General features: G+C 36.8%; 3 protein-coding genes across 4 annotated transcripts; 1 reads left to right on the forward strand and 2 right to left on the reverse strand.

Annotated features, from left to right (window-relative positions):
• The first annotated feature begins 20,683 nt into the window (after nucleotides 1–20,683).
• xrn2 (5'-3' exoribonuclease 2) lies at nucleotides 20,684–56,097 on the forward strand. Of its 2 annotated transcripts, XM_079583463.1 has the most exons (30): nucleotides 20,684–20,960; nucleotides 21,494–21,621; nucleotides 21,916–22,027; nucleotides 22,627–22,738; nucleotides 25,569–25,627; nucleotides 25,745–25,834; nucleotides 25,928–26,000; nucleotides 26,240–26,290; nucleotides 27,125–27,282; nucleotides 27,373–27,447; nucleotides 28,014–28,147; nucleotides 28,225–28,282; nucleotides 28,451–28,558; nucleotides 28,690–28,734; nucleotides 29,508–29,645; nucleotides 30,784–30,825; nucleotides 30,957–31,051; nucleotides 32,590–32,725; nucleotides 37,012–37,119; nucleotides 37,252–37,341; nucleotides 38,409–38,481; nucleotides 38,576–38,659; nucleotides 42,594–42,691; nucleotides 42,883–42,962; nucleotides 43,792–43,848; nucleotides 44,272–44,340; nucleotides 44,491–44,619; nucleotides 46,662–46,819; nucleotides 54,218–54,260; nucleotides 55,801–56,097. In XM_079583463.1, the coding sequence occupies exons 1-30, from the start codon at nucleotides 20,886–20,888 to the stop codon at nucleotides 55,934–55,936; spliced, it is 2,814 nt and encodes a 937-aa protein (XP_079439589.1). In that variant the 5' UTR covers nucleotides 20,684–20,885; the 3' UTR covers nucleotides 55,937–56,097. The 2 variants fall into 2 exon arrangements, with proteins under 2 accessions (XP_079439589.1, XP_079439590.1); XM_079583464.1 differs by lacking the exon at nucleotides 30,784–30,825 and having other exon boundaries at nucleotides 20,686–20,960.
• A 737-nt stretch (nucleotides 56,098–56,834) lies between these two features.
• nkx2.4b (NK2 homeobox 4b) lies at nucleotides 56,835–59,675 on the reverse strand. The gene is made up of 2 exons (XM_079584448.1): nucleotides 59,108–59,675; nucleotides 56,835–57,740 (listed from the first exon to the last, which is right to left on the reverse strand). Exons 1-2 carry the CDS (start codon nucleotides 59,448–59,450, stop codon nucleotides 57,181–57,183), a joined length of 903 nt encoding a protein of 300 aa, XP_079440574.1. The 5' UTR covers nucleotides 59,451–59,675; the 3' UTR covers nucleotides 56,835–57,180.
• Nucleotides 59,676–70,013: 10,338 nt separating this feature from the next.
• Nucleotides 70,014–71,132, reverse strand: nkx2.2b (NK2 homeobox 2b; the record flags this gene model as incomplete). The annotated part of the gene is made up of 2 exons (XM_079639510.1): nucleotides 70,014–70,522; nucleotides 70,943–71,132. The coding sequence occupies 2 exons, from the start codon at nucleotides 71,130–71,132 to the stop codon at nucleotides 70,014–70,016; spliced, it is 699 nt and encodes a 232-aa protein (XP_079495636.1).
• Between the last annotated feature and the right edge of the window lie 957 nt (nucleotides 71,133–72,089).

Consider the following 72,089-nt stretch of genomic DNA (forward strand, 5'->3'; position numbering starts at 1 on the left):
ATTCGGTTGTGAGTATTTGCAGTGTTTCTGTATTCGGTTGTGAGTATTTACAGAGTGTTTCTGTATTCGGTTGTGAGTATTTGCAGTGTTTCTGTATTCGGTTGTGAGTATTTACAGAGTGTTTCTGTATTCGGTTGTGAGTATTTGCAGTGTTTCTGTATTCGGTTGTGAGTATTTGCAGAGTGTTTCTGTATTCGGTTGTGAGTATTTACACCGTGTTTCTGTATTCGGTTGTGAGTATTTACACCGTGTTTCTGTATTCGGTTATGAGTATTTACAGAGTGTTTCTGTATTCGGTTGTGAGTATTTGCAGTGTTTCTGTATTCGGTTGTGAGTATTTGCAGAGTGTTTCTGTATTCGGTTGTGAGTATTTGCAGTGTTTCTGTATTCGGTTGTGAGTATTTGCAGTGTTTCTGTATTCGGTTGTGAGTATTTGCAGTGTTTCTGTATTCGGTTGTGAGTATTTGCAGAGTGTTTCTGTATTCGGTTGTGAGTATTTACACCGTGTTTCTGTATTCGGTTGTGAGTATTTACACCGCGTTTCTGTATTCGGTTGTGAGTATTTGCAGCGTGTTTCTATATTCGGTTGTGAGTATTTACACCGTGTTTCTGTATTCGGTTGTGAGTATTTACACCGCGTTTCTGTATTCGGTTGTGAGTATTTGCAGCGTGTTTCTGTATTCGGTTGTGAGTATTTGCAGAGTGTTTCTGTATTCGGTTATGAGTATTTACACCGTGTTTCTGTATTCGGTTGTGAGTATTTGCAGAGCGTTTCTGTATTCGGTTGTGAGTATTTGCTGAGCGGTTGTGAGTATTTTCAGCATGTTTCTGTATTCGGTTGTGAGTATTTGCTGAGCGGTTGTGAGTATTTTCAGCGTGTTTCTGTATTCGGTTGTGAGTATTTGCAGCGTGTTTCTGTATTTGGTTGAGCTCTCTCTGCCACCATAGAAAAGACTGTTCAGGATATTTTTCAAAAATAGAAGAAAGAAATGTATACAGGTTGTGAACAACATGAAGGTGAATAAATAACAGAAATGGTATTCTTTGGTAGGAGAGCGAGAGATTGTGCCTCAAGGTTTGAGGTGAGCTAAAGCCTCTTATAAAGATGCAGCTGTCCCTCATTTGAGATTCCCAGGCCTAAAAAAGACATCCATGCTGTAACCTCCAGGTGTCCGCGGGTCTTTCAGCGCACAGAGTGCTCTGTGAAACCCGGCGCTACAGATGGAGACACGATCAGAAACACACTCATTGAGGGGGAGGGCTCATAAAGGAGAGACAGAGAATGAGTGGCACATGAAAAAGACGAGTGACGTGATGAATCAATGCAATGAGTCGCTGCACACAAAACAAAACGCGAGACCCTGTCTGCCATTTACGTTCAACGAGATATTCACACACACACACACAAACACACACACACACACACGCACACACGCACGGGCTCCTGTGTACATTTAAACACAGAGCACTTTTAATGAATGAACGCCTTTTGAAAGCCCAACTGTGAGTCTCGTTCAATAGTCGTATAAATATATCAGTCTAAACAGACAAATCTGAAGAAAATGTGAGTGCTTGCTCATGCAAATGTCGCCCGCCACAATGCTAGAACATTGCTAGTTGTCCAGGGCGTTCTGGGTGGTTGCTAGAACATTGCCAGGTGGTTACTATAGTGTTCTGGGTGATTACTAGAACGTTGCCAGGTGGTTACTATGGTGTTCTGGGTGGTTGCTAGAATGTTGCCAGGTGGTTACTTTGGTGTTCTGTGTGGTTGCTAGAACGTTGCCAGGTGGTTACTTTGGTGTTCTGGGTGGTTGCTAGAACGTTGCCAGGTGGTTACTATGGTGTTCTGTCTGGTTGCTAGAACGTTGCCAGGTGGTTACTATGGTGTTCTGGGTGGTTGCTAGAACATTGCCAGGTGGTTACTATAGTGTTCTGGGTGATTGCTAGAACGTTGCCAGGTGGTTACTATGGTGTTCTGGGTGGTTGCTAGAATGTTGCCAGGTGGTTACTTTGGTGTTCTGTGTGGTTGCTAGAACGTTGCCAGGTGGTTACTTTGGTGTTCTGGGTGGTTGCTAGAACGTTGCCAGGTGGTTACTATGGTGTTCTGTCTGGTTGCTAGAACGTTGCCAGGTGGTTACTATGGTATTCTGGGTGGTTGCTAGAATGTTGCCAGGTGGTTACTATGGTATTCTGGGTGGTTGCTAGAACGTTGCCAGGTGGTTACTATCGTGTTCTGTGTGGTTGCTAGAACGTTGCCAGGTGGTTACTATGGTGTTCTGGGTGGTTGCTAGAGTGTTGCTAGAAGGTTACAAGGGTGTTCTGATTCCTAGAAGGTTTCGAGGTGGTTAATAGTTTGTTAGGTGGATAGATCATAGCTAGAAGGTAGCTAGTTGGATACAAGGGTGTTCTGGCTGGTTGCTATAACTTTGCCAGGTGATAATAAGGCATTCTGGGTGTTTCTGAATCGTTGCTAGGTGGTTACTATAGGGTCCATTGGGAGGCTGCTAGAAGGTTGCTACTGGTCAAAATCAAAAGTGTCACCCCAAATTATCTATGATATTCTGGGCACTAAACTGTAAGGCTGCACAATATATCAAAATCATTGAATTAACGCATGTACAGTACATATCAGGTTATCGCAACGCATATGCGATATGTACATCAAAAATTGTTATTTTTAAGAACTATTCGCTGAAAGGTTCTTTGAGGATCTAAAAACGGATCCTGCAAAAAAAAAAAAAACTAACCCACTCTCTTTTTTTGAGAGTGTACAGAGCAATATAGTCTTTACAAATATTTCTGTATTTTATGATAGTTTTTATGACATCCGTTTTCATGATGTCTTGCCCTAAGAGCAAGTTTGAGTTATTTGTTTGAGTTCAGCCCTCACATCTGTCACATCCACACTGGCTGAACTGACTCTTTCTTTCTGATTTAAAAACAGGCAAGACGTGATCCTCTAATAAAGACAAACTAGCACTTCCACCCGACAGCACGACATATAAACAGCTTGCAGCAACAATGCCAATTACATTTCCCCATTTGAGCAGGAATGGTGTCCCGGGTTACACAAATAGATGTTTAGTTAAACCCTCATTTACTGGTCCTGACCTTTCAATGTCCCTCTCAACAATAGGAAACTCTTAAAGATTCAGTCATGACGTCAGAAGAGGAGTGACTTCTGATTGGCTGAAACAGATGTCGAAGCATACGCAGGTTGATAAATGCCAACATTTTAAGTTAGATACAACCAGTGATTTTTTTATACGTCACAGATGAGATACTATTAGTCGGTGTTGGCAATTTAGCTACTTTTCAGACCCCTTTAGTGACTTTTTTCAAATTTAGAGACTATTTGGACTGCTGGTTAACATGTAGTCAGTCACTATATCATACTATTCCATTGTCTGGCAGAAAATATGTAAATAAGAACAGCTTTATTGGACATTTATCTATTATATACAGTATATGAGATTAGGAGAGAAAACAGATTGTGTCTAACAGTTGTCATCTAGCGACTTTGAGCAGGCAAAAGTTTTAGTTGAAGTTGTAGTAATTTTTTTGCAAATACGTTTTTTTTTTTTTTGCTGTCAAATTGATTCATTCCGATTAATCACATCTAACATAATTGTTTGTAAATATATATCTGAGTGAGTGAGTGAGTGTGAGTGTGAGTGTGAGTGTGTGTGTGTGTGTGTGTGTGAGTGTGAGTGTGAGTGTGTGTGTGTGTGTGTGTGTGTGTGTGTGTGTGTGTGTGTGTGTGTGTGTGTGTGTGTGTGTGTGTGTGTGTGTGTGTGTATAAAAACATACATATGTATTTACAAACTTTTATGTTAGATGCGATTTATGTTAGATGTCACGATTAATCGGTTTGGCAGTATTAGGAGTTTTTAGAGTTTTTTATTTCAGTTTTAGTTATTTTAGTGTATTAAGTTGAAAATAAATGAGAACTAAATTAAAAAGAAAAATGTTTCCTTGGCAACTGGAAAGCAGTTTTTGTACATTTTATTTTATTTCTTGAGAATCTGTACAGCACTGAATTAAACATGAAAAATAAACAAAACAAATATACAATTGATTACAATGACTCACTCTTACGGCCACAACAAAACTTAAACATTGCGCGTCTAATTTGTAATACTGACTTTGACCATGACAAGCTATATCTTTCAACTTACGACTATTTCAACTTTCACATGATACAGTACACTGCCGTATGCAATGCATTAAACATTACAGTCCTTTCCAAAGCCTGTTTCTGTGAGCAGCATGCTGCACACTACTGGACAACACACACACACACACACACACACACACACACACACACAGCACTAGAGATGCATTTGCGGGTGTGTGGAAAAGAGCAAACCCTATAAGTGGCCATTAAAATAAGCTGTAGCATCACTTACACCTGAACACTTACAGGACACAACAGTGAAGCTCTCTCTCTCTCTTACACACACTCTTTCACTCGTTGTCCATCTATCCATCCATCACACATACACACATATCTCTCTCGTTCTCTCTGTGTGTGTGTGTCTCTGCATGCTTTAGTTTATTTTAGGCTGTTACAGTTGCTGTTGTCACTTATTATGTGAGGAATGTGGCACTTTCTGCTTTATATTTGCTAGCTGGTCATCACAATTATGTAGTAAACATGCCTACCCTGTTTGTTTCTTTTTACGCTGACAGACACCGGAGACCAGAATATCACAGGGACTTGAGGAGGGACTCTTGATATGGACTACCAAAAACCACCTAGCAACCACCCAGAACACCCTAGCAACCACACAGCAACACAATCAAATGCACTCTGAACATTTTAGGAACGAAAAAGCAACACACTTGCAACCAACTAACACACCAACATTGCCAACAGTGAGCTTTACACAGACAGACTACATCCACATTTTCCAATCAATCAATCAAAACATTGTTTTTGCTGCTTTGTACTATAAAAGTCATTATAGTCGGGCAAAACCACACTACAAGATCAAAATTAAGTATGACTGATCCGAATTTTGAATACAATATTTTGCTGTTTGAAAAACATTAGCTATATATTCTAACTATAGTGTCAAATCGATTAATCGTGATTACTTGCATCTAACATAAACGCGCGTGTGTGTGTGTGTGTGTGTGTGTCCATGTATATATATACAAACACATTATATATTTGCAAACTTCTATGTTAGATGCGATTAAACGCGTGACAGCAATAATCCTAACATGAGGAACATATTACATCTCATAAATGTTATGGCAAATATATGGCAATATTAGGTAAAGGTAAAAAAACATCAAATCAAACACAAAAAGTTGAAGTCTAAGGATATTAAAGAACAAATGATCTACTACAGATTTCCTTGTTACTGTACATAACAGAAAATCATTACTGCTCGCCATCCAGGCATTCACAAACTGCTCTGAGATCAGTATGAACACACATTACTCTAATACAACTCACATTTCTGGTTTCCAAAACAACAAGATGTCTAGAAGATACACAAAGAGTATTACCCAGTTATTATGTGCGTTTCATTTATCATGATAAAAACCTGCTTCCTCGCAAACATTTTTAGCTAAAAAAAAAGTATTTTCAAAAAATGCATCTAAAGAACTAGATCCCTAATTAAGAAAGCACACACATCTTTTATTGATTTTCAAAGAGACAGTTTTCCGTTTGTTAATGGTGTGCAGGAGCCCACGGCCGTGTGAGAGGATACACAACTCCATTACCAGGGGAATGGGTGACATGTTTTTAATAGTTTTAGTAATGATCTTCTGAGGGACATAAAAAGCTTTGGCCATGTGGAACTATACTGGACAATGCGACCGGAATTGAACACAAGAAAATCCCAAGATCCCAAGAAAATGCACCATAGAAAACAAGCGTTTGACTGTGAATTCTAAAGACATACGATCAATACTGGATATCATTTCAGATCTCCATGAAAGCCGTATTCGGCCTTGGATAAAAAACTAATCTAAATGGTACAAATATTTCAAAATGTATTAAAATATTTACTGACTAAATAACTAAAATTGTTTCAATCCATGTTCAGGTCAAATATGGACAAGCCCAAACGTTGGTTTACATTTTTAAATTACATTTTTAAACTCGGCGGTTGGGTTTGTCCACATTTGACCCAATCGAAACAACCAAGCAATTTTTAGAGTGTAAATAAATAATTAAATAATTAAAAATGTACTTTTAGGTCACAGCATGCATTCATTTAGTCATAACACATGCACTTGGCACACACAACCAGATTAAGTCATTTAGTGCACTTTTCAGCCGGCATTACATTAAGATTTTTAATTAAGAATTTATCATGCATTACAAATTCTGTCAGAATATAGGTAATGTAAGTAAATGTAAGTCAGGGATCACTCACATTTTCTTCAAATTATTTTACATACTTACACTTAATTTAATACAGAAAGATTTATGAAAATGACTTCACATGCTGACAGTTACAAGTACAGCAAAACAAAAGTCCAAAAAATAATAATTTATGGTTTTTGTCATTTATAATTTATTTGTACTATAAACTAAGTTATTTCTTTTGCAATAACACTACACGACTTCAATATCCTTAATCAACAAGCCTTTCATGTGATGCTTATGCAAAGTTACAATACATTTTATGCTAATGATTAATTGTTGTGATTAACAATTTAATTATGTTCGGTAATCTCCGTAATTAAGCCTAATAGGTTATATATTTTAATGCTTTACTCGGAATAATGATTTAGTGATATGATCGGCACATATGATTTTGTTTAAATGCTTTGAAAATTTACATTTATATCATTATTTATATACTATAATATATTTTTTTATATATACAGTAGTTTGATTAAACCTGCAAGCTTTCATTTTGTCTATGAAGTAAGATCTTTGTGTATTTTATTTATTTTCAATTATTCCTTATTCTTTACTCCACTGTTTCTCTTTTCCACACCGGAAAAGGAGCCAAATATTGTGCATTTGATGGTATTTCTTTAAGAGATTACATTTCCCTTATTTGGATTACTAAAATTTTAACTGCACTATTATTACAGTTTATCTCAAATAATTGTGATTAGATAGAACAACAATGATCAAACGATTAATAGATAAAGGCGGCAATTTTTTACGGATTTGAAGTTTCATGCATGTGCATCCACAGAAAAACAGTGCAGAACGGTCCTAACCCGAACTCAAAGTTTAATATTTCGAGGTTTGATTACATTGCTAAACCCAAGCATGATCAATAGTAACGTGTCGGCTAATTAAATAGCTTTTAATAACACCAGATGTAAAGTCCAGCAATGCATCATTAAACAGAAAAGTGTCTCTCTCCCACAGCTGGTTCCTTTCAGCGATCTTACGGATGATCTCAACGCCCCCCCCAGCACCTGCCCTCCATTACTGTCCGTCTTCAAACATATGTTTTCACATGCAGGCCTGCGACACACAATAACCCCAGCACACGGGGGCTCAGGGGTGAGGGTATCTATCTCTAATGAGCCCAGTGTCTTGTTTAGGGGGCAGCTCTGGGTTTGTGGAGGAAGGCCCACAGGAAACACACTAATGCTGCTGGGCTAAATGGAAATCCCTGGAGTCGCAGGGTACAAAGACTCCTCTTCGGGTGCCTTTGCGCTTTTGTTTGGGTTTGTTTACTCTGTCTGCCGGCCGGGAGTGTTGGTGGTCTGCCCCGTCACGGCCCCCCGGGGACAGTTTTACACTCACACACACGGCTCAGAGAGATCTATTGTGATAAATGAGAGGGCACACACTCACTGGCTGGGGTGAGAGGCGCTGCGCACCAACATCCGCAGGTATTCGGGGTTTGGTTCTGAACGCCATTTCAAGTGTGTTCATGAAAAGAGATGGAGTGTGTGTGTGTGTTTGCAATAATGTACAATTTTAGCCATTCACTCACTGATAATCTTCCCCTCTGTCAAAACTTGAGTCTTACTGTTTACTCTACATTATTGTTACAAATCTATGTGCATTTCTTTCTTTTGAAGAGCACAGATGAAGACATTTTGAAGAACATTGGAGCCCAACAAATTACTTATAATCATCTCATCGGTCAAATCTTAAATCTAACCTTACGTAACTCTCTAGTGCGGTTTGGTTATTTTTTAATGAAAAAATTATAATTACGGTTTGTTGTTTTAATTTTTTTACTACATCAGAATGGTACGTAACTTGGTATAGGTTTTGGCACTTGCTATGTGAACAAAACAAATCATTGACACATGATTCAAAAAGGTTTAATGGTCCTTTTTATAGTCAAATATAATTTTATAATCAAAATAGTCACAATGAGCAGTCACAACTGCATTGGTAATGAATCGGAAGCAAATTTCATCAAGTGGAAACTTTTTTTGAGATATCAATCTTAAATTTAGAACACAACTTGTTTAGATTTTTGCTTTGATTATCTTTGATTTTCACACAGTTTTAGTGTAAAAAAACCTAATTTTTTTTGGAAACCATATTTAATATGCAATTTTAAAATAGTATTTTCATAATATTTTTTTTACTTTATTTTTTGTTTCACTTTCTTTCTTTTTTTTTCTTTTTTACACTTCAGCAATAATCTGCCATGTGTTGTCTTTAAAAAGAGACCAAACTTAAGTCAAAGCATTCAAGATTTACACTGGAAATGTAATTTTCAGGTCTATGCTAAAAAAAAAAGATTAACAGGTAATAGATGGATCATATCCATAAATATATTTTAGAACCATAAAATACAAAATATTAAATTAAAAAATATTTTTGAACTAAAATATAGTATTTATTAATTTCTGTCATGTTTGACCGCCGTGGGAGCAGCACCAGAGGTTAAAGTGATAGTTCAGTCATTGTTAGCAATCTCCATGCATCCAAATATCAATATGATATTTTGATGAACATTGGAGCCCAAACAACAATGCAAAAATGTAACATTTTTGTTTTTGCCATCACCTGATAATCTTCTGAAAGAGAAAATTGACTGCAGTAGAAGAGTTTACACTAATGTCCGCAATGCACGCGTATGAACAGCCTTGTGTGACACATTACAAAATGCAAAGAAGCATCTGTGTCCACACTTGTATGTGAACTGCAATGAACAGATGACTAACTATTTTCTAACCGAACATTAAAGAGGGACAAATCCAACCTAATCTCATGAGAAAATGCAACTCCTTTATGGGGTTACCATTTCGCATGAATTCCATCAATGTCATTTGTACAGAAATTAAAATAAAAACATAAACATAAATGTCCACCCCTGACCCTAAACTAGCAGTCAGTGGGGAGTAAGCAGATCATACAACAAATGTACGAATGAGATTGTACAAATTCATAGCCACTAGTCTACCAAAATGTAAAATAGTTATGAATTGTTATGAGTGTGTTGGAAAAATTGCATGGATAATTATTTCAAGCACTGCAATTCGATCTATCTCTCTCTCACACACACACGTAATGATTCTGGTAATAACTTCGGTCTCTTCTACATGTGACAAAACACAATCATCACTAGGGTGATAATCCTCCATCCAACTAAATATACTCATATGTGCAGTTTTCAGACAGATTACATCTATATGTGGCTATTTTCTCAAGAGTAGAAGAGTGAATCGTGTTTGCTTGCTTGTTTATTAGTTTGTGCCTCTTTTCCATTTTCACTGACATTATTTTTGATGATGTGTAATATAATGGTGGCCTTAAAATGTATTTGGACACTTAAGACATGCTTCAAAGTCTCTGAATGTTGCTGAATTAGATAACAAAATAATAATAATAAAAATAGCATCTGCACTCGAATGCTGCTGCATCTCTTCACTTTCTTAATAGTCTCTTTTTAGTCAATGTAACAAGGCAATTCTTCTCAAGTTCACACAAATTCACTATCAACACACCAACAAACAGATCAAACAATACTATCTTCATTTACAACACTGCATCTATTGTTAGTATCATTCCACCTATCAACTTTTCCATGTTTGCATTAGTCTGATGCGATTTACACTGCATTCAAATATCTCATTCTTCTTTAAAATAAATGCCACTTGGTTTGATGATTTATCATCCAATAAAGTAATTTGTGCATTTTATGTAACAACAAATGCAGATAAAGAAATGTTTTGCTATGGTCCAGATCTGTGCATCTAGGTAACAGGTATTGTAACATCTATTACAATACAGGTTTAGTCAATATTTTGTTCAATCTAATTTCTACTATAATTTTTTTCATTGTTGAAGAGAGAACATAAAACGAGCCCACTGTTGGTCCTTACCGAGAGAACAGACAGACAGAACTTGACCTGTACGATAGAGAGCACGCAGGCAAGAGCGCTAAACACTTTAGAGGATTTCTGAACAGCTCCATTAGCCCCGGTCTGATGGATCGGCTCCATCGCACATGCATACCGTTCTAATGAGGTCTACCTGCGCTATTGTGTCCCATAAATGTGTCATTGGCGTGCTTGAATGCATTTCGTGCCAATCCAAGAATTAAGAATGCATACGAGACAAAAACAGAACACATGGAGAATGATCGGATCTATTATTCATGGAGATGCTACAGTAATTGACTATGTTTTATGAAGAACGGGGCATTTAGAGATATGTAAAGTATATCTGAATCGTGTCATTGTTCATTAACAGCACTTTTGTTAGATTTACCCAGCAGTGATCTTGTTATTCTGAGCAGAAGCGAACAGAACGAACATGTAAGACTGTTGGATACAGTCAGTGTCCCCTAAAAGTATTTAGATACTTTAAGGGATAGTTCACCCCTAAAATTAAAATTATGTCATTCATTACTCACCCTCACGTCATTCCAAACCCGTAAGACTTTCGTTCATCTTCAGAACACCAATGAAGATCTTTTTGATGAAATCTGAGAGCTTTCGGTCTCTCCAGTGACAGCTACGCAACCACCATTTCCGAGCCCCAAGGTAAGAAAGACAAAACGCAAATTAAGACAAGAGTATTGTGCCACTTTGTGCTTGTCAAACGTTAGTTAAATGTGGTAAGGGATAGTTCACACATTAACCCAAAAATAAAAAATTCTGTCATCATTAAGAAGAAGATATTTGAAAAGTTTCCATTACCCTTCAAATTGCGCAAATTGAAAATGCGAATTGAAAATACGCTCAATGGAAACACGTAATTTTCGCAAAAACTCCCATTTATCGCAAAAAAAAGAAGTTTTTACGCTCGCATGAGGTGGTTTTTCAGGCAATACGAAAAATAAATATTTCGCAAAACTGCAATGGAAACTGTTTTTGCGCATTTACAGTCACCTGACGTAATGACGCGGTGTGTTTGGACAGAAGACGAGACAGAGTTCTTTATTAAACTCATAAAAGACAAAAGAATTACAGGAATACTGGATTCTAAACCTCAAAGAAATGCCACAACCAAGACCTCGAAGCAGAACTGAGGGAGAAACACCCAGAAACATCTCATACATACAGTATAGGCTATATGTGCCGCTCACAGTATAAGGGTCTTTCCTTGCCATTAATGTTTGGATAACACGCCTATCTCCGTCGATTAATAATAATGGCTAGTGTGGCGGCTGCAATATATAAACCTACCAACATTCGTTGCCATGACTTCTCGCGAGAGGGAAAAATTACTCTTTAGTCGCATAACATCGGTTAATGGAAACGGCGTCATTTAGCAATCGTTTTTTAGCGACATTTAGAAGAAGAAAAAATCGCAAAAAGTTTTGCGCAAATCTGTAATGGAAATGCGCTGTTTTGACAAAAAAAAAAAAAAAGTGAGAAGAATGAAATGCACAGAGGTCTGGGAAGAGGTTGATAAAAGGTGAGAAAATGATGACAGGATTCCTTGACCGAGACCAGTGTGAAGTGTGAACTTGAGGAGAACTGACTATATACACCAATAAAAAAAAATCACCAAAACACCAGTTGAATTAAAAAACATTGAGGCTTCAAAATCCTGCAGCATTTGAGACCGGCAGATACAGACAATTGACATCAGAAATTAATATTTGTGGCTTCAGTGTCCAAATATTCTTGATGTAACAGCATGTTCCTTGATAGACTGGCTGTCTATCAAAAGCTGTAATCTTTGGCCAGATTGTGGAGCGTATGAGAGAATTATGAGCATGAAGAGAAACAGAGCGATTCGCCCACCTCTGCAGCATTTAGATGCACTTATCTTCCTCTCAAGAACACTTCTCAAACATATTATGATTGCATTAATTTTCAAGGCAAAACAATGCGACAACCCTTGAGATCAAACCAACAACAAGACAAAAAGCAGCCTTCTATCATCAGCTAAATATATGTAGTAATCATCCACCCACAACACCCTAGCAACTAGCATAGCAACACCCTGGTAGCAACCCAACACAAATCCAATGTTCTTTGGAAAGAGAATTATTAGATATGTCAGATAAATTGTTACTCAACATAAAAAGAATGAAGGAATAAGCATGTTTTAGACAAATCAAAAGTATGGTGTTTTTGGCAACTTTTGACCTTTGAAAAATGTGCAAAATTATGCACAAAATTGGAATATTGCATAAAGTAGCAGCGAATGAAGCAGTGTTTCCATCCCATGTGTTTAAGAGAACCAAATTGTCACTTCCTGGGAAATTGGCGCAAAATATCTGTAATAAAATTGGAAGTTGCTGCCATCGGAGAAGGTCATGCGACTCTTTTTCCCTACATCATAACTGACTTGCGTCTCAGATCAAGCAGACGAAATGCAATAAACCCTGTCATGTAATCTTGGGTTTGGATGCATGATGTTTGTTAATGCAATTATGCTAGACAATTAAACTAAATCATTCTGATGGCGCCGGGGTTGGGACCCGTTATCGCTGCTTGCAGCTATATTTCTTGTTTTTCATCATTGTTTCGGGGCTTTTAGGGCCCTGCTAAAATGCTTATGCCCTTAAAAATTTGATCACATCCTCTGTTGAGGAGTTCACGTGAGTTTTTCCTTGCGCAATGAGGGATTTATTCGGTAAATGCGTTTCCATCGTAGTTTATGCGCATGTCTTCTTATCAGATAAAAAACTGATTTGCCTCAATTGAGCACATACGTTTTTATGTGCATGTTTTTTTTTTTTTATGCGCATCTTGGCATTTCCATGAGGAGTATTTTATTGTAATATCCAAATGTAAAATTAGGTGGATGGAAAAATATATAGCTAATGTCATAAATTTGAACTGATATATAACCATTTATAAATATTTTAATGGTTGTCCAATTATAAAAGTCAAAAAACACAATATCAATATTACAGCATGATTTTTTTCCCCACCTTCGTCAACGCGCAAATATTCGTACAAAATTACTGCAGGAAGATGATAATTTTCTTAAATTATAACTATAAATTATCTATACCTTTGAACAAAAAACGCTATCCTGAAAAAGCTAGTCACTAATAAGTGAATGAATGAAGAGCATTTTATTCAGCATTAAGTTCTTATAAGCCTATTTTACTAAGAAAACCAATAGGTGAAATATGGGAAAAATATTATGAACAATAATGAATGAGAAATGCTAACCACACAAGGTCAACACATTTGCTCTGGTTGAGGAGAATGCTTCAGTTGTGACCTCTGTTACTGAAGGTCAGCAGGTAGAGACACAAGACACCGAGACGACTGAAGGACAGAGACATTATTACACACCAGAGCTCAGCTGGACAAAAAACGAAGCGATATAATCCTTTCAATAGTGCAAACCGACATAATGGTTAGAAATGCAATGAGGACAAACTCCTTTAAAAAGTTTACATTTGCAATGACAGCCGTTAAGTGAATGATCCACATCTATTTCCACTTTAAATGGCAGAGCTTGACTCGACTGTAGCTCAGAATCTCATTAAAATGAGTTGAAACTTTCATCCTGAATCCTTGAATAATATCTCATCATTTGTAGCGGCCTTCAGACTCTTAGAATAAAATCGTGCTAAGCAAGGCAGACTTCTGTTCATTTTTAACCAAGAATGCAATTAGATTACCAGGGGTATTTTTCACTGCTAAATAGTGAATGAATGAATGAGGCGTTTTATATAGTGCTTTCATATACTACTGTACACCCAAGTCCTTATATCCAGCATAAAATCTTACAAGATCAACAAAGTATACTCAGTTTTTATCAGTTTCTTAAAATATGCTGAAGCCATGATGACTAAAACTGTGTTTTAGTTCAGGATTATGGCTAAAATGAGCTGAAGTAGTCTATAGATGCATGACAAACGGCCTCTGAACATGTTTGACTCCCTCTTGTGCTGGAGACTAACGGGAAAATGTGTTTATTATTAAAATCGTGTACGGGCGGATCCTCACCCTTGGCATCTCTATGCTAATGCGCAGGTAAGAGCCCTTGTGCTTTTGTGTTACTGGGCACAACAGGCCGCCTGCCAATGCGGTGTCTTGCTTTCAACTGAGTGCTTTCAATTCTCATCAATTTAGCCCAATTAAAGCGCTCTGCCTGCACGAAGAGCATTTTAGAGCCCTGTTACAAACCCACTCTTTTCAATTAAGCTAAAAGATAAAGATCCAGGTTTCACTGATGCATTGAAATGCACTGCTGTTTCTGTGCCTATATTTCTGTTCAATACCCTATACCGTGAGGTCGGCACACTAATTCGACACTCAATGCTTTCGACTTCAGTCTTAACCATGAATGCTACGAAGTCACACTACTGCATACTTGAAAAACATTAATATTATTTGCACTATTGGCTAAAGATAATAAACACAATCAGAACGAGAAAAAAAATCTATTTTTAAGAACAATGCTGAAACATTCAAAGCATTACATCCATGGTAGAGTTATCTATGCTGCTAGTATACTTCTAAACATTGACTATTCGTAAAAAAATAAAATAAAAAGTGATACAATTTACACTCTTTCTTATGGACAACAGAGCAAACATATTGGTGACTCACCCTGCACCTCACATCTTTTTGTCCAATCAAATGCTCTCTAGCTGACAATTGGCTAATCAGGATTCACAGCAATTTGATAAAGGGAGGGGGAAAGGCCCAAATCCTTTTTCAATAGGAAATATTTACCTGCTGTTCTCATCAACTGAATTCCCTTGGTCTTCTTACAAAAACTGTTTTGTAATTTAAGTTATTGTTACAAAACTTACGTTTCCAACAAAAATTGGCCACTCCGTTTGTATATTCTCGATGTTTTGTGTGTCTTGGTGTCTTCTCGCAAGGCAGATGCAAGTCAGACTGGAAATTTGTAACGTTATATGGATCGGCTTCGGAGCGTTAAAGATCAAAGCGTTTTATAATCACTCGGTTCCAGATCCATTCCGTGTTTCCCATTTCGTTTCCTTACCGGGACTTGGGCTTCTCCTCTGATCGTGGAGCAAGAGAAAACAGACTTTCAAAAGCCCGTTCCTGCAGGTAACTGGTAACCTATTTAAAAAAAAAATTCCAGTCAGTACCTCAAACGCCATAAACTCCATCACAAAGCGTGCAGCGTCCCAGTTCAGAGTCAACGCTCTTGGAACGTCTGTCAATCAAATTTGAATAAAATAACACGACACCCGAGTGCTTGTTTTTGATTGGTAGATCGGGTTGCCAACGCACTAATATCACTCCACGCTCGATCTATTTTCACCCTAACTTATAATATAATTTCTACTAAAGCCAATATTTCATGTCCATTTATTTATTTAGCCTATTTATGTAGCCTACTTATTTGACGTAGCCTACTAGCTGGATAATTTTGTGACCCTTAGCACTGTCGCAAGCCGATTTGTTTAGCAACAGTGACTGCTGACTAGCTTTGCTTATTTGTTATTTTTATAGCCTATGTAAATGTATAATTTTTACTTGTTAATAGGTATTTGTTGATTGTTTGTTAGAATGATAGTTGATTTACTTGTCACATCTGCTGTTTGTTCGGAGAGTTTTAACATTTCAACAAAGTTAGAAAAGTTAGCAAATACATAGAGCAATTGTTTACAGCAAAACACTATTATTATCCACTGTCTTGCTAAATTCGCAAAAGCCAATGCGCTCATTTGGGTCATATTATTTGCTCAAAGGTCCTCTTGGCTTTAATTAACACATCCTGATCGGCTTTAATAACACTTCTTCTTCTTCTTTTTATCTCAACACATCAAAATAGATGTAATTTCCCCTTCCAAATCTACATTGATTAAGAGTTTGTGTACTGTCAAATCAAGGGCAATTATGCTGTTGCCATTTATGTTTGTAGGCCTATCTGTGCTCCACTGAACCCATTTACTGCCATCAAGATTTTATCAAAAATATATTTTTTTTTTGGTCAAAATTGTGACCTGAACAGTATGCTATAATTGGTGTGGGGTCAAACTGACCGCTTTTATCCCCCCCTTTATCCCGCTTTTATATATTTTATAAAAAATATCCTTTAGTCTGGCAATTTAGCCATGTTTTAACATGGATTATAGGCCTACTAATGCAAAATCCTGTTAGAAGATCCGAACTGTGATGGCATATGAATGTCAGTTGGGTGTTGGGTAGGATTGCTTTTCGTTATCCTTTTTTTTTTTTTTTTTTTTTTTAAACAAAAACCATCTTGAGTGGGCTTCTTTTCTAAGGCATTCTGAACGAGGCCCACGGTTCAAGGCCCGCTCTCAGCCTTGGGTGCGTAAAATGATCCTTTGTAGCATGTGAATTGAGATTGAGCTTTTCATGTGTTTGCATTCCAACATGTTAATGTGGAAAAAGAGAGAGAGAGTTCTCAAACCTGGGTGTTTTGCGTATGTTTATTGAAATTGTGTAATTTACGAGGAGTTGAAACATCTCACTGAACATGTCATTTCACCCCAAAATCAAAAAAAGGAAATATGAAATTACATTTTGCATGATAATTCAGCATCATTTTTTGAATATTAAAAGTATAGTATAAATGTTAAATTGATCAAAAAGGAATTTTATAATGTAATGATTGTCTATTGCACATTCGTGCAACTAAATGCATATATGCTCATTTTTAAGGAACCTCATTATGTGTTCATTAAGTAATTGGTATGTGGTTGTTTATGTGAGTGTTAAGGTTGTCTATTCAGGAGCCTTTGAGAGATGTATTGTTGTCAGGGTTCATGTTATGAATCCAGAATGAGATATTGCAAGTGAATCCTCATTGGTCAAACTCGGTACTACACTGAAAGGCCAAAACACTTTGCATGCCCTGAATGATGATAATGGGAATAATGCCAATAAAACATGAGGAATAATTTACTGGGTCCTCCACTAAAGAGCAACTGTTTGCACATTTGCCATTGACATATTTCATTTCATTTCATTGGTACAAAGAATTTTAATTTGATGTTCAACAGAAGTTTGTGAAATGGAAAAGTACACTGTTAAGCTAGTTGTAAATCCAAATGAGATAAATGACTTGATTTTGATATCAGAAAATATTCTGTTCACAGTTTCCTCTATATATTATACATTATACTATATACTATACATTATGAATGTGTTTTTGTCTGGTGTATTTACTTTTTATTGCTTTACATATCTTATATATCAAACATGTATAAGAACACATTTTGTGATCTACAGGGTTAATGTACTGTACATTGCAAAGATATATATATATATATATATATATATATATATATATATATATATATATATATATATATATATACCTATATTTTGAGATAGGACATCAAAACAAGTAAAGTGCTGTCCAGCAGAGGACGCTGTTCTTCAAGCTGTAATATTTAGCTCTTCCAGCTAACCATCTTGAGTCTGTCAACATTTAATTGTAGTTAAAACAAACTGTTTATTTATTTAATATGTTTAACTATTATTTTACATTTGTATTTTAATTATGTTCACTGTTTTTGGAATGCTTATTTGTTGTAAAAATGCTTAGAGTGATTACATTTTTCATGCAATATTCAAGTGTTTTAAACTTTTATAAAGTACTTTCATTCATTTATGCGTTCATTATTTGTGAGCATCAGATGATTCAGTTCAAACATGTTTTTGTTTGCTCTGAAGCTGTTCGTTTTTAATGAAGAAACATCCTCATCTCGATTAATAAGAATTGTGTACCAAATGATAGGTCAGTACAGGCCCTAATAATTCAAATAAAATGAATAGTTGATACATGCTGTAAACATGTATTGGTCATTGTTAATGCATTAACTAATGTTAATAAACGAGGCTTTATTGTAAAGGGTTACATTGAGTAAAGAGTTAATAACAAACGAAAGGCATCTGAACTGCCACAGTCCACCACAAGGGAGCAGTGCGATTATGAAAGGCGATGCAGAATAAATGCAGGAACTTTAACATAGAAAACAAAGCTTTAGCAGAGGTTTATATCTTTGAGGGGATAATTTACCCAAAAATGAAAATTCTGTCATCATTTACTCACCTTCAAGTTGTTCCAAACCTGTATGAGTTTCTTACTTCTGCTGAACACAAAAAATATATATTTGGAAGAATATGGGTTACCAGACAGTTGAATGGGGAAAAAAATAATACTATGAAAGTCAATGAACTGTTTGGTTACTGACATTATTCAAAATAGCCTATCTTCTTTTGTGTTCAGCAGAAGAAAGAAATTCATACAGGTTGACAATGATGACAGAAATTTAATTTTTGGGTGAACTATCCCTTTAATGTTCGATGAACTGAACATTTAAATAAGAATACTCTATTTTTAACAGTTTAACTGCCGTTGCAATGAGATTATTAAGGCCCGTTAAAGTCAGGGATGATAATGATAACCATGTTTGGTTTTTTTTGGTTTTGTTTTTCACCTGATGAACAATAAAAACATTGACAGCCAATCAGAATATTAAAGAACTGGAGCCTTTGAAGAAACAAAAAACACTTATACGAAATTGTCCGCATGTGTGGATACTAGTATAGTTACCGTTATAGTTTAGGGGCGTTTTCTCCGAGGAGGCAAGAGAGGCAGTGCCCCCTCAAAAAAACTGGAAGAGAAAATAATCAATATGACACAAATAAAACAAATGCATATATTACACAATGTGACATTAAAAACTTCATAAATCTTTCTAAAGTAACAGCGACAACCGGCCGCAGGTGCAGTTACAGCATGAACGCGGAGTCTCTCTTGCCTCCCCTGAGCCAGTTGACTTTTAACAGACCCCCTAAACACAGACAGACCCCCTGGGGGGTAATTGAGAATGAAGAGGAGGCAATGCCTCCATCGCGCTATGATTGGATGTGATTATGCCGCCCTAGTTATCTTGTTTTCGGGCGTTTTCTTTCCACGTTCGCAAATCAGTCTGAATGAACATAATGATGGCGCTAATGGGAAGACTAAAAAGTATGTAAACAACTCAGCCATTTAAATATCATCACTTTATGTCACGTCAAAAATCAAAATCAAACACAAACTTGATGAGATTTATACTTGGTTTTAATAAATAGAACATTAATAACAATGTTCACGTGAAATACTACATTTGGTTTCCTTTTTTTTATGTAATGTTTATTTAACCAGAAATATGTGACAACATTAACTGCATGGGACATGAATTTACATTTGATATGGGCCTATATACATTCTCGTCCTTGGTGTGAACGGGCCTTTAGTTATTGGATTGCTGAGATAATGAGCTTCAAGCATGCATCACATTCTGCAAAATTGATGTTTTCCATATAGGCCTATATAAGATCAATTCAGAACAACATGATTTGAGTTATGTATCTGGAGAATATGATTGAAAGTAAATATGTCATATCTAGCTTCGACTGAAAATTACTTGCTTATGGTGGTTATTTGCCTTCTGAAGAGCTGATGGATCTTCCTGGGAATGTTGAAGGCTGTTTTCTGCATGAAATATGTAGTTACAAAAGAGGTAAACATGATTTGATTGACATCATAAAAGATTTCACTCTGCAGTGTGTCCATTTTTTTTCAAGAGATCCAATGCATGTACATTTAATGTGTTTTTTGGTTTAAGTAAACGTTTGCTTATTACTCTGGTTGTATGGAGGGCTGAATTATATGAGCCTATGTGATTTCACCCACAATTTCATAAATGTTTGTGTGTGTGTCTTTGTGTGTCCATGTTTGTGTGACAAGAGGCTTCATCAATGAACAAGCCGCTGGATTGGTGGACGTAATGTGAAGACTCAAGAGCAAATGAAGACAAGGACAAACTACTGAATTTGCATCACCAAAGATCAAACAGCTCTTCACAGAAATCAGCTGAATACTTCAAGTCTCCATAGATTGGCATATGATGCTCATTTGCATTGGAAAGGAGCTACAGAAATCTGCCGCTGTGTGGTGAAATAAATGCAATTAAAAGACATAAACTGATACTGATACAAAATTATCTTTGTATCAGTACGACTTGTTCAAATGCAAACACTTAAAATCACTTTAGTAGTCTATTACAATAAGTCTTTGTGTCTCTTTTCCATTACTTTGTGCTCAAGGACAACTTTAAGTTAAACCCACTGATCTAAATGATTTTTGAAAACCATGATACATGGTTATATTATTATTATTATTAGTAGTAGTAGTAGTATTTAATTATATCATTTTAATGAATGATCATTTATATAGATCAGTGCTTAAAACTTGTGTATATATATTATATACTAAGTCTTAAGTTTTTATTGTTTTGCTGTTATTTATTCGTTATAATTTCTAAATGTTCTTTTATTGCTGGTTTTGATTGTTGATTTGGAGGTGCAGTTCTCTTTTTAGCCAGCCAGCGCGAGGTTGGCTTCTTTCTGCATCATTTCCTGCTGACCCGGAAGTTTTGTGCTGTGGTAAATCAACTGCGTGCTCTGTGTTTGCTGGTTGTTTTCCTCCTACTGCGTGTTTCGCTGTTTTTAATCGTTTTTAAAGTTACTCTTTCGTTTAAAAGTGCTGAATTTTACGGGAGATGGGAGTCCCCGCATTTTTCCGCTGGTTGAGTCGGAAGTATCCGTCGATAGTAGTACACTGTCTGGAGGAGAAGGTAAGACACAAACACAATAGCATCTGAAGGATTATTTCATTAATTATGTATTAATAATAATAATACACTTGCACTTAAACTTAAAAGCTTAATATTGAAATAAGCTTTACATTCCTGACGCTCACATGTGAACGAGTTCGTTTCAGATTGTTTTTGTGTTTGTTTGAGTTTATGTGGTTTTAATTTGATTCAATTTAATCTTTTTGGGCTGAATAGCCTACATGTTTACCGTAGTTAAATTCGAGATTCGACTTTCTGGTCGTGTCTCAAACACCTTGAGATGTTACTATCTCTTCTAGACCGCATTTTAGGGTGACTAGATGTGCGAGACCGCTCGAACGAGCAACCAATCACAGTGAAGTATGCAAATTTTCGTCCTATTGTGAAACTGAAGGTGCTTCAAGTCTCCACATTTCGCTTATGAACGCAGCTCTGCCATGTAAATAAATGTAGTTGGACAGTTTTTTTTTTTGTTTATGAAGGTAGATTGTTTAATATATTTATATGTAATACCTACATTTCTTATTTTCCAGGCCAAGGAGTACAATGGAATTAAAATCCCAGTTGATACCAGCAAACCGAACCCAAATGAAGTGGAGTTTGACAACCTATATCTAGACATGAATGGAATTATTCACCCGTGCACACATCCTGAGGACAAGTGAGATTTTCTCTTGTTGACATGTTTTGATGTATTTAAAGGGATAGTTCACCCAAAAATATATCCACTCGCCTTCAAGTTGTTCTAAGCCTGTATGAATTGCTTTCTTCTGCTGAACACAAAAGAAGATATTTAGAATTTAAAGAATATTGGTAACCAAACAGTTGTTGTTGTAACCATTGAGTTCCATAGTATAACATCTTGAGGCTGAGTAAATAATGACATAATTTTCATTTGTAGGTGAACTATCCCTTCAAGTGACCTTATTCAAAAAATATGTTTAACCTTTTGCAGGCCAGCACCTAAAAATGAAGATGAAATGATGGTTGCCATTTTTGAATACATTGACCGTCTCTTTAACATCGTTCGAGCGAGACGGGTTCTGTACATGGCAATTGATGGTGTGGTATGTATCATCCTTCATAATCATCTTCATAATCTTATTAGGCCAGTTTGACAACAGCACTCTATCTCTGTAGAAAAGGTAAATTCTCGATCATTGTATTGAACATTTCCTTAAATAATGCACATAAATTCAGGAGTGAGCCATTGGGCATTATTACAAACTTTGTGGTGAAATAGTTACATTTTTAACCATTTTTTTGTGTTAGAAACAATATTTTTTATTTTTCATTAAATGTTCAATTTCTTTAAACTACTTATTAAAGTTTTTTTTTTTTTTTTTACTTGCTGGAAATTATACGGCAATAATGCGTTTTTAACAGCTTTAAATTCATACATTTTTCCTGGAAGTTGATGGAAAATATATAAGCTGGAAATAAATGCACAAACTATAAGAGAATGACATTCAGTTAAAAATATTACTTTATAGTTGGTCAACAGTTTTCCAAAACTAAAAAAGGTTTAGGACTCAGGTAAACAACATGACCATCCATCATTTCTTTAATGCTCTGAAAATTAAAATAGTGCATGCATGAATTATACACACTGTAGTTGACCGTTTCAGTAAGCATTTCTTGTGCTGCTCATCGGTATTGTTTGTAGGCTCCTCGTGCCAAAATGAACCAGCAGCGATCAAGACGTTTCCGGGCATCTAAGGAAGGAGCGGAGCTTGTAGAGGAGAAACAGAAAATGAGAGAAGAAGTTATTCAGAGAGGTGAGAACAACATCATTCTCTAATCCAGGGATTCCCAAACTGGGGTTGGAAATCAGTGGGTTTGATAAAAAGCTAATAATTAAATAGTTAAAACACAATTAAAAAAAACTATGGTTTAAAACAATTAAATGCTTGCCTGAAAAAATATATATTTTGTTTACCTGCTTGTAGTATTGTCACGATACTGTAATTTCCAACTTGTTATATATACCTTGAAAAATATAGATATTCAATACCACGGGGACAAAAAGGCCATAAAGCCTACACCGCCATTCATTTTACCACCGTAATTTTGTTGTAATAGCTTACACACAACACAGGGAGACTTTTTTTATTGTTGAACTACATTTACAAAATAAATGACAAGTAAACAGTAACAAAATAAGAACAAATAAACAAATTGGAAACGGTAACAAATACAGATTTTCAGGTGGGTCTCAAATGTAAGATAACACCGGATAGTTTTCATTGTAAAAATGATTACTTGCATGTAGTGTTGTCAAAAATATCGATATTTCGAAAAAATATCGATACTGAAATATCTGAACGGTGCCAATACTAATTTCCAGAAGTATCGATACTAGCCGAGCTTTCACTTTCACTTCTCTCCAAAGGCGCGTTGACAAACACCACACGTGACGCACTCGTCTCATTCGCTCTGGTTAAATAGCAAAAGTGAAGTGAATGGAAAGATGGCGAGGGCGGCGCCCCCGCTACCGGCTTTGGTTGATTGATAAAGAACATCGCGAGCGGGCATGTCGGAGAATAGCACGGACACGCGTAAAAACACACCGCGAGCGGGCATGTCGGAGTCGGAGAATAGCGTGGACACGCGCTTCACACTGCGAGCGGGCATGTTGGAGAATAGCGCGCGTATGTCAGAGAATAGCGCAGACACGCGCTTCACACTGCGAGCGGGTATGTCAGAGAATAGCGCAGACACGCGCTTCACACTGCGAGCGGGCTGCGGGCACCCAAAAGATTGTTTGACAATCAATAATCCCTCACATCACTCATTTTTTAAAAATGATTTTATAGGTGTAAACAGACTTAAGGAACAGGCTCCAGGGGTACCATTTAGCAAGCATAGAGCTACGCTCAGCATCAGGGGTGTTTGTTGTTTGGACAGACCTTTCCCCACTGCTAAAAAATCCTAAAGGAAACACTGTAACTTTTCTCATTTTAACTTTTCTGAAACATTAACAGATAGAACTCGGGACATTTTTGTTCATGTAAAATATACCTCATTGTCATGACTTGTTATATTTAGCTTTAAAAATAAATAAATACCCCCTTAATATTGTGGCAGTTTTTTTCCCTGTGGTATCGAAAATGGTATCGAATATCGATATTTTTCAAGGTATCGTATCGAAGTTAGAAATTCTAGTATCGTGACAACACTACTTGCATGTAAAGTTACAAAAGTCAAGAGCAGTAAATTATTTTCTTAGTTTTTTTAATAACATGATAGACATCAGCTGGTTTATTAGGCTGCTGTCACTTTAAGAGCTTATGCACTGATTCAATTTACTGTTATACAACATGGGTTACTTTTCTCAACTATTTCCGTTCAAAAACGTACTATATTTACCTGAATACTTGGCAAGTCAGGCAGTTTGACCATTTAAGCACAATAAGCCACGAAAAATAAGTAAATTTGGTTCTCGTGAGCTGAGAGGCGACTTTATGAGAGCGCCACTATCAGTGCTGCACGCACTTTTGGTGTGAGCGCGAAACCTGCGGGATGACTATTCAACCGGTGCGAATGAGACTAGGCATGTCCCAAATTCACCGACGGAGAGAAGAGGGAGCGAGAACGTGCAGTTGGTATCAGTGTATCAATACTGCAGAAATTAGGGAGTACTGGAATCATTTCAGTATCGATACATATCTATTTTTTGACAACACTACCTGCATATCATCTGTCCATTAACAAACATCAGAGAACCATGAACATGCAAAATGTTAAAGAATTAGTTCTCCTCAAAATGAAAATGTCCTAATAATTTACTCACCCCAATGCCATCCAAGATATCCATGTCTGTCTTTCCTCAGTGGAAGAGAAATTAAGTTTTTTGAGGAAAACATGTCTGGATTTTTCTTTGAAAAATGGACTTCAATGGCAACCAACGTTTTGAAGTCCAAATCAATGCAGTTTCAAAGGTCTTTAAAGTGCTTAAACCGGCTGTGCACGATCACAGCTGAGGAAGAGGGTCTTATCTAGCGAAACGATAGGTAATTAAAAAGAAAGAAAAAAAATGATATACTTTTTAACTACAATTGTTTGGATTGAGCTGATCTGCAACACGCCGGGAACTACGTCATCACGTTGAAAGGTCACGCTCGATGTCGCCGGCGGAAGTACCGCCCCACTGTTTACAAAGCGACCAATAATATGACACAAAGACATAAACATGTCATTCAACACAATACTATTTGAACTATCCTCCTTCGCACAGTTGCTTTGTAAACAGTGGGGTGGTACGTCCGCCGGTGACATCGAGCGTGACCTTTCAACGTGAAAATCCAGAAATGTTTTCCTCAAACTTCATTTCTGAGGATAATTTCTTGAATAACTGAGGAAAGAAAGACCTGGATGGCATTGGGGTTAGGACATTTTAATTTTGAGGTGAACTAATCCTTTAATATTAACTTAAAATCTTAGGGTGTACTTCAAATAAATATTTTTAGTCAGGGTTTTGGCTGACAAATAGTTTGGGAATCCCTGCACTAATATGTTAAAGTTAGACTAAATGAGCACAATTTTATTTGGTGTTTGTGAAGCATTGCTTCTCTAGTTTCCCTGCTTGATTAATGCTTCTCTCTTTAGGTGGTTACCTGCCACCTGATGGAATTAAAGAACGTTTTGACAGTAACTGCATCACCCCTGTAAGTGTTCATACTTTTTGGATGGTTTAATGAAGTTGTGTGTCCTCTTATGTACTGGCCAAACAGCATGTCATCCTGATTGTGTTTCACTATTGACATCTACTGTTTTGTGTTTAGGGAACCGAGTTCATGGATAATTTGGCCAAATGTTTGCGATATTACGTCTCAGACAGACTGACCAATGATCCTGGGTGGCGCAATGTCACAGTAGGCCATACGACTACTCAAATGAACCAATTAAAATGTGAGTTTTTATTTTGCTGTGGGATATAATCAATAAATATCTACTTTGTCCTTCAGGTTTTCTTGTCAGACGCCAGTGTTCCTGGTGAAGGAGAGCATAAAATTATGGATTTCATCAGGAGACAGAGAGGTAGAGCTGAAAACTCATTTTGTGATTGTGACATTTTGTGAACAAATTGTGATGGTCTTTTGAAATATTGCTTTGATTTGTGGTATGATTATTATTTGAAGCCTTTTCCTCTAGTGTTCTGTTTTAAATAAACAACTATCCCACAGATGCTTTAGGATAAGTCTAGTATTAAGTCTAAAATGTGGTTGGCAAAGAGCTTCACTTGTCTAATGTGTCATTCGGGTCTGTTTCTTTTTCAGGTCAGCCAAATCACGACCCAAACACACATCACTGTCTCTGTGGAGCTGATGGTAAAGTGTTTTTTTTCTTTCAAAGGCATTAAAGTGAATTTGGCCATCTAGTTTAGATTTTAGTGAGCATAATTCTGAAAGTGTGTACTTAAATACTTGTTTCTAAAAGTCATTGTAACGAAATAATAAATTCATCCATGCACTAACTTGCTCTTCCTGTGATGTGCTCACTTGATGTCGTAGACGTCCACTTAGTGCATTAATACTACAGACATGATGTTTTGCATCAAGTCCCTTTATACATACTAATAACACCAGATTTAATTAACCCCTCTCATGATCTCATAATCGTGTTCTGTAGCTTAAAGTCACCATGAAATGGTAGTACAGTGCTCATTACATGATGCAATCAACAACCAATGGATAAAATTAAAAGTTTTTTCTCTCGTTTGATAGCATTTCAGTTGGAAATATCAGAATACGGTGGTAAATTCGGTAATAACGTCCATTTCATGCTGACTTTAGGTTGCAGAACATGATTATGAGAGGGTTTTATTAAATCTATTTGGGTTTATTAGTATGTATAAAGGGACTTGATGCAAAACATTGTAGTATTAATGCACTAAGTGGACGAATGAGGAAACCTATATTGCATCTGATTACTCTGGAGAGAAGATACTTCAATATATGAATCTGACTGAAAGCTGTTCTTCAATTTGTGAAGAACATTGACTGCATGTTTGTTATACAAGCGTTTTGTCTTTGTACTCTCTGGATTTGCCATTATCTGAAACTTTCCTAGCTATAAAGGATTTATTTTGAACTGTCTATAATGAAACACTTTGAATAATTTAATAATTACATGTTTAATTTTCTCTTTTTTCCCCTGTCTAGCTGATTTGATAATGTTGGGTTTGGCGACACATGAACCCAACTTTACCATTATAAGAGAAGAGTTTAAACCCAACCAACCCAGACCCTGCGCCCTGTGTAATCAGATGGGCCATGAGATCAAAGACTGTCAGGGACTGGCCCGAGAAAAACAGGGCGAGGTAACAGACTCGTCCTCTCCATCCCTGTGCCCAGAACTTTACCTCAATTTATTGTGAACGTGTTTGTGATTGTTTTGTCTCCCCTCTCAGCATGATGAATTTGCAGACAAACTTCCAGTATCAGAACAGGAGTTCATATTCATCCGACTGGCTGTGTTACGAGAGGTTTGTTCCAGTTTTGCTTTGTTTTTAACATTGTCGAAATTTGGATTATTATTTTAAGTCAATAAACGGAAGTTGCAATAGTCTGTTCTTCCCTATTGTGATGTATATCAGAGAGAAACAGCTTCTGGAACAAGAACAAATGTAGGGCGGGGCTTGATTTTGTCTGAGGGGAATTGATTGGATGGTTGTGGTTTGCTATTGGTGGATCTCATGTGAGTGACAGTTTGCTCCGCCCTCATCAGAGAAGAGATGTCGCTGCAAGAGGCAGGGGGAAATATTTAGATTCAAGATTACAAGGGCACATCAATTTATAAATAAATTATAATACATTCTGCTATATTTATTAACACACAAGTTAATAGAATTCCATTAAAACAACAATTGTCAATTTTGATTTCATGGTCACTATAAACTAGATTTTTATGCTTTATAAGGAAAATGTTTGAATGTGCAAAATTTGCTGCCACAAAGTATTGTGAATTGTACAAAATACCAAGTTGGTGGAAAAAACAGCATGTATATTTATGTAAACGTGTGTCTGTATATAATGTTTTTTTGCTCCACAGTATCTGGAGAGGGAGTTAACGATGGCCAGCCTGCCGTTTCCATTTGACTTTGAACGAAGCGTCGATGACTGGGTGTTTTTGTGTTTCTTTGTGGGAAACGACTTCTTGCCCCACTTACCATCTCTTGAGATCAGGTACACTCACAGAAGACACTTTTGTTGTTTCATTGTGCGTTCACAGTGAGTTCTGACTCTAGTTTGTCTTCGAACAGAGAGGGCGCCATCGATCGTCTGGTTGGCATCTACAAAGATGTTGTTCATAAGACTGGGGTGAATATTTACACGTCCATATATCTCATGCTTGAAGTCAACATGAATTTGCATTCATTTAATATTATTTACTATGATGTGACCATGATTTTATCCATCTGGAATTGATTGAAGGGAGAAATGTTTAAATGCACTATATGAATAGGTTTTTTTTCTCTCTCTCTATAGGGCTACTTAACAGAAAACGGCTTTGTCCATCTCGAGCGAGTAGAGCTCATTATGCAAGCCGTAGGGGTGGCCGAGGACAACATCTTCAAAAAGCGCAAAGACGACGATGTGAGACTGCACAATAAATGTTTGCTGTCAACACTGCGCTGCAGAGGGCTTGTGACCTCTGACCCATTACACTGATTTTGATACAGAAATGTGCACTTCATCAGTTCATAATAGGCTTTTATATCCTGCAGGAGAGTTTTAAGCGGAGAATGAAGGATAAGAAGAAACGGATGAAAGTGAGTGAAAATGTGCTTTTGTTGTAGCAATTTTAAAAAAACGTTGAGGTTTTGCAATAATTCCTTTTGAAATGTTAACAACATGCATAAACCCACAGTTCCTTTGAAAGCCAGTGAGTTGAATCAATTCACAAGGTCATTTAATTCAGCTGACAGCGGCTGAATAGTTACTCGCATTGAATGTGCAATTATATTATGCAGATAACAGATTTTTATGGGGGTGATTAGTAAGACTGGATAATAAAGCTACATTTTTTTATAAATTTTTTTTTTTATAAAACATTGTTTTATAAAAAAATAAATAAATGATTAAACAATTTGGGAACACTTTACAATAAGCGGTACATTTGTAAACATTAGTTAACTAACTAGGAACACTATATTCTTACAGCCTTTATGTTAGTTCACACTGCATTAACTAATGTTAACAGATGCAACTTTTGATTTTATACATGTATTAGTAAATGCTGAGATTAACATTAAGATGAATAAATGCGGTAGAAGTAAAGTTCATTGTTAATGTTAACAATGCAGTTACCAAATGAAACCTTATTGTAAAATGTTACCAACTATTTTTATGCACCAATACAACAAAACATAAATTAATATAACAGCAAGTATGTAGGTAGGTATGTAATTCGCTGGTTAAGTTGCTTAAAAATCACCATTTAATTTAACCAGTAAAATCATAATATATTAATACCAGCATAATAAATAGACATAATCATATATGTAATTTTTTTTTGTTAACTTGTTAATTGCTCTCTTCCCAGGCGCAGCAGGGTCCATCATTTGTCCCTCGTGGTCAGTTTGCCCCTCAGGCGCTGGGCGGCAGAGACCGACCCATGGCAGTGCAGAACGCCAGACATTCCGCGTATGAGATGAGGATGCAGGGCAACCAGCGCAATCAGGTCTGCCGTCACACTGTCTTTGTGATTGTCAATATGAGCTACAGTAGCTTAACATGAGCGCAGCTGTGAAAAAAACACTTCTATAGACCTTATGTAGCCGTGCTCCTTGTCTTTTGTATTCCGGTCTGTATTTTCACAGCGATCTTGTGTATTTTATGATTGAACGGCTAGTTTTGAAATCTTCTGACATTTAAGACATCTGATTTAAACATTACAATCCTCATGATAACTTTCGTTAACTTTACATTAAGTAAATCCACTTCAAAAGCTAATTACTCCTGGACAGCAATGCCATAGAGATATACAGAGCGACCGCAAAAACTGAAGTTCAAAGACAATATTCTGAAGATGCTGCGTCCTCGTTTCTCTCGTGCGTAAGGTCTACAAAAGCGTAAAGACGTACATTTTGAAAAGGCAAAGTATATGAAAATCAAAATGCTAGATTATGTTCTTAATTTCTTTTGAGGCAATGAACTAGAAAGCTTTGCAAATTATGTACACCGTTTTTCCAAGTCAGTAAGATTAAAAAAACAAAACAACTTTTATTCAGCAAGGATCTATTAAATTGATCGGAAGTGATAGTAAAGACATTTTTAATGTTACAAAAGATTGCCTTTGTTTTTTTCTATAATTTTTTTTCTGTTTTTGTTTTTATATTCATCAAATAATCCAGGGGAAAAAATCCATTGCATTGTTTCCATGCAGAAAAAAAGAAAAATGAAGCTGCAAATCAGCATATTAGAATGATTTCTTAAGGATCATGTGATTGTGACACTGAATTAATGATGCTGAAAATTCAGCTTTGCATCATAGGAATAAATGACATTATATTCACATAGAAAAGTTATTTTAAATTGTAATAAAATATTTCACAATATTACTGCTTTTACTGTAGTTTCCGATTGGTGTAGGATTTGGAGTATTTCGGCTATTAGATACGATTTCTTAAAGTTTTGGTCACAACTTGTTGCTTAAACAACCTCCGAGCTCATTTGTGTTTTTGTGCAATGAGTACATTAGTGTTAAACACATTCTCTTCACTGGCAGAACTCGTCTGCTGCAGTCTATTGCTGCTTTTGTATGACTTTCATGCTTATTTTGTCACCTTGGTTGGATGAGCTGTTTCTGTATTTTTCAGGAAGCAGCTCAGTCCTTGAGAGCCATGATCAAAAATGGGAAGGCATGTATTTTTTCTGCGCTTTGTACAACATTTTTGAAAGGGCTTTATACTTTAGCTTTTGACAAACCACCTCAGGAAACATGACTGTCATTGATTTAGTGTATAAACCGCATCACTGTCCTTCCTCTCAGAGTGTTGCTGAAACCAGTGACAGCGCGGATACCCGTGGTGTGAAACGTAAAGCAGAGGACAGTGACAGCGAACCAGAACCAGAAGATGTGGTCAGGTAACAACACAACTTTAGGAATTCAATTCACATTTATTTGTGTAACACTTTTCACAATACATAGTTTCAAAGAAACCTCACAGAAAATGCGTGTTTCTACAGTCACCGCTGATAACAAATTGCTTTACATTTCTGGAGATATGGACATTACAATTTACAGTTCTAAGATGATACAAATCATGCAGTTAGCTAACATGTATTTATTTAGGCAGTCAGTCAGTAAAGCCGTTATTAAAAGTTGTATTTAGGGATGGTCCACAATGTTGAGTAGCTGTCAAATAACTTTTTTATTTTGGTAATATTTTACTATGGACTCTTTTCTCATTTCTGGGCTCCACAGAAGCAAAAATCATCATAGTTGGATACATTTCTATAGTGGTGAAAAGAAACATAAAATATAATATTTGCATTTCCATTTGCTCCAATTGGAAAAGAAAAAAACCCACAATAGACGTTTCTATGACAAAAATATTTTGGAGATTTATTACAGTGGTCACAAGAAAGATGTCATGCAGCAGTATTAACTTGTTTTCAGTCATTTAATGCCAATATAGTGTTAAGCCGGGCATACACGGTGCGTTTTTTGCTGTTGCACAAGCGTTCAGGCGATTACAATAGAAAGCAGTTATTTTAAATTTGTCATTTTTCACAGTATTACTGTTTTTACTGTAGTTTTGATCAAATAAATGCAGCCTTAGTGAGATGAGAAGAGACTACTTTTTAAAAAAAACATGTATATATATATTGTATTTTTGGATTATTAATTCATTAGGTAAATAGTCCATCTTTCTAGCATTTATCTTGAGACTTAGTTTTTCTCCCTTTCTGAATACAAGAGTGTATCATATGTAAAGGTCTGGTGAGTCTAAAACGAGCTTATTATACTAGCGTTCCTTAAGACTGCTTTTTTGACTAGTCGTTAATGACACTATTGTCTTAGAGCTGCAGAATTTGTATTTGTCTCATAGGTTATTTAATGAAGTTTGCATATTGATTGTTACCTACCTGTTTATTATTGTGAAGCTGCTTTGAAACTATCTATTTTATAATGTTCTATAGAAATAAAGGTGACTTGACTTCCACAAATCTCAGTGCGAGTCGTGCAGGAGTCTCTCTGTGATGCGTGTCCGTACAGCCAGTGATTAATACAGCAAATGTTTCAGTGATTAGCTTTCCAACGCGGTCTAAATCGATTGGGTTCAATTGGTATTCATGGAGGTTTTCCGTGTCCCCGGTGGGATGCTGTAGAGGTTACACTAGACAGATGCAGCTCATCCTTGATTATGTGAGCTGCATTTCCAGAGCATGTCAAAATATCCTGACCAGCGCTAAGGTGGAAAACAAGTTTCCCATCGCCCCTTAATGGAGCCCGTCAAAGTGGGAAATTCTCATAGGCGTGCATATGCATAAAAGTGAACCTGCTCAATTTGGCACAGGAGTGGCTGGTTTGTGTTTAATGAATTCAGGCCTTTCTTTGGAGAAGATGACAAACTGAGGCGTGTGTATCTCTGTGACTGTGTTATAAATGTTTTGCACAGGTTATGGGAGGACGGCTGGAAACAGCGTTACTACAAAACCAAATTTGATGTGGATGCGACGGACGATGAGTTTCGTAAGAAAGTGGTGAAGTCGTACGTGGAGGGCCTGTGCTGGGTGCTCCGGTACTACTATCAGGTAAATCACTGGTACACACACACCTGAACCTGAAGGTTTATAGTCTTTAGCCCTTTTAAACCGGCTGTGTCGTCGCCGACACATACCAGCAAGCTGTATTCATCTTACCGTAACTCTTCAAAACCATTCAAATTGCCCCTGACATCAGACAACATGCACTTTTTGGCAAATGACAGCCGCTTTCTGACATGGCGGGCAGGATTTGAACAGAGATACGAAGCGTGGCAAGTTAGTGTTTTAACAATTACAAGTAATAAGTTTAATGGCGAATGAAGTGGTAGACAGCAGAAGAGGGGATTGGGATGATTTTTGATGAAACTTGGGAGGCGGATGAGCGTTACTCTTTCACGCATCTTGTGATGTGTGCGTGCCTGTGTATGCATGCATTTGTATATGTGTGCGTCCTAAAAGTCCTAAATGAAAGCTGTGCAATCCAATATCACAAAAAGACTTGAATATATGTTATTAGTTAATTTTTCAACTTTTTTAAGTGTTAGTTTCTTTCGTTCGTGTTTTTTTTATTTTTTTATAAAAATAAGCAAAACATTAATTTTTTTTGTCTATTTAAATATTCTATTTCTATTTACAAACTTGCCACACACAGTAATGGCCAATAACTGTAATTTGTTAAAAGCCAATTATTTTCTGAAAAAGATGTAGATCAAAAAATCTACATATGTGAAAAACACCTATTTTAGCTTCAGGTTCTGAAGGGTTAGAGTTGACCAGTTATTACTGCAATATTTTATTAAATGGATATTCCACTTCATGCTCTCCTTGTGCAATGTTATGCAATTGTGAGCCTTAAAGGGATAGTTCACCAAAAAATTTAAATTGTCAATTACTCACCCTAAATTAAATCTGTACATCATATAAAGCGATCTTGTCTCTTCAGAAAATTTGGACTAAACCACTCAATTCATATGGATTAGTTTTACGATCTCTTTATTAACCTTTTGAAGCATCAATGGGGTAGCTGTCAATAGAGGGACAGAAAGCTCTCAGATTTCATCAAAAAGATCTTCATTGTGACCTTGGGTCACAAAACCAGTCATAAGTCGCACAGGTATATTTGTGGCAATAGCCAATAGGTCAAAATTATAGATTTTTCTATGTTCTATGAAGATATTTTGTAAATTTCCTACCGATAAAATGTTTTAGATTTTATTTTTCTGAGTGAATGCAGCACAATCGCGAACATAAATGGACAACTTTTAAAGGAGATTTTCTGTTTCTATTTGTTTTGCCCCCTCAGATTCCAGATTTTCAAAAAATGTATCTCGGCCAAATATTATCCTAACAAACCATACATCAATGGAAAGCTTTTTTATTCAGCGTTGTATAAATCTCAATTTAAAAAAAATTACCCGTGTGACTGGTTTTGTGGTCTATGGTCACATTTGTGTTACGAAGATGAACAAAAGTCTTACGAGTTTGGAATGACAAGAGGGACTCGAGGGTAATTAATGACAGATTTAAACATTTTGGGTCAACTAACAAGCTCACAATTGGTTGGTCCACAGCTCAGCTTCAGTTCCTGAAGCCATTATGAATATAACGCATGGAGATGCACCGGTTTGCCGGCCATAAATGGGAACTGGTTGGGTTTTTCCCCAAAAACATTTCCCCTCGTTTTTTTTGGGCCGATGTCTATTCCGGACTTGTGCACAAACTGCATTGCTATCATTTTCCAAATTGTAATTTGTGGATGAAAATGAGACACACCGAAAACCGATGCAAAGAAGAGAAGAGACGCTCACTGTTCAGAAAATTAGAAATATTGATGGGGGATTTATATGAATGCATCTCTGAAGGAAACTTGCGGGTTCATAAGCGCCACCTACTGTCAGAGTGAATTTGCGTTTTCATTTGGTCCGTCTGCTGTGTTTGTTTTGTGCAGGTGTCTTATGTAGCATAATTTAACAAGTCTAAAGTCAGACCATTGTGTTTTTGCTTTAATTTTAAAATTATTCAATTTAAATTAGATTTAATTTAAAAACAACTGCTCATACTACATGTGTGTAGCATCTTTGTTTGGATCATGATTGCATTCAGTGGTTGCCTCTAATTTTAAATGGCTACAAATATTTGTTTAAGCTCAGATTGGCATGTTCTTGAGCAAATAAACAAATACTTTTGTTAATTTTATTAACAAATAAATGTTGGTCATTTTGGGTAATTACCCAAAAGGGGTAAAAATGGGTAATTTTATACCCTTAAAAAAATAGGCCAATTTGCTTGTAAACAAATCTGAATCGCCAATGAAAAATCATGATCGGTGCATCACTAATTACACACTTATTTCCTACCTTTTATTCTTTTCACTTATGAGTTTCCACAATCTGTTTTAAAGTAGATCCAGGAAATGTTTACAGAATATCCTCCGCTTTATGTTTGTTCATCAGATCTAGGATCAAACAGCTTTGCGCTGCTCTTTGAGCCAGTTAGTGTTATCTAGTTGAGTTTTAATGCAGGGTCTTGATCTTTAGCTTTAAATTCAGTCATTAGAGCTCCGTTCTCTTCAGTAGATCTCTGGTTGATTAGAGTTTCGTGTGCAGGGATTTGTCCGCAGTAATTGGAGCTCTATATATATGCGTGGCCTGCACTCGCTCCATGTGCTCGCGGATGAGAGCCGTCCCACGGGAACCGCTGAACAGATTCGTTATGGAGTCTCGCTGCTGTGTGAGATGTGTTTGCTCCTTTCTGCCACACATTCGCTGATACACACACACACACGCACAGAGAGAGACACAGACGCTGGCAAATGGTAGATGTTCAGGGGCAGATCTCCACATGGCTTTTATTTTGCCATATTAGGGTGTCTATTTTTTCATTTGGGGTGTCAAGTATAATTTCTATTGCATGGATTTCTTGCACCTTTTTGCCACTTGACAATGTCAATTCTAATGCAGGAAATTAATAGATCGGTTGACTATATAAAGCAGAAAGCTGCCACTTTACAAATGTCTTCTCTCATAAATATGATTTATCCCAAAAAAATTGTCAAAATTGTTAGTGATTGTTTTATGATGTTACGCTTGGGCCTTTGATCCATTGTGTGTATCTTCAGAATATTTTAAAGCAAGACGTTACTGGAGGAGAGCTTATGTCTTTTTTTGTTTTGATATAAGGTAATGAACTATTATACAGTTTATACAGTTCAAAGAAGGCCTATTAATAATTAGATAATAAAATACAGTTTGAAGCATAAATATTTAAACCTAGTGTACTTTTTTTTTTTTTGGTCTAATTTAATAAAATAATTAATTTTGTATGGCACCTATCCCTTTATTAAGGGAAAATGCGTTATTTGCATTGTGCCCGTAAGCTTTTTTTTTTTTTAAATTTACTTGGGAGCAAATGTGCTAATTCGGAACAAAGTGTCACACCCTGAAAAGTATTTATAAAAAATAAAAAAAATAAACGTTTTTTAGCTTTAAGCTCACAATTGTGATTGTGGTGTGTTTCTGTATGTATGTGTATATATATATATATATATATATATATATATATATATTTATAAAAAAATCTGCTAAATGCGACAAAGGCACGAAGATATTAGGCTATTAACATTTTCTATACAGCTGCTTTTGAAACCGTTTTGTGAAAAGCGCTATTTAAATTATTAATAAACTATATTTACCTACATATGTTGTTTACAGAATGTAAAAATGCCACACATGAACTTCATAAACGGCTTTGAGTGATGAGACTGATGTATCTTTTGAAAAGATTCATTGTAATGTACCATTTGAAAGAACTGATTTTCAGATATTGAGTGTAAAACTCAGTAGAAAAAATGGCAGAGGTCTGACGCTGACAAAATTGCCCCTCTTTTCTTTATTGCATTTTTCTGGTTGGTGTTGGATCAGTTTTTGGGAGGTTGTACATTTTAAAAGCGGATCTACTTTTTAAAAAAAATCACAATTGTAAATATTTGAGTGCGCTAGCATGTTAATGACCTGAAAGGTAATAGACATGGACTAAATCCACAAATTTTGGTGTTTCATGAGTGTGTTTGTGTGTCTTTTGTTAAAGCCCTTTTGGTTCTCTCTTAAACTGTCTGGTCTAAATGCCCTCTGGAGTGTTAATTGAGCTGTAAATGTGATGGTGTATCAAGGTCTCCCATTGAAAGGGCTAATGGAAGAGGTCTTAAAAATGACTTGGGTTGAAGGTCTTTCAAAATCGAGCATTTCTGATTGAAGTAACTGAAGATGTATTTAACTTGTCTTTGTGTGGTACGACAGACGGTCTCTGAGTGTCTGGGTTTTTTTTATTTGTCACAGGGCTGCGCATCCTGGAAGTGGTATTTTCCCTTTCATTATGCTCCGTTTGCCTCCGACTTCAAAGACATCAAGGGCATGTTCAGCGATTTCGAGAAAGGGACCAAACCGGTAATTTGAAACGCATTGCATGGTCACACAAACTCTGTAATGCGTGATTTCTTTCGTGTTTTGATTTGTCCTTGTGTTTCTGATGTGTTGACTCTTGATTTGCACAATGTCATCATATTTCTTCATGTGCAGTTCAAACCTTTGGAGCAGCTCATGAGTGTGTTTCCTGCTGCCAGTGGAAACTTTCTGCCGACGACATGGAGAGCTCTGATGACTGACCCAGTGAGTGGCAGATTTACTTCTGAAACTGTTTTCACAGTGCATTAAACTTCCTTATACTACAGGGCCGTGTAATGCTTGAATCTGATTGGTTGACGAACGTTCTAAGGTGTGCAATTATTTTCAAGGAAATGCACGGCTAAAGTAGTTCCGGCAGGTCTTGACCGCATTACAGCTCCATATCACTTCGCGTAGATGGCTGTAATAACAGAAAATAGGATACAATTCATAACAAGAAAAGCTTGTTAAAGCTTTAACGCTATACTACGGGAATTTCTTGCTTTTCAACCGCGGTAAGAAAAAATCCATACCGTCCCAGCCCTACATGCAGTTTAATTTTAATAAATAGTGTATATAGTTCTATCTATAATCAATAGAAAATTAAACTATATAAATAAATTGATAGTCCTGCTGCATGGGTTTTCGTAATTATTGCAGATAATATAACAAATAAATAATTATTGATAGGCCTATACTTGTTAAAAGGGCTTTAATTTATTAGGCTAGTCTACTGTCACGAATAGAAAAAAGAAAAAAAAGAGTTAATTAATTTAAACGAATTGATCTCTAATAATTCAATGGCCTGTCGTCAATTATTCCTTGCATAATGTGCACTGGAAACATAGGATAGGATGCTGTAGGATTTACTTAGAAAAAATGTTCACTCAAATTGCTATTAAGTTTCACAAATAATTACAAAGAAATGGCAAGTAACTGGACTTTCAAAAAGTGAAACTTTGATTTTTGGGAATTTGATTTATAAATCAGGCATGGATCTGCGGATTTATTCAACATATTCATTTATTTAAATTCAGTTATATCTATCATTAAATGTTATGAGACAAGCAATTGGAAATTCTACTTAAAATACGATTTAAAAGTTGCCTTTTTTTTATTCAATTATTTTGCATATTTTAAAAAGGATTAAAGAAACATGCACACTTAAAAAAAAAAAAAAAAAAAAAAAAAAGCCTAACCCTCCATAGTCGTGCACAATAACACCAGAGACATTTGAGAGTGTAAAAACCAATAATTTCTACATGTTCTTTCTCTTTGTAACTCTTTAACAGGAATCCTCAATCATTGATTTCTACCCTGATGACTTTGCCATTGATTTGAATGGGAAGAAATATGCCTGGCAGGGTCAGTGCTTATCCTTGAGCTTCCCCGTCTGAACAGAAAAATGAGTGCTGTATTGTTTTCAGTCATTGTGAGTTTGGTCTTCTCCTCATGACAGGTGTTGCTTTGTTACCGTTTGTGGACGAGCGGAGGTTATTCGCAGCGTTGGCAGAGGTCTACCCTGAATTGACCTACGAGGAGGGTGAGGCATATACCTTCATAATCATAGCCAATAAACAGTCGAGCAGAAATACTTTCCAATCATGTTCGGTCCTTAACTCTTTCCCTGCCATTTGACCAAAATTTTGTCCGTGTTTTCGGTTATACGTTAGGGGGCGCTATTATGCATCTTCTGAAAGAGTACTGAATCTCCTGATCAAATCAGGCAAAGAAGAATCAGAAACAAGTGGTAGCATATGTTAGCAGATGCATATGTAAAATAATACGATCATCAACATAAAACAGAATATAAATCAAAACGGCCTAATGTTAGTTAGTTAGTTAGTTAAACTTTATTGTCCTTAAAGGCAATTCTTTGTGTAGACAGCAGTAATAGCAGTAGTATACACATACACATAATAACAACACAACACATAAATTACCGTAAATTACAAAAAATCATTTAAAAACTTAATTGCCGCCGGTATGAAAGAATTTCTGTATCTATTTGATTTACACAATGGGAGTCTGAATCTCCGCCCTGAAGGAAGGAGTTGAAATTCAGCACACAATGGATGAGTAGCATCAGAAAGCACTACCTGGCCCTTCCTAGTTGTCCTGCACTCATAAATCTGTGAGATAGTCCTTAAATCGGTCCCCACTATCTTGCTGCACATTGTCACAATGCTTGTCAGCTTCCTCCTGTTCTTTATATTAAGGTTACCATACCAGCAGACAATGGAAAAACTTAAAACGGCTTCAATAAAGCATGTATAAAACATTTTCATAAAAGAAACATCCATGTTAAAAAGTCGAAGTTTCCTTAAAAAATGCATACGCTGAAGAGCTTTTCCTCTAATTATATCAGTATTTTCCTCAAATTGTAGTTTATCGTCAATTATAGTCCCCAAATATTTATATTGTTTAACTACTTCTACCTGCTGTCCCTTTATAATAGAAGGCAACACAGGTGCAGAGCTCTTCTTACGGAAGTCAATAAACATCTCTTTTGTTTTTGAAGCATTAATATTTAAAAATGAATCATCACACCATTGAATAAAATTATCGATCACTGGCCCAACATCTGGCTCAGACTCAGTGAGAAGAGACACAATCACAGAGTCGTCCGCAAATTTAACAATGTGTCTCCCATTAAAAACACTACGACAATCATCGGTGTATAAAGAAAACAAAAGAGGAGACAAAACGCAACCTTGTGGCGTACCCGTGGAGGACATCAAAATATTCGACAACACTCCATTGACCCTTACTCTTTGGGATCTATTAGTTAGAAAATCCACCAACCAGCACACAATATTTAAATCCAGTTGAAAAGTATCAATCAATTTCTTTGCCAAAATGTGAGGCTGAACACAATTAAAAGCGGAAGAAAAATCTATAAAAAGCAAACGTGCATGACTTTTCTTACCTTCTAAATGTCCTAAAATCATGTTCAACAAGGTACAAGTAGCATCATCAACTCCTCTACCAGATCTATATGCAAACTGCATAGGATCAAGTGCTGGCTGTGTTAGGGTTAAAATCTCCTTCCTTACTATTTTTTCAAAAGATTTCATAATCAAGGAGGTTAATGCAACAGGTCTGTAGTCTTTAAGAGAAGAAGAATTTCTTTTTTTCGCAATTGGTACCACAATGGCATCTTTCCATAAACGAGGGACTTTAGAAAGTTTTAATGATTCATTAAAAATAAATGAATAAATCCCTGAAAGCTGCTCTGCACAGTTTTTCAACAACCTACCACCAATGTGGTCAGGGCCTGGACTCTTTCCAACCTTGACCTGACTAAAACAGCTACGTACATCAGCCTCATTAATTTGAATTTTAACAGGAGTGTTCTGAATCACAGATTTTCCCCTATAATCAGACAATTCTCTTGAAAAATCATGATTGTCAAAACGTACATAAAACGAATTAAAAGCATCTGCTAATTCATAATCAGATTTCCCTCCTAAACTAATACATTTCTTCTTCTGTTTAGTTCCTATAATAGACTTCACTCCGTCCCAAGCTACATGAGACTTTCCATTTGTGAACATAGTTTCTATCTTTTCCTTGTACCGCAATTTTGCTGATTTCACCTCATTTCTAACTTGTTTATTGGCCTCTTTGTACCGAATACTGTCGCCTTGTTTAAAATAAATATTCCTTAAATTAATAGAACTTTTAACTTGTTTAGTAATCCAAGGCTTATTGTTTGGAAAAACTATACACGTTTTTTTATGAATTACCAAATCTTCACAAAATTCAATATAGCTAGTCACAGTTTCAGTAAGATCGTCTAAGTCAGTACATTCGGATTTGAACAAGTCCCAATCAGTACATTCAAAGCATCCCAACAACTCTTGAATTGAGTCTTCAGACCAAACAGGAATTAATTTCTTCTCTGTTTTTTCCCTTTTTAAAACAGGTTTATAAGTAGGGGCTAAATAAACAACATGATGGTCAGACTTGCCCAAAGGGGCTCTTAATGACGACTTATATGCCCCCTTAATAGACCCATAACAAAGATCCAAACATTTTCCATATCTGGTAGGACAGTCCACATATTGTTCAAAGTGTGTAAGTGATGTTTTCATTTTACAATGATTAAAATCTCCCATCACAATATTAGGTGCATCAGGAGAGATGCTTTGAAGCCGATGTACCACTTTACATAAAATATCCGAGGCTTTTTCCACATTAGCCTTTGGGTGGATGTATACAACAGAAATAAATATTTGTGGAAACTCCCGGGGCAAGTAGAAGGGGCGGAGTGAAATCGACAACAGTTCAATATCGGGAGTACACACAGATTCTCTCAAAATCACAGACCTGCACCAACGCTGGTTAACGTAGATGCATACCCCTTCACCCAAGGATTTTCCCGTTACGGCGGCATCCCTATCCAACCGCACTGGAACTCCGAAGCCATCGATTTCCAAATCAGAGTCTGAGTCATGTTCTTTAAGCCAAGTCTCAGTCAGGGAAATAACACATGCATTTCTATAATCAGAAAGAAACCGGACATTTGCTTGTAGTTCGTCCAGTTTATTCCTGAGAGACTGGCAGTTGGCCAGGATTATTGAAGGGAGTGGAATGCGATTCAATCGCTGTTTACGTAGTCTCTGCCGCAATCCCCCCTTCTTCCCCCGTTTCCTCACCTTCTGGCCAGCAGTCTTTTCTGTGCGCGCACTGGGAAACTCACTCCTTAAGATTTCTGCAGGCCAGTCGCGGGTTTGATCCAACACGCCGTAGTCAGAAGCACGGAACTGCACAAGGAAGTCATGACTGTATTGAAGCCGCTCCCCATTCCCACGCTGTCCTCTCGCAAAATAGCCAAGGAATAGGCAAATATACAGCAGGTTCACAAACGTCCGATATAACATCATAATAGTTCAGTATAGACAACCAGGGAAATGAGAAAGTAAAAAGAAAAAAGAGACGAACTAACAAACAAACAAACGTGTTACTACTTTGACGCTACTGCTTCCACAGGTCGCCACAGTGCAGCGCCCCCTTTTTACTGAATGTAATGTCGACCGAGGATGAGCTATAGGACTGTGAGGCTTTAGGGTGTTGATGGACTCCATCTACTCATCTGTGTTTTTTGATCATCATTTGGTATTAATCCCATCCAGATGTAGACTTTGATTTGTTTAAAATTTTGCTTTTTGTTTATGAAACTCACCCACATTCAAATGTTAATTAAAAAAAGAATGCATGAACCTAGAATAAAATGGTGTTGTTTATAAGCAGAATGTCTGTTCCTTCTTGTGATATATTGCTTGTTCAGATATTCATACAACAATATTCTGGGGGTCAGAAATGTGTGAGAAAATGATCCAAAATGCTGACGGTGGCAGGCAATTTTTCATTTTTTTAAACCCTGGTGGGGAAAGAGTTAAATTATTTTCTGCTTTAAAGTGGTTTATCTTTGGTGTTGTAATCTTACTGTGCCATCTGATGGTTGTTTTCAGTGAGAAGGAACAGTCTGGGAAGTGATGTCATATTTGTTGGGAAGTCCCACCCCCTGTGTGATTTCATCCAGGAACTCTACCGTGCAGAATCTCATGAGGTACTGGTCTTCCTGTATGGTTTTATCTCCCTCCCCCCCAAATCGTCCAGCTGAAAAGTGAATTTTTTTTTTTTATCACTTAATCGTTATTTTGTCTGCCAACAATTATGAAAACAAAATTTTTCATTTTATTTCAATGTTCTCATTTAAATTCTGTCAGTCTGTAAAATGTGCAATCCTCTCTCTTCAAGGCCACTGAGATCCCTGCTGAATTTTGCCATGGAATCCAAGGTATATTAAATCTAGATGAAGACCCTATTCTACCAGATAAGTAAGGAGACAACACATTTACCTTTTGTTTCTTGATGATTTTGTCTTGCCTAGGGGTGGGAATCAGTTCACATATGAATCGGATATAAACCTTTGGGAGCAAATCAGATTTGTTACAGTATATTAGATCCGTACAGATCCTGTTGCCATCCGTTTCATTAATGTTATTTAAAATAAAAATAAAAAAATAATATATATATATATATTTATACATTGATGACTATACAGTGGGTTTTTTTTCTTTTTTTTCCTGTAGTATTTTAAATAAAACTAGGCTGCTATACCTGAAAAACTTAATTGATGTGATTTGTATATATATATTTTTTTATATATATAGTATTTGTCCTGTTTTATTTTCATTTTATTAACCAGTTTTATATTTGCAAAAGTTTAATTGTTCTATCAAGGAACTTTATGTACTAAGTAGATATTCTGTCTGCCTTGCTTTATTACAGAAGACTGCCAGTCATGTGTGTAATGACTGCAGTCAGCTTAAAAAACTAAATAAATTTCAAGGTTTATAATTAATATATATATATTTTTTCTATTAGACCTATTAAACTGTCCACCGCAGTCAAATAAGAAAAGTAACACAAAACAGTAAACTACAATCAAATCCATGCATGTATCAAATCGAAATTTGATTAACAATCGAGAATCTTTTTTTTTTTTAATTGAATCGTGACCAAGAAACAATTTGAATCGAATCGTGAGGCACCAAAAGATTTCCACCCCTAGTTTTGTCATTACCTGGACACAATGTCTGTTGAGGCACTTGAGACTAAAGCTTTACAAATCCTGTGAAACAACATCCTTTTTGTTTTCCTCAGACCAGTGGAGTCACCCATCCCCACACTGAGAGACATCCGCAGCAGCTGTGCTATTGGGTAAGAGTTTGCTTTATGCATCAACCAATTATCCACCAATGCGCATCAAATAACGTCTGATTCATAGATCTGATCAATATTGATTTATTGCTTTCAACCCTTCCTTTTTCAGTTGCTATTTTCATTTGGTTTATTAGTTTGTGTATAAGTCTGGTTCTTTTAAGCCCGATTAGCTTCTCAAGGGCTCATATTTGTGTCCTTCCAGAGACCGATATGACCATCTCAAATAAGCATGGTTGTGTAAGGCATTGAAACCTTGTCCTGCTGATATTTACTGGTTCCTCTAGAGGTCAGACGCTGCATGAAACCCAGAGACGTTCAACAAAAACTTTAGACTGGACTGATGCGGTTTATGAATGGCTCTGCAATGCGATGTTTCCACTTAAAGTTTGTACTTAAATAGTGATTGTTTCTGGTTGGCAGAATCAAATTCAAGGATCCGCAGTATGATGATGGCTTTGTGTTCAAGGCTGTTATCCTAGCAGGGGCAAAGTAAGTGCTGCACTATTCAATAAAATGCATAAATATCAAGATCTATTGAATATTCGCATAAAAGCGAGTTTGAATATATCGAATGGGCTTTTCAATGATGCAATGATGTTTGAATATTTTACATTTATGCATTACAATTTCTCACTCCAGGATCCCTAGCAAGGTTTTGAAACCAGGTGACTTTGAACAGGGTAACCGTGGCCGATGGAGACCTCAACTGGGATTCAACCCAAACCGCCAACAAGCCCATCTGGACCAATCCGGTTTCAGGAAGCTCAAGTAAAGAAAATCCCATAGAATCCATCAGTTTATTTGGTTGAATTCTTGCATTTAATGTTGTTATTTTTTAAGTGGTATTGTGTAAAAAGAAACCAAATTAGTGCAATAGTTTGTATAAAACGGGCTAATTAAACATCTGGTGAATTCAGGCTTCAATGAGGAGAGATGAATTATGCATGGTGGTGTTTAGGGGAGATGTATGCAGATGAAAGCCCACCAAAGACTTAATTTCTTAATGAAAGCAGTTTGATTGGATGGCGCAGACAGGTGTTCTTGGACTTCAAATAGTTCTGTGAAGGTTTTTTTTTTTTTTTTACACTTTAAACCCTCAAATTTTTTTGTCAGAATATTTGGCATTTAAGGGATATTTTAGATCAGGAGTTCTCAGTCTTTTCCCACCAAAGCAGTATTAATTACGCATTTATATACTAATAATATTTGTTTTGTATTTTTTACTTTATTTCAGTTTTAGTACTCATTAGCCAAGGTAACATTTCTAATTTGTTTTTCATCTTTATACAATTTTATATATAGAATATTATTACTTTTTTTTCAACATTTCACTTAAAGGAATAGTTTTTATTTTATTCCCATTAAAATGATCCCATAAGTTACTCTCCATCCTAGGTCTATATATGACGGTCTTCTTTTACCCAAACACTATCAGTTATATTCAATTATATCCCTGCTCTTCCAAGCTTTATAATGGCATTGAATAGTGCCCAAGTTTTTGAAGCTCCAAAAAGCACATCATAAAAATAATCCTTTTGGCTCCAGTGAGTTAAAGGCCTTCTGAAGCAAAGCGATTGTGTTTTTGTGAGAAATATCTATTTAATATCTTTATAAACTATGATCACTGTCTTCCGGCAGCGGCCGTACACGTGTTCACGAGAGTCGAGCTTCGGCTGAACGGTGTAAAGTTTTAAATACTGATATTTTACTCACAAAACCTCATCACTTCGCTTCAGAAGGCATTTATTAAACCCGCTGGATTATGCCCGGTTTAGACTACACAGACTACCCCGAGTTTGGCACGATCCATTTTATGTGGCGATTCGGTCGTCGGGACACAAGAAGCAATAATTTTATCTCGTTTAGTGTCATAGTTGACGACAACCACAACAGGTTCTGTCACACTGACCAATTGGAGCACAGATGCTCTTCCGTATACAGCTTTCAAACACTCCTGCCTTTATGATGTTTCCTCGAGGGACGACCACGACAGTGAAAAAGCAAATCGACTACATTTATTTTTTACTACTGTCTAAAACTAAAAAAAACAATATTTTAGTTCTCTTTAGAAGATTCCATACTCTCCTTAGTGCAATCTGGGAACGTGTCCACTGTCAGGTTTTCTTTCTTTCTGATAAGGCATCCAGTGTAAATCACTGTAGCCATTGTTCGTTTGCTGGTCAATAGTCTCGCCTTCTCGATGACATCACACACGTTGTTAAAGATGGAAACCGATCATTTGTCAGGAAGCAACGTGTAGTCTGTTATGTTTTGTTGACAACACAAGAATTTAGGAGTCAAAATTGCGTAATCTGACACAGTGACTATCGTAACAAACAAAAATATCATGTAGTCTGAACCCAGCATTACTTTCATGAAAAATGGATGCGCTTTTTTTGAAACTTCAAAAACCCAGGCTCTATTCTATGCCATTACAAAGCTGGGAAGAGCCAGGATATACTTCCGATTGTGTTCGACTGGGGAAAAAAGCCATATACACCTAGGATTTGTTGAGGGTGAGTAAATTATGGGATAATTGTATTTTTTGTGGGAAATATTCCTTTAACGAAAAACAATTTTTAAAACTGTTTTTACTAAACGATAACAATAACCCAAAGACCCTCCCTGCCAACTTGGGGACAACCAACCATGGACCAGAGATATAAAAAGATATGCATTAATAAATATTCAAATAAATGTAGATTTTTTTTTTGCCTCCAGGGGCTAAAAACCCTGATCATCAACATATAAAAACTTCCAAAGCCTGTCAATTTTTCTCATCTCTTTCTCTCTCCCTCTTTTTTTTTCAGTCACCATGTGGGCATGAATCAAGGGGCAGGACAATTTGGCCGTGGCCAGTCTTTCGAGGGTCAGCATAGTAGCGGTCAGTACAGCAATGCCCCGCCACCCAGAAACTATAACCAAGGAAACTACCGTCCACCCCGAGACAACTACCCTCAAAACCAGTGTGAGTTTAAACTTTCCTAGAGTAAAAATCAACTTAAGATGATGAGAAATTATCACACATGAGAACATTTATTTACCAAATATTTGCTGGTTGTCTGCTATATATTGATATTTTTTTGGATCATCATGGCAGCGTGAGTCTACAGTTCCCTCTTTTTGCACACATTTTTGTTTTCCACACACAATCAAGATAATTTATTAGTTTAACTTATTATGAAACGCAATTTCTTATCAGGGCTCTACATAAACGCTTGTCCGGAACAAGTGGATTTTCTGAAGGGGCAAGTGAAATAATTTTATTTGCCCGACTGGACAAGTAGCCTGATCTAAACAAAACATTAAATCAAATTTAAGAATTTAAAATGAAAGATGAAGCATACATTTAATATAATTAGGGGAGAAAATGTTATTTTATTAAAAACAAAAATGCCCCCAGGGTAAATATCACAAATATGCTAATAGAACACAGAGTATTTCTTCAGAATAAATTTGATTTTCACCACAATTATTATTATTTTTCTAGACAAGGAATATTTTTACTTGTCCTTCAAACAATTTAATCAGTCATTCACTTGTCCAAGCACATGAAAAGGCTTAATGTCAAGCCTTGCTCATACTATAAGGCCTTTTCATACAGTCCACTTTTATTCCAGTGGTCCAGAGACAGGCCTTTGTGTCTGAGCAGCGTTTAATACAGTAGTTTGGTGACACCAGGGGACAGGAGTCGCTCTTGATGTGTACAGTGATCTGTGTTCGTGAGCAGCTCCTGCGCTGCTCTCCTCCGCCGTCACTTTGATGTGCCAATTTGCAAGCTGATGAATAATGGCATCTGTGGGCGAATGGAAGCCGCCCTGCTGCCACTTGATGCAAATCGAGGTTTGGGGGGTTTTGCTGATCACTGCTGCTCTTCAGTGGCCTGTGCACTCCGGCCCTGATGCAAAACCCTCCAGTTAAACATGCAACACAGTAACCGTCCTCAATGCCATTCATGTTTCTATGAATAAAGCCGGGTTCACACTGTGCGATTTTGGCCACGATTTGACCGTTTGAGACAAATATTGAGAATCTTAAGATTCATTTCAGGGCTAGACATTAACGCTTTATGGTTACACTTTATTTTAAGGTGTCATTGTTACAGTGTAATTATACATTTAAGTACTGAGTAATATTAAGCAACTACTTGTACTTAATATTGGGTTAGGATTAGGATTTGGTTTAGGGTTAGTTACATGTAATTATTCATAATTTACTGTTATTATTATGGTAAGTACATGTAACGTATGTAACAAGGACACTGTAAAATAAAGTATTACCCGCTTTATTTTTTAAAGGGGCAAGTGAAAGAATTTTACTTGCCTGACCGGACAAGTAGCCTGATTAAAACATCAATAACAAAAATTCACCAAAACGCAAGAATGCATCTGATTTTGTTACATTTAGTGTAAGTGGCGATCGATAGCGTATAATGTACTGACGGTAAAAAGGTTGTGCTTTTGAGGCTAGCGCAGCCTCTCGAGGAGAAATCGAAACAAATTTGCACAACAAAGAAAAGTTGACTTCAAAACAAAGATTGGTTTAACATACCGCAGTAAAAAATCAATGTGGAGTTTTTAAATTTATAACAAATTTCAGTTAGGCAACATCACATGACCTGTCTTCCTAAATACCATAATGATTGAAAATGACACTGACATATTAACTACTTGTTTATTGAAATCACTTACATTTTTAGATGCAATATTGAATTTTTGTTCTATTTCAGCGATGGAAATATTTCCAAACAAAGATCACAGCAGAACCATAACGCAACACTCGGCCATGTTTCATTCCTGAATGATTCAGCGTTTTGAACGAATCGGTTGAGTCAAAGATTCAATGACTCATTCATAAACAACTGCCTCGTTCTTTAATGAATCAGCCGTTTGAATGAATGATTCAGTGAAGTCTGTGATCACGAGATTGACATGTTCAACGACAGCCGATTAATGAGTTGCAATCAAATTTTATCTCCGATGAAATTCTGTCCGTGTCAGAAGATTTGACGCACAGTCCTGTAGTCTAGCTTTTCCTATGACAACAGTCAAATCAAAAACCAATAGGAACCTGATTAGTGAGACCACAACAAACCACCACTTGCTCCACACGCATCTTTTCTTTTCAAGACAAGCCATGATCAAAATGAACGCTACGGATTGTTTTTGTTTTCTAGCCACCGTTTCGTTCACTCATGTAATGCAGCTCACGGTCACTGAATGTGTCACGGATTGGTGTAAAAATCCGGACGAGCCGTCTTGCCTCCAAAATGGACCATAAATAAATCACCATAAAGTATAGCTTTGTCTGATATTTAAACTGTAATATCCTTTTATCCGCAGATCTCTATTGCAGTCGCGCATAAATATGCCTATATATTTGACAGTCAGTGATAGTTGTTTTTTTTTAAAGGTTTTTCTTAGAATTACTTGACTCATGGATTACATTTTATATTATTATATTTTTTTTAAGTAACAAATCATGTATACAGTTGTTATGGTGCTGCATTTTGTCCTTGGAGCTAAAACGGTCTCTTCACTCTCATTGAATAGAGCAGCATCCGCATTTCCACAAACATCTCCTTTTGTGTTCAATCTAAAAATGAGACTTTCCTGCAATTTATTTTTATGTATGCATTGATAACCTCGTGACATGTTTTTCCCATGCTGCTACACTGGAGCTTTGGCACACACGCACACACACACACACACACACACACACACACACACACTCCACTAGAGAAACATAGACCAAATCCTCGTTAACTTTTCCCAGCTCGCTGTCCTTCTCCCTCTCCCTCCTGCGGTGTCGGCTCAATGCGAAGTTCCCGAGACGCGCTGAAGGCTTTTGTCAACCCTAATCAAAACAGCTGGTGCTAAAGGACCAACTAGTGTATTACAGTCCTGCGGTCTTCATTCTATGGATATTGATAAGCTGTATTGTAGAGGTTCATTACGGGCTCATTACAGAGATCAGGGTCCGTCTGTGTGTGTACGTCTGCGCTCTGGGACGACGTAATCCCTGTGTTAAGTTAATGAGAACACCGTTTACTGTTGTGTTTTTAATGCGTAATCCTATTTGGGCTTTGTGTCAACTGGCTTTAACTTCCCAACATTCAGTGTGTGTGGACTGCAGTTGGTGTTTATTGAGAGCAGGATGAATTGGCTGTAATTTTGTCTTTCGTTTGACTGGTTGTGAGATGAGCTGGGATGAATTAGTGTTTGATAATGGAGGTGTAAGTGGGTGGTCCAGCCTCTCTCTCTCTCTCTCTCTCTGGTCATTAGATCTCACACTGCATTTTTGGAGGTGTTTATTGGCTCCCAAATTAAATGTCTAGGACATCTGACAGCATCTGTTGCATGCTGTTAATCACCACAGAAAATGTGGTCTCGTCCTGCTTTTTTTATAGCACGGCGTACACAATAGACGTCAATGAGGCAAGACACTGCAGCTGAAATATGCTAAAGTATAGCCACAAGACAAAACATTATGGTAATTATAAGACTAATGTCATTAAAAATGCTCTGTGTATTCAACTTTACATCTCCATTACGACCAATTTAAGCACTTACACTGTTCTTCAGCTCGTGTCAGTGAAATCCCATTAGCTATACGGGAATCCCATAACACAATCTTTAAAGTGATTCAAATCATGTGTACGCCACCGTCAAAGATTGTGTTATGGGATTCCCGTATAGCTAATGGGATTTCATTGAGACAAGCTGCAATGTAAGTCGCTTTAGAAAAAAGCATTGGTTAAAATAAGTATACAAAGCATCAAGCTCATAACAATCATTACATAATCTAATCGTGATTTAAAGTGATTCAAATCATGTGTACGCCACTGTCAAATCTCGATTAGATTATGTAATGATTGTTATTAGCTTGATGCTTTGTATACTTTTAACCAATGCTTTTTTCGGAAGCGACTTGCATTGCAGCTTGAGTCAGTGAAATCTCATATAGCTTTATGGGATATCACTGACACAAGCTGCAATGACAGAAGAAAAATGTCAAATGCTAACAGAACTTGACAATTTGAGTGGAGACGGTTTCATTCTTACCTTTTATAAAGTAGTTTTAAGTCCATTCAGTATAAACGTAAAAATTAGTAGTCAGGATGCGCAATGTTTTTATGTAAACTGTAAACATCCAATCAATGACACAGCAAATATGCAAATAAGAACGTTTAGGAATATAGGGTGTGAAACTCAAGGCTATGAATACCCAGTTTTATTGTAGATTATGAGCAGTGTGAAGCAACAACCCAGGAATACTGTTTAGATGACCCACGGTTGACCATTTCATGTGTGAAATGCCCTATAATTAATTAATGCTGTTGTTGTTTTTAATTGATGTGCAACCTGTGCATATGATGAGTGGAAATCAAATTTGCTTTAGGTTTCCGTGACCCTTTAAAGCCATCTGTGCACTTGCCCCGTAGTCGTTCTTTGCGAGTGCAGTTATTATTATTTTCTATGGTAAATGTCTTTGCATCGACACCTAGGTCATTCTTTTTAAAGCCGTAAAATCCTGTTGGCTTCCAAAGAGGGAATTATTTTTTTCTTCCCATCTTTACTCCACCTTCAAGCCTACATTTGTAAATGACAGCTTTTTCTTTTCGGCTGAAGTTCTTGTCTTTGTCCCTCTCTCTCACACACACACACACACACACACACACACACACACACACACACACACACTCATCTCTGCTCCTGCCCCTATAAAACAAACAGCTCGGAGCCCCGCAGCTGGTGATCGCCTTGGCAACGGTGGATCAGGAAAGAAGCTGCTTGCTACTTTTTTTAAAGTCTGTCTTTGTGAAGGACCTGCAGCGCTGGAGCTAGAGCACTTGAGCTCGCCGCAGCGCCGGCTGATGAATGCTTATTTCATTTAGCACGGGAAGAAATGCAAATGTGCCACTTTTGACGTCCCCCACCCCCCCAACACTAAATCTTGTTCATATTACTGAACAACACAATTCACTTCATCTCAGAAACCATTTTCCTTGAAGTTAGAAGCTGATACAAATTAGGTTAATGAATTCTATTTGATTGATTTATTTGTTCACTGCAGCTTGGTTTGTGGTGGTAGTTGTTTTGGTTTTGGGTTTTTTTACTCCCTGAAAATGCTGCTTAATGTCAGTGGGATTGATACATTTTATTTTAATAAAAACATCCTACTCAAAAGTGCTTTTATATAGCATTTGAGATTATCTTGTTTACACAGTTATAGCACCTCTTCAGAAAATCATTGTAGTTTTATATTCAAGGTTCCACATTAAAGCAAATAAATGTATTGTATTTGAAACTAGAGCTGCCCGATACTGGACAAATCATGATTGAAACACGATTTTATTTGATTTTTTTCAAACCGAGATCACGATTCTCCCATGACTCTGAACGGACAACTAAACAAAATTACATATAATTTGCTAGAGGTTCTGACTATGTGAATTGCTGTAGTCTGAATCATTCATTCAAACAGATTTTGTTAACTCATTCAATGACAGACTTTTATTTTTTTACTGTCACTATGTAATCGATACAATCTTTATTTGAAGCACCAAGTTACTTTCAAAAGGGGGTCTATTTTGATCGCTACCACCGTCATCAGTGTTAATATCCGAACTATAAACTTTTATACCAGTGCTTCTGTGATCAATTGAATATTTGGATGTTCCTAAGGTGTTTTGAGTGATGCTAAGTGGTTGCTATGGCGTTACTAAGGTTTTTCAGTGGTTGTTAGTGTTGCTATGTGATGGCTATGGTATTTCAGTGGTTGCTAGGGTGTTACTAAGGTGTTTCAGTGGTTGTTAGTGTTGCTATGTGATGGCTATGGTATTTCAGTGGTTGCTAGGGTGTTACTAAGGTGTTTCAGTGGTTGTTGGTGAATGCTCATTTCATTTATCACAGTTTTATAGTGGTTGCTTGGGTGTTTTTGTTATGCATTTGCGGAGGTATTCTATTGATTTCTTGCTGAAACACCAGTTCTAGGTGGTTGCCAGGGTGTTTCTAAAACTTTACAATAAGGTTCCATTTGTTAATATTTAACGGGTCCACCGCGCAAACATGAACTATGAACAGGTGTTCACGTTATGTTAACTGAGATGAATTAAAACTCTAACAAATGTATTGCTCATTGTTAGTGAATGCATAAACAAACTAATGGGACCTTTATTGTAAAGTGTTACTGTTTTTTTGTGTTTTTAATGTGGTTTCTAGGGTGTCATCAAGGTGTGTCAGTGGTTGTTAGTGCTGCTAGCTATGGTATTTTAGTGGTTGCTAGGGCATTACTAAGGTGTTTCAGTGCTTGTTGGTGAATGCTTATTTAATTTAGCACTGTTTTATAGTGGTTGCTAGGGTGTTGCGAAGTTGTTTTTGTTATGCATTTGCTGAGGTATTCTATTGGTTGCTTGTTGTGGTGTTCTAGGTGGTTGCCAGGGTGTTTCTAAAACTTTACATATTAACAAATGGACCCTTATTGTAATGGCTCAACGCAAACATGAACTACCAATGAGCGGTTGTATTGTTAACGTTATGGTAATTGAGATGAATAAAAACTGTAAATGTTTTGATCATTAAAGCATTAACATTAATTAATGAGACTTTGTTATAAAGCATTACTGTTTTCAGTGGGGTTTTGTCATTGCCATGTGGTTGCTAATGTATTCTAGTGGTTGCTAGGGTGTTGTCAATGTATGTCTGATTGTTGGTGCTGCTATGTGGTAGCTGTGATATTTTAGTGGTCGCTAGGGTATTACTAAGGTTTTTCAGATTTTAGTTCTATGTGGGAGTTATAGTATTTTAGTGGTTGCTAAGGTGTTGCTAAGGTTTTCTGTTATGCATTTCCTAAGTTATTCTATCGTTTGCTTTGTATGTGTTTTAGGTGGTTGCCAGGGTGTTTCTAAAACTTTACAATAAGGTTCCATTTGTTAAATATTATATATTTTATATTGTTAATTGTAAATGTATATTTAAGGGATCCACGCAAACATGAAGTTAGAATGAACAGCTGTATTGTTAACGTTATGTTAACTAAGATGAATAAATGATGTAACATGCATTGCTTGTTGTCAAAGCATTAAATGTTCACTGAGACCTTAAGTATCTTTTTTTTAAAAAAAATTTATAGAAGGTATTCTATTGGTTGTTAGGGTATTCCATGTGGTTGCCAGTGTGTTTCTAAGGTGCTTTGCAGTTGCTAAGGTATTCTATTAATTGCTGTGGTGTCCTTTAGGTTGTGTCCCATATATCTGGGATGGTTTGAGGATTGCTTCATGTCTGGATCGCTGATCTCCACGAACTAGCGTTCTGCTTTAGTGAACGCCACTAATAAAACTAATCGCCTGTTTTCATCTTCACAGATTCTTCCTGGCAGACTCCGGCCAGCTCCACACCGTATACCAGGTAAGATGTTTTCTATATACTCACGGCCACATATATATTCAGTCCCGAAGGTCACTGCAAGGTGCTCCCACAATGCACCTGTGACGTCTCTCCATGCATTCAATAATCCGAAGCAACTAAATAGACTCGAGTTACCTTTCCCCTCCCGCGGTTCGCCGTCTTCCTGTAGGATACGAGTTATTGATGTTCTTCCTGGGGGGGCCGGCCTCGAATTAGTTTCTCTGCACGCTAAACAAATGTCCTGGTAAAGAGGTTTGCAGGGCTTAATGAGGCAGCACTAATGCGGGTGCAGTTCACTGTCTCTTGTGCGCAGGGGCCGCACAGAGCCGCCATTGATTCTGGCTCCAGACCACTTCAGGGACTAATCAGCTTCTTTTGGTTCAACTTTTTGGGCCCGGCAGCCCATTGTGGCCCTGTGTCACCTTAGGTCAGTAGTTATTAGAGCAGAGTTTCTTTAACCGTTCAGGACGGAGCCGAATGAAACGCACTAGGAACCTGGAGGAGGGATTATGGATTCCTCAGGAAGATTGCGTCCTGCGTCAGTAATGAGGGATGCCCGTCTGTCCGGATCGTTTCTTTAGAGACCGATAGATGTTTGGGAGGAGTGGGTAGGTGAGCTGGTTTTGGGGTCGAGCGCTGGTGACGGACGTGTTGTTCGTAGCCTTCGGGAGACTTTAGTTTTGGTGCGGATGAGCAAAGTGGAAATCAAAGAATGAACTGGACTTTGCATTTCAAAATGCAGCTTGAACGCCTGTTTGTTCTGCCTTGGGTTTGAGCTTTATGCAGTCTCAGATGATCTTATGCAAGATTAGGGTGTTCTGATGTCCAGGAAAAAAGAGAAAATTCAATGTCAAAAATGTGATTAGGATTCCCACAATTTTCTTAAAATTTGGATAATAGTTTTTATTTATTTTATTTATATATTTATTATATATATGACATGTTATAACAACAAACTTATGACAAAGGGAATATCTAGTCTCTGCTCACCAAAGCTGCATTAAATTGATCAAAAATACAATAAAAACAAATTTTGTGAAATATAATTGAACACTTTATATATATATATATATATATATATATATATATATATATATATATATATATTAAACTGTGTATATATATATTAAACTGGAGTAATGATGCTAAAAATTCAGCTTTGATCACTGGAATAAATGTCATATGATCCTTCAGAAATCATTCTAATATGTTAATTTGAAACATTTCTGATTATTATCAGTTCAGTTAATAACAGTTCTGCTACATATTTTTGTGGAAACGATTATTGAATATTTTTCAGTATTCTTTGATGAATGGAAAAAAAAAATTGATGTAATGTCACTTTTAATCAATTTCATGCATTCCTGCTGAATAAAAGTATTAATTTTCTTCACACACAAATCTTATTGACCCCAAACTTTTGAACATTTGTACCGTTATTTATAAGCTACTTTACTTTTACTGCTCTATCAGTTAGTGTTTTTTCTGCAGCTTCCCGAAGACTCTTGAGTTTTAAGCGGCCCATGTTTGCTCTCCGCAGGTTCCAGCAGGGCGCTCAGGGCTGGGATCAGTCGTACCAGCAGAACCAGCAGAGAGGACGCGGAGGCTGGAGACCCGCGCACGGCAAGCCGGACCACCGCGGCGGAGGAGGAGGAGGACGCTACAACTGGAGCTGAACGCTTCTCATTTTCTATTCCACGATAACATTGTCTTTTTTGGGCTGTTAATTTGTAAAGTTTTTCTTGTTTTTTTTCTCGTTTTACTGACAAAATGTTCTTATGTACTGATTTTTAAGAATATGCCTGTAAAACTTATGAAATACACATAAGAGACAAGACTGTTGAGTTTGATTTATTTGGTTTGTGTGTGTGTGTTAGGCATTCATTAGATTCTCATTTATTTTAATGTTGCTCTATTTATAAACTCTTAATTCATAGCTGTGGTTAGCCCAAATTTTTTTTTAGTGTATTTTAATCTTTAAATTAATATTCATAGCTTATCTCTTGGCAATTATAGATGTAGATGGATATTTTGAGTGTTTAAATTTAATTAATTAAAAGATTAAATATTAATAAAACAGTCGAATGGAATATGACAATGACGAGTAAATCTGCTCCTATTTTAATAGAAGCTGTGCCTTTAGCTTTCATTTTTGACCAATTCGATTATAATTTATTTTGAATCAAGAAAAATAAGATTTGAGCAAACCCAAAAAGGTCAACACTTTTTAATAAAAACACTTAATATTAATTTGGGTAATAATGGTCTCTTAAATGTTCAACAAAAATAAATAAATGCATATGAACGGTGAAAACAAAATCCTCCTGTATATAGAGACACCTTTTTTTACGTCGCAAGGTTGATAGCAAACAATAACACGAATCCGGGCTGATGTACTAACAAAAATTTATATTTTTAATCTAAAAATCTAAATCGCATCGGTTAAGATCTTTAACGCGTATTTCCGCAATTATATTTAGTCTGACCGTGAGATTTCATAAAAGTAATGCGGATAATTGTAGCTTGCTTTGCTTAAACTATTTGAGGAACAAAAAAAATGTTTCTTTCATATTTGCAGCACTCATATTTATTGTTTTCCTTTTTAAACTTACAAAAGACTTCAAGAAAGCATTCTTTGTCCAGTGTTAGATATTTACACAAAACATCTCTTCATCTACAGCTTGTATTTTACAAAGCAACAAAAATGATGTCGGATTAAACTAGCCTTCATCACACACACGCACACACACACTCTCATCCGCGTGACGCTTTTCATTCAATAATGATTTAAAGTTACAATCCATACAATTCACATGAGGGTCCTGCGTCAGTTTAAAAAATGAGTTTTAAAAAAGGTCTTTGTGTAAATGCACGTATTGATCCGTTTGCCAGGAGACGAGGGTGATGGACGTGTGAAGGGTCACCATGTTCTGCCGTACAGAAGGTTGGAGCTCACCATGCTGTTCGTGTACTCGATGAGCGCAGCGTCAGTCATGAGAGGAGGACTGGGAGACATCTCCTCCAGATCCTCCGCGGACCCTAAAGCTAAAGTCTCGCTGCCCATCACGTTCTGGACCGGCGTCGGTGTGCTGGAGCCGTTCTGACACGGTTTACCGTCCTTCACGAGCACTGGCACGGCCACGCGCCTCGGGGACTGTTGCGCGCACAGGTTCGCGGTGTCCGGCTGCTGGGTCGCTTTATCCTTCGCCTGGCGCTTCATTTTATACCTGTGATTCTGGAACCAGATCTTGACCTGGGTCGGGGTCAGGTGAATCATGCTGGCCAAATGTTCCCTCTCCGGCGCCGACAGATACTTCTGCTGCTTAAAGCGCCGCTCGAGCTCGTACACCTGCGCTTGAGAGAAGAGCACGCGCCGTTTCCTGCGCGGCGCCGCGTGTAAAGTCACCATAGATTTACTTGCGTCCATGCCCGGTAATGTGCCCATGTTCATGCCCGCTGAGGGACCCATAAACCTGGAGACTTGAGAGAACAAGCAAATTAATATTAGTGTTAATGATAATAATAAACTTTATTTATGTAACACTTTTCAGGCATAAATGCAGTTCAAAGTGCTTTACATAAAAATATAGTCAAACATCAACAGCATCACATTCGATAAAAACGTGCATCAAACATAAGAGATTAAATAAATTAAATGCAACATATACAGGATAAAATATGAAAACATATGAAGGATAAACATTAAAGTCAAAAATAATCTGCTACCTCGCATCTAGAAAATTCTAAAACATATAGGAGACAATTTATTATAAACATAATTCAGAGAAACTAATTAAATGCCAGTTAAGTTTCTTTCTTTCTTTCTTTTTTATACTAAGTGTACTAGCTTCCCATATCTGAAGTTTTTGACGCATTATACAGTTAAACTCATAAAAGCCTAGGCTATTATTTAGTATGAAACAAAAATTATTTTAATTAATTTGGTAGAAATATATAGCCTAATTATATTCTTTATCATATATAGGCCTATAGCATTTTTTAAATGATTTGCTGTTTTACGGAAGATGCAAGTACAAAACATCCAGTTATTTAGGCCTATCATCATAAATTAAATCGAATACAAATAAGAATTACGCAAATAAAGAGATTTAAAAGTGCAAACCGAAAAGAGAAAAGAATTAAAGGAAATTCTATATCTCTATAAAATGAAAAAAAGCTGTACGATTTACTTATTTTCACTCATAAAATGCATGAATTTAAATTAAAAAGGAAACTGCTAATTAAGGGTGAAATTTTGAAGTAGAAAGACTGAAATGTTTTCTTGTAAAACGTACATTAAAACGTAATATTTTTAACTTCGAAAAATAATATTTACAGTCTATCTATCTATCTATCTATCTATCTATCTATCTATCTATCTATCTATCTATCTATATATCTATCTATAGGCCCATTTATTTATTTAGGTTTCTGATGTGTGAGCAATCAATGCATTATGTATGTTATATAATCTAAAGAATTCAATGCATAATGCAAGCCAAAATTATGTAAACAAGAAGACAGTAAGACAGTATGTAAACAACACTGTCAAAAAAAAAATCTTAAATCAACTTAAATATTTTATGTGCTTCCGATATTTTGAGTTTCTTTTGATTAAACCAATATCCTTCATTGTATTCATTTCAATGAACTCAACATTTTAAGGCGACCAGGTTACTTTTTTTAAGTTAATCCAACTATATATTTTTTACAGTGAAATAATGGATTTTTTTTCTCTATGTGCTATTCTAAATTGGAAAATATTAATAAATTAATTTTAATTAACGTGACAGCTTTTTTAGTTTGATAAGCTATACAGAATGAATGATTCTTTTCATCGGACTCACTTGTCGGGTATCTGGGCTCCGGGTTCGAGCCGTACCAGGCCGTGGCGGTCGCGCCGGTCCTCATGCTCTCCTGGTAGGACGGCAGGTCCCCCATGGCCCCGATAGTCCCGTTGCAGTATCCTCCCATGGCGCTGTGCGAGAACTGCGAGTGCGGCATGTGGTAGGTGTTGTGGCCCATGCTGTGCTGCTGAAGATTCGCCTGAGACACCTGAGTCTGTCTGTACAGAGGAGACGCCAGGCTCACGCTGCTCTCCATGGCTGCAAACTTCCTGAAGGTCTCCTCGATCGGGCTCAAAATATCGCTCACTGAGAAAGGCGTTGAATGTTTGGGGCTCAAGGACATGGTTCAGCCCGCGAGCGAGTTTGCTGAAGCTGCCACAGGCCCGTGGATGATGTGCGACCGCCAGACGCCAAGTGTCCTCCGTGCGTAACCGCGCTCTCTGAGCTCCGACTGTGCGAGTCCTGGACGCTCTTATTTCTGCCTTATTCCCGTCAGACTGCTGCTGTACGACAAACACGAGGGGCGGAGCAACGAGCCAAACGAGCCATTGACATCCTGGTAATTGAAGAAAATACTCACGGAGCAAAAGATACACAAAGAATGCCATCAGAACGGCTCCGCTCGCAAATTTGTATCATTTTGAGTTCCAAGTGCGTGGCGTCAGCTTTTTTTACATAAATCTATCCAAGCTTTCGCATTATGATAAGTGGCGCTCACAACCCGAATTCTCCTCTAAACGTCGGAGATTTCTCTTTAGACAAACTTGAGAGCTCAGTTTATCATGTAATGCGTCAGGTTAGGCTACAATTTCATTTTCACAGTTTATGCTAAAAAAAATCAGAAGGATTTGATAGGCCTATTCATTCCGCGCCAAAACATCAATATGGATTATAATTCAGTGTGTTCTTATTAAATCGCAGACACAGCGAATTGGCTATTAGTTTTATTTAAATGACAAAGTCTAAATTATTTCTTTTTTAATATATACAAAAGTTTGAAACTGTTTTTATAAACTCTCCAAACTATTTAGTAAATGATTGCTTACGCGTGTGCTTTACTTACAAGATGAAATCATCTATATATCAAATTCGTGTGGTATTTTTCAGTATGCAAATTGAGGACCTCTTAACCCTGTGGAATATGAAGTCAGAGGGCATGGCCAACATCACAAAACACAGCAGTGTGTTTCCAGACCCACAGTCCGCACTGGGCCACCTTTAAAAAAGAGCGAACGAGGGAAAGTTGATATATCTGTGAATATTCGCATTTTCTGCATTTATTGCCTTGGAGTCAAAGGAGTCAAAGGCAGAAGTTCGAAATGAAAGCGCACAAAATATATCAGGTAATCCATCGATATGTGCTAGTTTGTAGTTTTAGAATGAAATAAGAAAATGGTCTGTGAACTCACACAAACAAAGCAGGTCAGAAATGTAATTATTCGAATTCCTTATATCGATGATTTAAATTCGGTCTGTTTTTGTTTGATAAGGTCTTAACTTTGGCACGTTCTTGTGATTCAAATGAGTCCACGTGGAAGAGTATTATGCATTAACAGTTAAACCTTAGAAACGTTGTTTGTTTTTGTTTTCGTAAACTGACGAATATTCCCGCTTTTTCTCTGGCCGTGTAATCTGTTAAACACGCACGATAAAGAACGGAGAGATTCAGATTTATTTTTCATTTAGTCGGCCTCTAAAAAAAAAAAAAGCAAAACACATCATATTTGAAAAGCCACTGAAAGTACAAGACTTGGAACAGTTGCATTATTTCCAGATATGCCATGAAACGCGTGGAAAGGGTCAGAGGAGCGCGTGCATGGCGCGCAGTGATGTAAATGCAATCTTATGCGTTATCTACATTTGAAATGCAGAACGGGGCTAAAGGGACTTCATTTTAGATTCATTTAATGTGAAAAAGCAAACTGGAATTGTGCAGATTTAGCAGAATTTCCAAAACAACAAAGAACGGATATTAAATCATTGCGTAAAATACAATCAAAACAAACTGACATTAATGTATTGCCTATGTTATTACTTTATTATTTTTTGTTTATGTTATTGATGATTATGCTTTTGTTAGCTTTAGTATTTGTGTTTTATAAAATGTATTTTGTATTAAAGATTTATTTGTCATTAAATCATAAAAAGTGGTGCTAAGGATATTTGTGGCTCATGGCTCCAGATCGGAAAGCTGCACGCAACCGCGAGAGTTTCTTTGTCGAATCTGCTTGATTTGGTCCTCAAAGGCTGTGTGTGAATCTCCAGGTGTGCATGTGGCACAGTGGCGCGCTCGAGGACGCATTCCAGCCTGTGATGAGGTGAAAGGTCCAGCGCAAGTGACAGAGCACTTAAACAGCCTTTCTTCTGCTGTCTCCCGCAATTAATGTTATTGAAGGACTGAAATGATGCTAATAGTTAGGCAGAAAGCCTCTGGCTGTGTGGAAATACATGTATCTAATCAGTTTGCCACTGCATTTTAATGGAATCGCGTTTATAGAAATGTGTAAGTTAAAAAGAGCATCTGAAGAATCCCCTGCAGTGATGTTGAGATGAGATGAGGTCTGAATGAATGATAATAAAATCATTAGCATTTGCCTAAATGTTTTAATATTTCTACATATTTCTTTGTGAGCAGACTTCATAAAGACTCGAACTGAATTGTATAGACCTGTAATTTAATTTTTCATGTCTTATTAATTATAAAAAGACAAAATATTGTTTGTTTTATTTCTAAACTTTTTTTTTTTTTTTTTTGCATGACAAAAATGTTTTCAAACAAAACTCTAACGAAATAGAAATAGGAAAGAATCAATCAAACTGATCTTTTCTATTATTATTTTCTGAAATAATCGGGAATCAAAATGTCAATAGACAATAGAGGACTTTTATCTATTTAATTTCAGCTTGTGTTTCTTCCTCCTCCTCTTCTTCTTCTTCTTCTTCTTCTTCTTCTTATTATTATTATTATTATTATTATTATTATTATTAATTTAGCCTATTCTTTATCCTTTATCGCTAAATGGAACATTGTTTTTATTTTGCAACAAAACTCAAAATGTATCTATTATTTACTTGTGTATGTTATAACGTTTTTTCTTTCCTTGTAAAAATATATACTTTTTATAATTATATTACAAATTGTAACGTGCAACTTGCATATAAATACATGTTTAATAGTCTAACCAAATATATTCCCAGTATATTGTTTTGTTTGTTTAGCTCTATCACGATAATATATCTTTAAAAATTACGCTAATTGTTTATTTTTAATATAAATGCAGATATCCACAGTGACGTGTCAGGTAAAACACAAAACACTCAAGATACATTACGCGTAACGACGTGTTTAAAACGCATGGCAATTAGATATTTTGTGGCACGAAATAATGCACAAAAACCAGAACCATAACACGCCATTTACTACATAAGCACCATAAAAATATATTTTATTCACGGAAGAGAAAACTGAATATTTATGCTTAAATCAAATAATACATAACATGATATATTTGAATGGTCAAGAAAAATGTGATCGTTGCTCGTTTTCACGTGAATTAGAAACGAACATTTCATGAAACCTTTACTGTGCGCGTGAAACACTAAACAAAGACAACATATCGACGATTTCCAGGTGTTTATATAAAACAAAAAAGAATAATCCGTGATTGTGGTGATGAATTAATTTGTCATAATTGTGGTATGTGATGACTGTTTTGTTTTTTATCAACGCTTTTCTTGTATTCTGTTTCTCTCAGCTTACATTTTAGCAGTGTTTTTCAAATAATTGTATTTTGTCAAAGTAATCCTATAAGGTTGTTGTTAAAATATATATATATATATATATATGACAAACAACCTTATAGATCAATTTACTTTGACAAAATACAATTAAATACAATATATATAGGTATCTCAATAAATCAATATATATTAATTTATAACAATATTATAAATTATTCAAAGCAAACATTTTTCCCTCAGTCCAAATATATCCAAAACAAAACGAAGGGTTTTTAGGCCATGTTCTCTGTTGAATTCACATCTGACCTTTAATCTCCTCCCCCTCTTCAGTTGAGCTTTACATCAGTTCTTTCTCACATACCTCTCTCTCTCTCTCTCTCTCTCTCTCTCTCTCTCTCTCTCTCTCTCTCTCTCTCTCTCTCTCTCTCTCTCTCTCTCTCTCTCTCTCTCTCTCTCTCTCTCTCTCTCTCTCTGGTTAAATGAGAGAGCAGTATAGGCCAGCTGAGCTCCTGCAGTGTTTGAAGAGGTGACCCACTCTGCCCAGTTTAAAGACTGGGTTCAGAACACCTGGCATCTCCACGGCGGACCCATATCACCCCATCTAACCAGTCCCTTTTTAAAGTTTGCTGTCTGGTTTTACTTGAATCCATATTAAATAGAATTAGCTTTATATAAAAACCGTGGTGTCCTCATTTAGCAGCTAGCTTTAGCTTTGCTTACAGTGTTTCTGTGCTGCCAATTTTGTATGCTAATGAATTAGCGTTAGATACACTGATGAGACAAAACATAATGAGTGAATATTGTTGATCATCTCCTAACAATGCCACGTATTAGTTTTTCTAAATTGCTAAAACACTAAACCTCATTCTCTGAACCAAATTCTCAATTGCCTAAACCAATTTGTCGAATAAATCACTCTTTCTGTAAAACATTAAACTAGTTCAGGTAGTCAAAACACTGTTTGCAAATCTCATGCACTCTTTTTGCAAACCTCTAAACATTCTCACTAAAACACATTTAGCAACTGTGTAAAACTGACTCAAAATGTTGCCCTGAATGTTGATAGCAACAATGGATGTAAGCAATACAGTAGAGGAAGAGTGTGAGGACGAGGAAGAGCTGTGGACAGTCGAGGCTGGATCTGCTTTAGGGGTTTCTCTTGTCCTGCAGAGATGACATTGCCTGATGTGGACACAGTCCTGAAACATGCAGACGTGAGGCTGAAGCAGAAGACATCTCTCACTGACCTTGATTCTGCAGTTGCACAACTCTTCTGAGTGTACATGCTTTTCATTTACAGTTTGTACTGTAACCTTTTTGGCTTTTGTAGCTGCTGTGTCACATATTTTCACAGCAAGTGCTGAATATGCAGACATTCAATAGACCTACAATATTCAGGACAATATACTTGCAGTGCATACAGTATACCATCTATTCATCTTAGTTCTGTAAGTTGTGATTACTGTTTTACATAATTGCAAAATGTGTTGACTTTGTTACAATATACTTTTTTTCTGTAACTGCATGCTTTGGATTCTGTGTCCTCTATTTTTTGATGTATGTCTAACCAATGATCTGTGTTTATAATATTGACTCGTGTGTGTGATCTGAGAGCATTGTTTGATGTTGAGCACAGATTAAATGTTTTTGAGGCGACTGTTTGATTTCTCCAGAAGAGTCAGAGGTTCTGTGAATGTGGTTTGAAAATTTGGTTTTGAGAAAGTGAGTGATGGTTTCAAGAAATGCGTTTTAGCAATTCAGAAAAACAGTAAGATCTGGGTAGATTAGATGGAAAGCAAACAATCAGTTCTTGTGATTGAAATGTTGGATGCAGGAGAAATAGACAGGAGTAAAGATCTGAGCGACTTTGACGAGGGTCAGATGGTTAAGGCAGAGCGACTGGGTCAGAGTATTTCTGAAACATAGAGGCTTGTGTGTGTCGCTCTCGTTCAGCTGTGCTGAGAATTTACCAACAGGAACAAAACACAAACCAGAAGGTCAACAGAACACGTCACACAATTTGAATGATGGTTATGGGATGAATGTGTCACAACACACAGAGCATCTGCTGCGTATGGAGACCAACCAGAGATCTATGACCCGTCCACTGTTGAAAGCTTCTACAATGGGCATGAGAGTGTCAGAACTGGACCTCGGAGCAGCAGTGGAAGACGGTCGTCTGGGGAAGTGATGCACCAGGATGGACTGTGGGACGATGATAAGCCGGTGGAGGGAGTGTGTGACGCTCTGGTCAATGTTCTGCTGGGAAACCCTGAGTCCGGTCATTCACGTGGACGTTTATTCGACACACGTCACCTTCCTAAACACTGCAGACCAGATACACCCCTTCATGACAACAGTCACACTGCACACATTGATCAGTAATGGTTTGAGGAACATGATAAGGTGTTCCTCTGGCCTCCAAATCCCCCAGATCTTAATCCAGTTGAGCATCTGTGGGATGTGCCGGACCAACAATTTCAGTCCACAGCGGCTCCACCTCAAACTACAGGACTTGAAGATCTGCCAGAGAAGATAGATAGATAGATAGATAGATAGATAGATAGATAGATAGATAGATAGATAGATAGATAGATAGATAGATAGATAGATAGATAGATAGATAGATAGATAGATAGATGGATGGATGGATGGATGGATGGATGGATGGATGGATGGATGGATAGATAGATAGATAGATAGATAGATAGATAGATAGATAGATAGATAGATAGATAGATAGATAGATAGATAGATAGATAGATAGATTGATAGATGATAGATAGATAGATAGATAGATAGATAGATAGATAGATAGATAGATAGATAGATAGATAGATGGATGGATGGATGGATGGATGGATGGATGGATGGATGGATGGATGGATGGATGGATGGATGGATGGATGGATAGATAGATAGATAGATAGATAGATAGATAGATAGATAGATAGATAGATAGATAGATAGATAGATAGATAGATAGATAGATAGATAGATAGATAGATAGACATTAAGGATGTCAGGATGAAGTGACATTTGCTTCCTTTGTAATGTTTGCTGAGGTAAGCAGATGTTTCGTGAAGATGTTTGTCTACAGAAGAACCCTCGAGAAAGCTTAGAGCACTCAGGTGCGTCCACACACAACTAAATGACATCGGACTTCACATGGAGACGTTCAGGTTCAGCGAAGCACACACAGAGACGTTCTGGATCAGCAGAATAACAACATCTCTCACTGAAATCACTTGAAGAAACACGACTCAGAAAGAGCTCCAGCCAAAAACATCTCGTGTGAGATCTCAGTTTAATGTCAGAAGCGGAGATACAGAATATAAAACCTATAGCTTCACATTATTGTACCCTTAAAGAGCAACTAAAAGAACCAATTTTACAGTGTTTCTCGATTGTTTACACACATTTTCTGAAAGCATGCCTCATATTCTCAGAACTCTACACACAAATCAAAAAACACACACACACACACACACACACAATGGGCAAAACCCCTCAATTCTCCTGCAAAATGAAACTTTTCAAAACAATGTTATTTCTTCTCAAAATGGTATTTTGGTTTCAAATGACACACAAACCATCATATGAATATACATTTATAATAACTAGTTGAACACTGATGTGCTCAATGAAAAACACTTCTTCTCCATTCATCATAATGACTTAGGCCTTTTTTGTTCAGTGTTACGCTTACTGCAGACAGTACATACATAAGTGTGTTGTAAAATATGTGAGAATATTGTTTCTATACTCAGAACACACAAATACACGGTAACAAATATATTGTATTTTTCCCACAAACACAATGTACACAGTACTGTACATCCCAACCAACACAAAGTTGCACATACAGTGGTTCTACATACAGAACAACAGAAGAATTTACTGTATACAGTTACAGTAGAAAAAAAAATCCAATGTTGGCATCCAATGCTCCAAAACAGAAGAGCTCCTGTTGCCCTTTTATGCTAAAGCTCTGATTGCTCATTGTAAAACTGTGTGACATGTGATGAGTCAGTGTGCATATTTAAATGGCAGTGTATTCATGGTGAAAACAAAATTTTCTGCATGAAAATTGTGCGTTTTGAAAAGAGTGTTTTAGAGCTGCAGTTGGAGTGTAAAGCAGGAATTGTGCTTGTAGTTTAGCAGAATTGGTTCAGGGGGTCAGTGCATGAGTTACATGTTGTGGTCATTGTGTCTCAAGAACCAGCATTTGTGAGTAAACAATTGAGAAAAACTGTAAGATGAAAGAGAGTCTTCTGTTCTTCCTCAGTTTGGATCACTGAGAATAATGATCTACTGGTCTGTAATGTCGCCACCTCCAGGCCAAAGGAAACACAACGCGCAATAATCCTCAATATTCCATTTACTTTAAAAAAAATTAAAGTTTTTTTTTTTTACCTATATCTATTTTGGACAGGAAATTAATAAATAGTTCACCTAAAAATATGTATTTATTAATGCTTGAATAACAATTAGGCTACATAAAACATTGCCGAGGGATTACATAAAAACTCCTACAATAGATAAATTGTACATAATTAACTCACATCTTGCAACAAATTGAGAATATTTGCAATTAAATATAAAAAAATCAAACAGAATAAAAGTTATACACAAAAAAAACTCTAAAAAAATGCTTTATTTGAACATTCAGTTTACTTGAAAGACGTTTATTTGACCTTGTTTGTAACAAAAAAAAACCTGAGGTAATAACCAAACACTTTCCCAATTACGGTCACTAACAAATTTGTCCAATAAGCAGAGCCAGGCTTGGTGACAGCCTCAGAGAACGAACAGATGTGTTGTTGTTTTAGAACTGTAAAATACTGTATAAGTTAGGTAAATTGTGGGCATATCAACCGACATCACATCTCTCTACATGAGTTACACCAGAGGTATGTGTTTGTTTTGTATTTGTCACAAGTTTTGCGACGTTCGCGCGTCATTGTGACGTCAAATCCTTCCCATACATCCTAAACCTTGAGCTCTATACTTGTGGGACATGGCGATGAAGAACTCAGCTGAGACAAGGTCAGTTTTCTGGGATATCACTTTAAAAATCTGAACCTGAAGTCCTTAATATAGACTATAATAAAACTTTACCATAGAAAATGTGCGTAGGCCATCCTTCAAATAGGATGTAAGATTGCACTGCAGTTAAAGACTCATCAAATTGATACTCATGTTTTTTTTTTGGCAATGTAGTTCAGAAGGGGATCTGATCTTTACTCTTATCGAGAATCCACTGCACGATTACATTTTAAACAAGCATGTGGACTTATTATCATGAACGAATGCATTGTAAAGATTAAAAAAAATAAAATAATAATAATTAGGCTATGTGAGAAAAGGTTTTTTTTCTGATAGTATGGACAAAACTAATCAGGGCTGGATTTCAGGAGAAATTGAGTTGAAATCTAAGCTATTGATCCTGTATTTTGTCAATGCTTCCACAGTAGGCTATCTCAAGCGTGTCCAGAGGGCAGCTGTTCTCAGTTTAGCTCCAACTTGCCTGGAAGTTTCTAGCATGCCTATACGAGCTTGATTAGCAGGTCCAGGTGTGTTTAATTCTCTGCATGACAGGATTGGACACCCCTGCTCTAGATGCTCGAGGAACCCAGTGTTGCTCGTTTAAATCGTTATAATGATACACTGCTGCCACCGGGTGGTCATTGAAGAGAATGCAGCGCGTGTGCGCCTCGAAATAAGCATTTATCAGCTTGTCAGCTCGTAGATCATTTTCGTAAAATAGTGACTTCGTAGTGACCTCAATTTCTTTAGATATCTTTTTTTTTTTTTTTTGCTACATGGCAAAATAAAAACAATGACCTGATTTCACAGCAGCACCGGAAATTATTAATACATTATACTTGTATTTACAATATAATTAATTTATAAAAATGTTCCTTTGTGAATCTTTTAGTCTTTGTTTGTTTAGTAGGCCTGTATGGTTTAGTGTTTGTGAAGCGATTCAGATCCGAAAACAGTGAGTGTGCAGAAAACATTAGAAACAACTAGGTACAAATAGGCCTAAATATTTATTTTTTTATGTGGTTATAACAATGCCCTTGGAAATCAGTTATGGGGGCCACGTAGGCATACCTTAGTCAAAAAGTGAATTTCAGTTAATTCGGGAAAGATATGAATGATTAACTATGGTAGATTTTTGAATTTCTGAACATTCATAACTTTCAAAAATATTTTTTAAATGCAACAACCTGCACATTTAATCTAGCCTACGTATTTGTATATTTTTATAACTACCACACACACACACACACACACACACACACACACACACACACACACACACACACACACACACACACACACACACACACACACACACACACACACACACACACACACCATTGTATGGGGACTTTTCATTGACATAATAATTTATGAATTAATTATACTGTATATTCTCTCCCCTCACAGACAACTGGCTGCATTTTAATTTTAACTTAAAAAAATCATTCTGTATAATGTATTAGTTTGTTTCCCTCATGAGGACAAAAAAATGTCCCCACAAGGATTTTAGATATTGCCATCTTTGTGAGAACATTTTATAATGTAGGATTTATTTACCAGGACACACACACACGCGCGCGCGCGCTCATAGCATATAAAATGAAAAGAAAAAAACATCAATAATATCGCTTTTGTTCAGAAGAAAAAAAGTTTATTAAGTTTATTACAGGTTAGTCAGAATAATTTCAGTATAAAAACAAAATAGAAAACAACAGGGAAACCATTTTCGAGAACTATTCCCAATGACTTTCTTCAACGTTATTAAATTGTCAGTAGGCTACTTATCGTGCTCTTTCTACATTTAACGAAAAGTAACATATTTGATTGTTGAATAAATGACATTTAGGCTACTGATCAACACAATGTAAAATTTCCAGCATAAATATATCTACAAACAGCACGAGATGATGATGATGATGATGATGATGATGATGAAGTCCCATTGTGCTGTTTCTGTTTCATCGAATATAAAACAATCCAACGGGGAGAAAACATTAGAACATTAAAACTCATTTAAAATATATATTTCCACATTGTAGAAATATAATTAATGATGCAACATGTGACGAAAACAACTTTACATGTTGAAAGTTCCGCCGCGTAAAAGCTGTCTTCACCAGGACCAGGGCTGCATGTGACCCAGATGATTGACAGGTGTCAGATGTGTCATGCAGATGTTATGACTGTGATGAATCTGGGGGAACTGCTTGATATTAAACGCAGAATAGGGCGCCGCTGTGGTGATGTCCTGAGGACTGAGGACATGACACGCTCGTCCGTCCCTCAGCAGGACTGGGAAAGAAACGCGCCGCGGAGGAGAGAGCAGATACGGGTCCATTCCTTTCTCAGCACGGGCTCTCTTCACTTTATACCGATGGTTCTGGAACCAAATCTTCACTTGCGTTGGAGTCAAATGTAAGAGCTCAGCGAGATGCTCTCTCTCAGGGGCGGATAAGTATCTCTGTTGCCTGAAGCGTCTCTCCAACTCGAACGTTTGCGTCTTTGAAAACAGGATCCTCCGTTTGCGCTTTTTCCCCGAGTCCTCCGAACTCTCCCTATCCCGATCCACAGACTCATCCGTGGACAGTTCTGGATTCAAGTCCTCTGGAGATGCTGATGGCACTGCTGAATATAATTAGAATTAATAACCTGTAGCCTATGCGTCATCGAGTTAGAATAAATAACCAGTTTTGATAATAGACATACAAAATAAAGGTTTCAAAAGGGGGGTTTCGTAGCGATACAATAACATTTCAGTAACCAGTTCTTAAAATAACCTATTTTTTAAAATATTTTAATAGTCTGAACAACATTTTCCCACTATAAAAAACCTTTGTGTAATGAAAATGCTAAATGTTCTTCGTGGAACCATCGATGCCATAAAGGAACCTTTATTTTTCTAAGCGCGAAATTGCGTAAAACCATGACCATATCTATTAAATTCCGACTTTTTTTGTGTGCAATTAAAAAAAAAAAAAAATTATTCGAATAAAATACTGAGCTTGAAGTATTTATCTAAGTAATTAAACTGCATAAACGTACTTGGATATGTGTGTCCACATGAAGATCCGAGCCAGAGCGCATCAGCGGAGGACGCGTGCTGCTGCTTTCCAGAGAGTCCTTCATCAGCCTCATCCTCAGTGTCTTCAGTCACTGATCCTTCGTCGCTCGTGTCCGGGAGGTCTAAAATATCACGGACAGAGAACCCTGACTTGCAATTCCTTAGGGACATTTTCCAATCCAATAGCCAGTGTCAGTGAAGTCAATCCAAAAAGCGTTCTGGGGAGTTGAAAATGACGATCCGCGGGATTGGACAACGCGCGTGCACACGGATCCAGGCTCAGATCACAGATGCTCCTCGGATGCTATGCAGTGCTTGACCCAACCAATCCATTAGTCTGGTCCATTTAAGGTCGCAGGTGAGTGTTGGACCGGCAAAGCGTCCCGAAAAGGCCTTGACGATCGAGGGCGGATCTCTGGAGTCAAGTGTGAAATAGTGAGTTGAGCTTCTATCAGCGGAACACCAGAAATGCATGAGTGGGATGAGGTGACACGACTAAAATGGGAGAGATCCCCCCCAAACTCATTTACATATCAGAAGCGTCCGTGGCACAAATGGAAACCCTCCGTTATAATTATCTTTAAAAACGCACGCTTTGCACATCGTAAGGTGTGATTGGTCGGAAACATTGTATGTTGTGGATGATGAGCTGTCCGTGTTGAAATGGGATTGTTTAAAATGGCAAGTGGCCAAATTATGGAAACCTTTTGGGTCAATATTTTGCTTAGAGCTTAAGTCAAGTAGCAAATTCATCAAGCCACCGACCCATATTTGCCGACAAGAGCCGAATCCTGTTACTGACCTCCTTCAGATTGCATGTTATATGCTGTTGGTCATTGATGCGTAAAAGCTTTTCGTTGATAATGACGCATTCAGATGTTTGAAATTAATGGAAGCTAAATCGACATACTTCACTGCACACTTGTTTTAGAATGATCACAAAGCGTTTATTTTTAGACCGAAACACATCATTATATTTAGCCTGTATTTTACAAATGAGTTCTGAATCTGTTGCCGGTTTTTGGTTCAATTATTATGGTAACATTTTACCAATAAAGTTTCATTAGTTAATGTATTAACTAGCATGAACTAATAATGGTAAAACATTTGTTTCAGTTTTTATACATT

Source organism: Phoxinus phoxinus (assembly GCF_949152265.1).
Source record: "Phoxinus phoxinus genome assembly, chromosome: 16".
In the NCBI taxonomy this organism is placed as follows: Eukaryota; Metazoa; Chordata; class Actinopteri; order Cypriniformes; family Leuciscidae; genus Phoxinus; species Phoxinus phoxinus.

Excerpts from the sequence above, each read along its gene's own strand:
- xrn2 (XM_079583463.1), top strand. The coding sequence starts at position 20,886 with ATGGGAGTCCCCGCATTTTTCCGCTGGTTGAGTCGGAAGTATCCGTCG. Across the intron at positions 21,622-21,915 it reads TGCACACATCCTGAGGACAA|GCCAGCACCTAAAAATGAAG; the intron begins GTGAGATTTTCT and ends AACCTTTTGCAG. Across the intron at positions 42,963-43,791 it reads GACCCTATTCTACCAGATAA|ACCAGTGGAGTCACCCATCC; the intron begins GTAAGGAGACAA and ends TGTTTTCCTCAG.
- nkx2.4b (XM_079584448.1), bottom strand. The coding sequence starts at position 59,450 with ATGTCCTTGAGCCCCAAACATTCAACGCCTTTCTCAGTGAGCGATATT. Across the intron at positions 57,741-59,107 it reads GGAGCCCAGATACCCGACAA|TCTCCAGGTTTATGGGTCCC; the intron begins GTGAGTCCGATG and ends TGTTCTCTCAAG.